This window comes from Gymnoscopelus braueri, assembly GCF_963280865.1.
Source record: "Gymnoscopelus braueri genome assembly, chromosome: 2".
NCBI classification, from domain to species: domain Eukaryota; kingdom Metazoa; phylum Chordata; class Actinopteri; order Myctophiformes; family Myctophidae; genus Gymnoscopelus; species Gymnoscopelus braueri.
In genome coordinates, this window is record NC_137604.1 from 59,967,377 (window position 1) to 60,039,465 (window position 72,089).

General features: G+C 41.7%; 6 protein-coding genes across 6 annotated transcripts in view; 2 read left to right on the plus strand and 4 right to left on the minus strand.

The window, feature by feature from the left end:
* Positions 1–12,890, minus strand: part of LOC308103797 (E3 ubiquitin-protein ligase pellino homolog 1-like) — a 30,826-nt gene extending 17,936 nt beyond the window's left edge. Inside the window, exon 1 of the mRNA XM_080453970.1 lies at positions 12,756–12,890. The gene's annotated coding sequence lies outside the window, so the exon portion shown is untranslated. The remainder of the gene's footprint in view (positions 1–12,755) is intronic.
* Positions 12,891–16,036: 3,146 nt separating this feature from the next.
* Positions 16,037–18,919, minus strand: LOC308106264 (SEC23-interacting protein-like; the record flags this gene model as incomplete). The annotated part of the gene is made up of 1 exon (XM_080457318.1): positions 16,037–18,919. One exon carries the CDS (start codon positions 18,917–18,919, stop codon positions 16,037–16,039), a length of 2,883 nt encoding a protein of 960 aa, XP_080313444.1.
* Positions 18,920–20,177: 1,258 nt separating this feature from the next.
* On the plus strand, positions 20,178–20,567 carry LOC308106275 (iron-sulfur cluster assembly 1 homolog, mitochondrial-like; the record flags this gene model as incomplete). Its single annotated transcript, XM_080457327.1, has 1 exon — positions 20,178–20,567. One exon carries the CDS (start codon positions 20,178–20,180, stop codon positions 20,565–20,567), a length of 390 nt encoding a protein of 129 aa, XP_080313453.1.
* A 3,934-nt stretch (positions 20,568–24,501) lies between these two features.
* LOC308106286 (ubiquitin-like modifier-activating enzyme 6) lies at positions 24,502–27,588 on the plus strand (the record flags this gene model as incomplete). The annotated part of the gene is made up of 1 exon (XM_080457336.1): positions 24,502–27,588. The coding sequence occupies one exon, from the start codon at positions 24,502–24,504 to the stop codon at positions 27,586–27,588; it is 3,087 nt and encodes a 1,028-aa protein (XP_080313462.1).
* A 6,867-nt stretch (positions 27,589–34,455) lies between these two features.
* Positions 34,456–39,385, minus strand: LOC308103808 (CD209 antigen-like protein C). The gene is made up of 5 exons (XM_080453982.1): positions 39,222–39,385; positions 38,753–38,845; positions 36,500–36,702; positions 35,938–36,044; positions 34,456–35,473 (listed from the first exon to the last, which is right to left on the minus strand). The coding sequence occupies exons 1-5, from the start codon at positions 39,340–39,342 to the stop codon at positions 35,329–35,331; spliced, it is 669 nt and encodes a 222-aa protein (XP_080310108.1). The 5' UTR covers positions 39,343–39,385; the 3' UTR covers positions 34,456–35,328.
* Positions 39,386–68,596: 29,211 nt separating this feature from the next.
* LOC308106297 (uncharacterized protein) overlaps positions 68,597–72,089 on the minus strand; it is a gene marked incomplete at both ends in the record, with an annotated part of 99,952 nt that continues 96,459 nt past the window's right edge. The window contains one exon of the mRNA XM_080457343.1: positions 68,597–68,674. Within this exon, the coding sequence (XP_080313469.1) occupies positions 68,597–68,674 (78 nt within the window). The remainder of the gene's footprint in view (positions 68,675–72,089) is intronic.

Genomic DNA, 72,089 nt, shown 5'->3' on the forward strand with positions numbered 1-72,089 from the left:
TTAATGTCATGACCAAAATAGGTGACAGTGGTTAAAAAAATCAGCTACAAATGGATACAAATCAGCGCACTTTTTCGGCTGCATAATTGCAGACACTGATGTCATCGAAAAAGTTAAATAATGGCGGATATATCTGTCTGGCTCTATAGTTCCATGTCTATGGAGTGCAGGACTATTGGGCAGGGACCTTTTGACCCCTGACCCGCTGGACTATCACTCTGCTCTCTCATTATTTTTGTGACATCATGTGACAAAGACCCCACTGGATGTGAAGCCATGTTTCTGTGACATCATCGCGTGACAACAAAGACCCCACCACAGTCACACTGGATGTATAACCCATGTTTCTGTGACTACATGACATGCATCTTAGCCTGTGGGTGGGTTAAAGACATGTGATTAATAGACCCCCCCCCCACCCCCACCCACACACACACACACACACAAGTCACACGTATACTGTTTATTTCACTAGGCCATGAATAAAGCCAGTTAACATGAGGGGGACAGAGGACCAATTCACTCCTCTGTAACTGGATAATAGCGGAGCTTTGCAGCCCAGCGACAGAAGACCCCCCCCCACCTCCCTCCAACCAAGACAAGGAGGATGACTTTTAAAGTGACTTCACTCCTCTGTAACAAGGACACTTTTGTGTTGCTGGCTGTGGCCCCCCCTTTTCCTCTCATGACAGAAGACGTTAACAGGCCCTGTGCACAAGTCTGACCGCAGGGTAGAATCATGGCGACCGCACGACGGGACGGAGGGCGCAGGATGGCCGATTCAGCCAATCACAGGGGAGGGAACAACATGTGAGCTCAGCTGGGCCTCAGGGTTGAAAAGAGAAGCTGTGTTCAGCACCTTAGTTTAAGTGACAATGAACATGGAGCTAAAAGCCCATAAGGCCTGCTGCACTATGTAACTTTCCTCTTCTACCCCGGATTTGAACCCGGTTTCCTAGTCCTAATTTTTTTTGCCATTGAGCTAATAGAGCCTAGCCTGCTTGCTCAGGGGATAAATTGAATCTTGACCTTCAGGTCAAAATTCATGTCAGATCCTGTGTCTAGGTGAGACATGATCGTTTGACACGATCTAAATGTCTCAATAGAAGAGCAGTCAGTGAGATCATGATGTGAAGTGTTGTGAGCCGGTAGATCGGCTATTTTTGCCTATAGTTCTCCTAAGAATATGCTAGGGTTCAAGTGGTTAAAGTAAAAATATATCCTATGACGCGATGATTTGGCATCCCCCATGTAGTAACTCTGAGGATCCCCTAGGGGTCTCGGACCCCCTGTTGAAGACCCCTGCCTTATAGAGCCCTGTTGTTAGCAGGGGGCCTAAAAACATCATGTCTCCCTGTTTCTACAATGCTCAACTCAACTATTTTGTACTTTTACAGTCTCAAAGGGTTTTTACAGACCCACTGCACCCACACACAGTAAACAAAGGAAACAAACCACATCCCCTCATGGGGGGAGGGGGGGGGGGGGTTCCACGAAAGCATTTCTTGTCCCCAGCTGAAAAGGCAAGGTGCTCTCGTCCGTCCAAAACGGCCAGAGCTCGAGGTAGAAAGTAAGGAACCTCAAAAGTGTAGAGGGATCACAAAAGTGTGTGTGTGTGTGTGTGTGTGTGTGTGTGTGTGTGTGTGTGTGTGTGTGTGTGTGTGTGTGTGTGTGTGTGTGTGTGTGTGTGTGTGTGTGCAATATGTGCTTTGTGGGAAAAAAAATTATGGAAAAAACTAAAGAAGTCAAATGTTAAATGTCCATGCTGGTAAAGTGACAGTACACAATACTAGCACTGTATAAGTAAATAATAAACAATGAAATCCTATATGAAGATAACCTCTGTACAGAAGTCACCAGGCATAAATCCTGTACAGCCCTTTAGTGGACTTAAAAAGCATTAGCCTAGTGATTCTGTACAAAAGCCTTCATTGGAATTTACTAAGCTAATCAGATAATATTGCCTATATCCTATATCGCTCCTACTATACTGTATATAATCCTATATTGCTTAATAGCCTTACAGAAACATACAGGGGTATCCTTGGGTATGACTTAAAGCACAGTAGTACTTTAAGTTAAAGGGATAGTTCACCCCCAAAATGACTTTTTTTCTAGCGATTAGTCACCCCATGGAGACTTGAATTCATGGATATTTTTTAGTTTTTGTCGCATTCCTAAGCCAATAATTTGATGACCGGCAACGGTTCCAGTAGGCAGGGTTGCCAGATCGGAATGACAGTTTCCAGCCCAAGCAGCCCTTAAAACCAGCCCATTGCAATAAAAACCAGCCCACATGCACTCTCATGCACGCGCGCGCAGCGCGCGTGCATGAGAGTGCATGAGAGTGCATGTGTGCGCGCTGCGCGCGATTTTTTGGGCTTGTTTTGGGCTTGTTGGGCTTGTTTTGGGCTTGTTTTGGGCTTGTTTTGGGCTGTTTTTAACTTTAAAACAAGCCCAAATTTGATGTGCACACCCAAGGCTATTTATCCCAGCCCAATGAGTTTTAAAATAGCCCAATTGGGCGGAAAACCGCCCAATCTGGCAACACTGCCAGTAGGAGACACAGAGAGTCTCCTTTGTATCTCCTACCGGAACCACTGCCTACCGGTCCGCTGGTCATCAAATTGTTGCCTTAGGAATGCGACAAAAACAAAAAATTATCCATGAATTCAAGTCTCCATGGGGTGACTAATCGATAGAAGAAATTGTTATTTTTTGGGTGAACCATCCCTTTAATAACTTTAGTCTACATATAGGCCGTACTGTAGAAGTGAAGTATGAATGTAAACAAAGAAGCCATGGTTGTTTACATGGGAAAACTCTTTGATCGGTTCTTCTGAAAGTATTACTCAATTGACAATTCCAAAAGGCAGGACCTGTACAACCTAGAGGTCAAAGATTTTTTGCCATTAATCAAATGAGAGGGTTGTTTAGCTGTAAAGAGTCAGCTTCACATCACAAGCAGTCTCTAAAATAAGATTACAAGGGTCAAAGACTGCTGCTTAACACAGGCCCTCAATACCAGCCATTCATAAGTTCACACAGGCTGCCCCTTCTAGGCTAATAGGCTTACAGTATGCCTGCGGCTCTGGGGGCCAAACTCTATTTGCTCGCAAATTAGTTAGAACTAGACCAAACCCGGTGAAGTGCGCAGGTGAAAGTAGTTGCAAACGTGGGGTTATTGCACGTCCTGTCGCGCGTCCCCCCCGCGGGTCCCGTCGCAACGCTCAGGTCCTGGACCTGGTGAGACGAAGGAGGAGCCCGGCCAGGAGGCCATCCACAGAGCCTATAGTCCCTCCACGTGCCAGAGCCTCCCCCGGCCCCGGCAGAGTAGTTCCGGAGAAGCGGACTGAGGGGCCCTGTCTTTCCCTAAGAGGACTGACCGTGGGTAGCTACTGGGACGTAAGTCGGGGCTTGATCAACCCCGGCTGGGTCACCTGGGCGAGGGTGTATAGAGTGCCGCGCTATACACCCTCGCCCTCGCCTTGTAGATCTGCTATTTTTTGAAAAATCGTGAAAATCTGTGAAAATCTTTGAATATACATTACACTCTTTAAAGAGAACATTTGTAACTCAAATCTTTGCTTCTGGGGGGTCCCTGGAACTAAATATTTTGATATGGGGGTCGGCGGTCAAATACATATCATTTTGGGGGTCCTTGACATGAAAAAGTTCGAGAACCACTGATATAGAAACATACGTTTTTCAGAAACCTGTTTGGATTTAGGAGACATTTGTAGATGCATTCCCGGATTTATTCAGGCTGATTCAATGCTCATCAGCAGCGTCCCTGTTCTGACAGATGGAAAACGCTACAATATTTAAAACGTGTGAATTATTCATCCACATACTAAACAATCACCTTGGGAGGAAGCTTCTGCACTGTTTTTTATTCATTCTTTCCTTCAGTCAATCAGCTACTTTTCCTGGAAAAGTAAAACCCTCACGAGCTGTGAGGTTTAATTAAAACACGTGGCATCAGCAGCACCACGGAATGAGACTCAAAGTTGTTTAAACACTTAAGCATTAATTCAGACTTAAGGTCCTTACACACCGGGGCGATTTTTTCGTGCGAATAATACGCTTTTTTTAAAAACCTTATAAAGTCAATGCAAGCGTACATGGCGCGAAAAAGCGGAAAAGCGAAGCGAAAAAGCGTCTTTTAATTATTCGGAACGAGTCCGAATTTTGCGTATATTCGCCACATTCGCCGGTGTGTAAGGACCTTTAGTCTCACGGTGCTGTCGCGTGGCGAATATATCCCATCTACAAGCTCACAACGCATTGCATCTAGATCAGCTATAGAAAACAATTGGAAATATAATGGCATGCCCAAAATAGGGACGCCAGATTCTACAAATGTCTTCTAAATCAAAACATTTTCTCTGAAAACCTATATGTTGTTATATATCGTTGCTGTTGGGCAGAATATTTCATCATCTCCATATTTTAACTTTTTGTGTTTTTTTTCTCGTAAATTAATGCCCTACTTGATCATACTACAGCCAGTGGAACCAGCCATGTTCTGGTCAGTGTTGATTTTGACAGCAAATTTTGATTTAGTTTTAGTCATAGTCTTTTGAATAAAATTCCATTTAGTTTTAGTCATATTTTAGTCATCTGAAATGTTTTAGTTTTTGTCTAGTTTTAGTTGACTAAATATCATAAGATTATAGTCGACTAAATCTACAGTTGATTTTGATTTAGTCGACTGAAATGTATTTTGGCGGTGCCTTGATGGCGTGGTAATGGCTGATTCTACACTTGGTTGCATGCTGAAAATAGCCAATCTACAAGCTCACAACGGGTCGCAGCGCGTTGTCTATTTTCAGAGCGCAACACCCCGAGCACAACCAAACATAAAATGACTTGTCTTTTAGTTCTACTGGATCTCTTCTCCACTAGTCCCTCACTAACATTTTAGTCTAGTTTTAATTTTTTGACTAAATTGTCAATATATTTAGTCTTAGTTTTAGTCATCGTAGCTTAGTTTTTATTTAGTTTTCGTCAGTGAATAAAGGTAGTCGACGGACATTTTTCGTCATAGTTTTAGTTGACGAAATCAACACTGGTTCTGGTCACAGGCCCACCTCTCTGTAGATTAAGGATACCACAGAATCCAGCCCGACAAAGTAAAGCGAGGAGGAGGGACCATGGTTGTGTTTTTTTTTACAGTATAGCTCTGAACAGGAAACATTAACACTAGCCTCCCTGACCCGAGTTCACCCCGACGTCAGACAGAGATAGAAGAGTCACTCTATGGACCTGTCTGAGCCATCCAGACACCTTTAAAGCTGCACTCTGTAACTTTCACGTTCTACCCCCGCATTCGAACCTGTGTCTCCTCCTCTGCAAGTGACTGAAATGTTGTTTACCACTGAGCAGTGGTGTAAAGTAACTAAGTACATTTACTGAAGTACTGTCCTTAAGCACAATTTTGAGGTGATTCTACTTTACTGGAGTATTTCCAATTTCCAGTACTTTTACTTCTACTCCACTACATCTCAGAAGCAAATATTGTACTTTTACTCCACTGCAATGATGTGAAAGCTTTAGTTACTAGTTACTTTGTAGATTTTGATTATTATTACGAAACGTGCATTAACCACTTCAGCCCTATGTATAGGCCTACTTTAGCTATTTGAAAATAGCCGATCTACAAGCTCACAACACGTCGCTTTGACGTGTTGTGAGCTTGTAGATCGGCTATTTTCAAAAGATTTTCATTCGTTTTGAAAACTTGAAACTGGATATTTTCCATATTGAGTACTTTTACTTTTGGTGTATATGTATATTTTGATGCCGATACTTTTGTACTTTTACTCAAGTACATTTTGAATACGGAACTTCTACTTGTAACAGAGTATTCCTACATTGCAGTATTGATACTGTTACTTAAAGGCTGCACTCTGTAACTTTCATGTTCTACCCCCGCATTCGAACCTGTGTCTCCTCCTCTGCAAGTGACTGAAATGTTTGCCACTGAACTAGTAGAGCCTGCCCGCTTTCCTCAGGGGAGAAACTCAAACAGACTTGTTTTGATAATAACCCTTTTTAACAGCAGTGTTGTTGGTGTGATGTGGCCCCTCCCACAGGAAGAACTTTAAGTGGACAGATTGAGTGACTGCCACATCAGATCTCCTGACAGATGCCGAGTCATCAAGGCCAGCGTTGCCAGATTGTGCGAGAGAAATAAGCAAACCCAGGTCTAGGAAAACAAGCCCACATGACATGATGAGCACTTTAATCCTATACTGTATATACACGTTGGCTATTTGAAAATAGCCGATCTACAAGCTCACAGGTCGCATTGTGAGCTTGTAGATCAGATTTTTTTTTAATCTTGGGGGAAAAAGTGAAAAATTTGGAATATTTTGGAACATTTTAACAACACAAATCTTTGTGTGGGGGTCTCACAAAATATTTTCAGATGGGAGGGGGGGGGGGACAAATACATATTAGGCGGTCCTTGACATGAAAATGTTTGAGAACCAGTGGTTTAAACAACATAAGGAAGCAAGCACAAATAAGCAACAACTACACTTTAGAAACCAGCCCAAAAAAAACAAACAAAACCTGCAACTACCAATATTTACAAGCAACTTTAACACAGAAAAAACAAGCCCAAAGTCACTTATAATAAGCGGACATGGCAACACTGGTCAAGGCCGTCTTCAGGGCAAGCAGTTTGGGTTTCATCCACTCAACTTACAGTGATCTGCTACACTCACAGGACGGCTCTCATGGTTTGTATGTACATCAATGGAACCTTTATCTTCAGCGTTAGAGCCCTTTAACACGGATCACAACTGTCCTTTTATAGTCTTCATAAAGCAGTGATGAATTATTAATCATACTCCAAAAAAGCTCCCTTATTAGCCAAGAACATTGTTGAATACAAATTGCTGTTGTTTATTCTGCTCTGACATTATTATGTATTTCAAAAGGTCGTATTCCAAAATATGTAGATTATTCTAGCGGCTAGCATAGGCTTTGTGGGGGAACTTCTTCAATGTCATTCAATGTTTGCTAAGAGATGGAACTTCCACTCAAAAAGTGTTAACATTTTGTCAACTAAGGGATAGTTCACCCCCAAAATGACTTTTTTTTCCTATCGATTAGTCACCCCATGGAGACTTGAATTCATGGATATTTTTTAGTTTTTGTCGCATTCCTAAACCAATAATTTGATGACCAGCAGTGGTTCCAGTAGGAGACACAGAGAGTCTCCTTTGTGTCTCCTAACGTAACCACTGCCTACCGGTCCACTGGTCATCAAATTATTGTCTTAGGAATGCGACAAAAACGAAAAAATATCCATGAATTCAAGTCTCCATGGGGTGACTAATCGATAGGAAAAAAAATATTTATTTGGGTGAACTATCCCTTTAATGAATGTTCTCAATAAAAAAATGTCATTTGTAAGGCACATTTTGACTGAATGACTGAATTTGCTGCATGTACTTGTCAGTAGATATAGAGCTAAAGTATGCGGTATGGACAACATCAAACATCACAATATTTTGGACCAAATATCTCAACATCGAGATTGTGGAGATAATTACGGAGTTACAGAGTTTTAATATTGCCTTTATTCTGTTTCTTCTGTTTCTGCCAGAAATAAATCTCACAATATTTCGTCAAAAGGTGGCGCTATAGCACTCAATTGAAAATGCCAACTTTGAACAGGTACAACTCATGCCCTGTTTGACCTACAGCCATAAAACTTTGATACACACATGCGTCTACTCATGATGAACAACTTTCACACTCTGACTTTTGACCTCTGACCTTTAGATCTCCCACCATTTTGAATGATATGAAAAACAGTTAAAACCTATGTCCTCCTGGGATTTTTGAGTAATCTGCACGAAACGTTTTACACATGAACTTTGGACCTATGCCGACAAAGATTTGGGAGCGGATTTTTTCTAAGTGAAAAAATGAAGCTTTAATGAGCCAATGAATATTGCAGTTTTATGACAATTATTCATCTGCCCCTAACACATACATACAGACTCACATTTCTTTGAAACTTTGCAGAAATGTAGAGGGTCATTCCAAATATCACTGAAACCAATCTTACTCCAATTGGTCAAACGGGGGCGCTATAGCATTTCTTTTTAAATGCAAACTTTAAACAGGCAAAAGTCATGCCTCGTTTGGCCGACAGCCATTAAACCTGCTTACACATGTGCCTTGACTCATGAGGAACACATCTATCACGTTGACCAGTAAGCACCACCCTTAGATTGTCCGCAATCTTGAGCAGTTTGAAAAACACTTAATCCCAGGATTTTTCAGCTATTTGCGTGAAACTGTATGATCTCCTTTTTCACGGGATCTTGTCTGTTGGTCCAATGGCTTCTCGCTTAAGCGTGTGCCTTACGACCTCAAGGTCGTAAGGCACGTGCAATTGTTAAAGATAACCTGAAATGCTTATTTGAGAGTATGTTTTTTCAATGTACATACTTCATTCTGAAAATAGCCGATCTACAATCTCAAAGCTTTTCAGATAGCAACGTGTTTCTGAGCTTGTAGATCGGCTGCTTTCACTAGTTTCGGTTGCGAGGAGACATACAATTTCTCTATTGGTAAATGGTTTGTGAACGAGTGATCTTAGTGTTAGTGAAACAGGGGCTTGGTTCATGACAGAAGGCAGGCGTTTATGATCTTCAACAGACAACATCAGCCTGGACAAAGTTATAGCACTATAAGTAGTGTTGCAGCCTATCAGTCCGAAGGTTGAGAGTTCGATTCTTGTTAATGGCAATAGGTTGAGATGTCCAATCAATCCATTCTGTTTCCATCTCTCCATCTCAATGATCTCATCAATCTATTCCGTTTCCATGTCTCTCTCTCTCTCTCTCTCTCTCTTCAATCTATTCCGTTTCCATGTCTTTCTCTCTCTCTCTTCAATCTTGATTTTTTTTTACACAGACGTAAAGGGTGTTCAATAGCGTTGATTTATGAAAAAATATATATATATGAAAATGGAGTTAGCTGGTTCGTCCTGGACACCGACGATATACTGTATGTTGGTTTGTTTACTGTTGAGTGAGAAAACAAAGTTTATGTCGCACATTAAGCTAATCATCTGGGGACCTCCCCCCCAAAAATAATAATAATTTCGGGACCCCACAGTTTGGGAACCACTGTATACACTCTCCAGAGTTAAAATAATACTTTTTGAGTTATATATCTCAAGATCTCTGCTCACAAAACAAATAGTATCCTTTTTCAGGATACAATGATTTGTAATATTGAGCAGCTGTGATTTTTTCAGATGTCAAGTTTTTCCAAAATAAACAAATTATTTTTCCATTTTGGAACTTATAATAACTTTTTCAATCCCCATTTTCAAGCGTGGCTTTTCAACTCGACAACACTGTTAGTTTGTGTGCCTTCTGTTAAAGCTGAAACGCCGTAATTTAATACTCCTCACCCATATGGCTACTGAACTGCACTCTGAAAGCTTTACTCAGTTTTTTTCAGCCCTTGTTGGAACCTCGGTGACCCTGCAATTGTTTTGAGTCGCCAATCAAGCCTCGAAATGAAATGCACACCACCCATCCTTAGGGGCTTTTCCCTCTAAACAAACGCAGCCTGCTGCTGCTCGCCTCGCTCGCACTTCAGCGGTGGAAGATAAACAGTGTTGTGTTTTTTTTTTTAAGAGTGTGAATGTGATGAACGGGAGAGAGAGAGAGAGAGAGAGAGAGAGAGAGAGAGAGAGAGAGAGAGAGAGAGACAAAAAGCTATTTCAGGGATGGATTTTTTTTTTGGCCGAGAAATATGATGCCGTTATATTTATATACACACACATCTCCCAGATGCTGTGTGAACGCTGTTAACTTGTAAATGGTGTTATGGTAGGGCAGGCTATGCCACCCTGATGTGTACTGTGTGTGAGATGTTGTCTAGTCTAGAGGAAGAGCTTTGAAACGTTACAGTTTTTTTTTTGTGGTGCAATAACCCATTAAGACCGGGAACGCATGTCATTTTTAGATTTCTTTGGCTATTCAAAAATAGCAGATATGCAAGCTTGTAGATCTGCTTTTTTAATTTTTTATCGTGAAACTTTGTGCAAATCTTAGAATATATATTTTAAAGTGGAAATGTTTAACTCAAATCTTTGCTTCTGGGGATTCTACACATTTTTTAACTGTTCTTTTTTTTTTAAAACATATGTTGCTATAATCAGTGGTTCTCAAACCTTTTCATGTCAAGGACCACCCAAAATGATATGTATTTGACCCCCATCTCAAAATATTATGTTCCAGGGACCCCCCAGAAGCAAAGATTGGAGTTACAAATGTTTGCTTTAAAAATAGATATATATTCAAAGATTTGCACACATTTTCACGATTTTTCCCAAAATAGCAGATCTACATGCTCGTAGCGTGGCACTCGGTGCCGCACTATGAGCTTGTATATCTGCTATTTTTGAATATCCAAAGAAATGTAAAATGACACAGATGCTTTCCCGGATTGAATGGGATAAAGCATCTGTCGCATTGGAGCCCTCAGTGTGCTATCGTTTATTTATTTGTCCTTGATTACTGTTGGTCGCTCAGCACCTGACCAAATTGGGGTTGGGGATGTGTTCCTTTTTTCATGTTGTCTAGTCTACTCCGAACATGTACATCAAGCGGTTCTCATACTTTTCAGGCAGTGACCCCCCAAAATATCATATTTTTGAACTGGTGACCTCCCCACCCTGACAAGCACTTGGAGTTGTAGGAGTTGAGGCGTTACATTTTTGTTTGACTCTGTCCCACGGACAAATATTGGCTCACAACGACTCATGTTCATTGGACCACAATGGAAACAAGTCCCCAGGACTTTTTTGTGTTATCCTTTTTTTAGCCTTAATGTCTGACCGTACCTCGTGCTGTTTACATCAATCCAAAAATGTTATGTAGATCAACTATTTTCACAATATTCGCCTCCTTCTTAGGCCATATTTGACAATTTGGCCAATGTTTGACTGTTTTTTTAATAGTATAGTTTGTTGATTACTTTTGACTTTCATTTCCGAGGTATTAAAAAGGTCTTAAATGGTCACTTAAGAGACTTACTGTATACTGTATGTTGGTTTGTTCACTGTTGAGCGAGAAAACAATGTTGCACATTAAGCAAATCATCTGGGGACCCCCTTCCCCCCCAAATCATTTGGGGGACCCCCACATGTGCTACAAACCAAGGACAATAAATATAGAAGATGTGCAGCTGAGCCACAACAAGGTCAGATGTCAGTCCAAGCCAGACTAGTCTGTGCGGTTGTGATGTCAAAGAAAGTTTAAGGTTATTAAAAGATCACACACACAAAAGCAGATCACAAACAATGAATTAAAGTCTAGGCCGGGGGTCTTCAACAGGGGGTCCGAGACCCCTAGGGGGGGTCCTCAGAGTTACTACAGGGGGGAGCCACCAAATCGTTGCGTGATGGGGAACATTAGCCGAAAATAGCAGATCTACAAGCTCACAACGCCTCACGCTGCGAGGCGTTGTGAGCTTTGTAGATCGGCTATTTTCGAAGAGTTGGTGTGTAGAGGGAAAAAAGAGCAGACCAAGTACAGAGCCAACGGTCAAGTTCACTAAATATTGAGGGTTTTAAAAGGTTAACTATCTGAAAATAAACATCAGCATGAATCCAACTATCTATGAAATCTATGAAAAAGTTGAATCTGCAACATATATAAGGGTCTCTGTCTGAATGACCTGGACACAGTTGGACAAAATGGGCCAAATTTGGAGAGAGGGAACAAAAGAGAGACTCGGAGGCCAGATGCTCCAGTGAGATGATGCATGCAAATCAGTTGATGTGGACAGAACAATAGCCCCCCCCCCCCACCCCCCAGGCCCAGCTGGGGCTTATTGCTGCTATAGGGACTTTGAACCCCCAGCAAACCAAACCGGCCGGTCCTGTGGTGGAAGAAGTACTCAGATATTTTTACTTAAGTAAAAGTAGCAATACCACAATGTAAAAATACTCTGTTACAATAAAAGGCCTGTAAAAATGTTACTTGAGTAAAAAGTACAAAAGTACTGGCATCAAAATATACTTAATGTACCAAAAGCAAAAAAATCAATTATAAAAAACAGATCTACAAGCTCACAACACGCTTGTAGATAGGCTATTTTCGAATAGCCTACGTATAAAATAGGGCTAAAGTGGCTAATGTATGTTTAATAATAATGTTTTATAATAATTTATATCTACAAAGTAAGTAACTAAAGTATTTACAGTACAATATTTGCCTCTGAGATGTATAGTGGAGTAGAAGTAAAACTAGAATTTGAAACACTCCAGCAAAGTAAAAATACCAAGTACAGTACTTGAGTAAATGTACTCAGTTACTTTACACCATGTCACACAACAAGAGAGAGACCAGTCTATTGTGTGAGGCAGCTATAATAGGACACTCTGGCGACAACGTTTAGTTGGTGCTCCAGACACACAATAATAACAGAAGTAAAGCTTACAGTGAAGATAAAGTCTACATGGTTTTACTTACATTAAATACCTAGTGAAATAAATACAAGTTGACTAATAGAAGCCTTTATGTATCAATAGGATAAGGAGTTAAGGACAAGTTGACAGAGCAGTGAGGATACAATGTTGCCATTCATTCACTACATTGTAACACAGGGGGTAGATTATAGCCTATATCCTAATATATATATAATGATATAAAACACGTAAAGAAAGCAGTTGTCTTAAATGACAAAAGGAAGAGAAGTCTTCTTACCTACAGCTGTGTGAACACATCGTTCCTCCAGACAGACAGTAGTAGAATAATATGATCCAACAGAGAGAAGAAACAGCTTCTGAAAAGTAAGTGTTTTATAGTAAATTATTATGACTGATCTGTTCAGTCAAGAAGTCCTCTATGTATGAACTGCTAGCTCTCTGCACGCGCGCGTGTGTCTCTCTCTCTCTCTCTCTCTGTCACTCTCTCTGTCGCTCTTTCTCTCTCTCTCTCTCTCTGTCACTCTCTCTCTCTGTCGCTCTTTCTCTCTCTCTCTCTCTCTCTCTCTCTCTCTCTCTCTCTCTCTCTCTCTCTCTCTCTCTCTCTCTCTCTGTGTGTGTCTCTTTCTCTGTCTCTCTGCGCGCGCGTGTGTGTGTGTGTGTGTGTGTGTGTGTGTGTGTGTGTGTGTGTGTGTGTGTGTGTGTGTGTGTGTGTCTCTCTCTCTCTCTCTCTCTCTCTCTCTCTCTCTCTCTCTCTCTCTCTCTCTCTCTCTCTCTCTCTCTCTCTCTCTCTCTCTCTCTCTCTCTCTCTCTCGAAATGTGACACTTCAGGCGGATTCTGGTCGTTGTAGTCAGGAAAGGATATGTAGTTTTCAATGCATTTCATACTTTTATGCCCATCCATCATCATGCCATAATCCAAAAGTATATGAGTCCCATGATTACATGGTGGTGTATCCAAAATGTAAGTGAGAACACAGACATCAGCATTTTGATGAAGTAAGTTTCATGTGATTTAGACGTGTTTAACATTATGTTTTGACTGAGGCTGGCATCAGACTTCCAATAACAATCATCAATATCTCAATAATGGAAAAAATATATCATGGGATGGATGGTATGTGGTTCAACCAGTGGTCCGGGGACCACCAGTGGTCTTTGAGGGGGTTCCAGGTGGTCCCCAGCTAAAAGATGGATAGTTAGGGAACCAAATGGACCCTTGTAGATCTCTAGCCCTAGAATGTCTGTGATCTTACATACATTTCAAGTATTCCAAATACACAGTCATAGATCTCTCTCGGTCCCCCACTGTGTAGTGCCCATCTGCGCGGCCATAACAGTGCTCTAAACTCCGTCTGTACTCACCCAATAATTAATTCCTAAGACGTGTACACAATTGGCAGGTGATGATTCATTACCCCGCAGCAATCACAAGCACCTGTCAATTGTGTGTCCCAAACATTTGTGCGTCCTAAAGGAAGTTACGTATATTCAGTGCTGCAATCATTCCTGGCCCCTCGCGTCGTACAGAAACACGTCCGTGTGCAGCTCGTGAAAAAGTGGAGATATTTGACTAAACACACGTTTTCTGGCAGAACTTTCACATGGATATGAAACTAGAGGACAAAATATGACTACACGTCTTAGGAATTAATTATTGGGTGAGTACAGACGGAGTTTAGAGCACTGTTATGGCCGCGCAGATGGGCACTACACAGTGGGGGACCGAGAGAGATCTATGACTGTGTATTTGGAATACTTGAAATGTATGTAAGATCACAGACATTCTAGGGCTAGTAGATCTCTAACTGATGAGATTGTAAAATGAAATATGGCCCCTTATGGGTCCATATTTGGTTTCATTTTACACCCTCAACAGTTAAATTATTGTTAAACATCTGCATTACTTAATTAAGAAGTTTATACAATTAGATCATATAGAAGAATTGTACATTTGATCAATGTTTGCCTGTTATCTCTCTACCACATCAATACAGCATTGATGGAATTGTGGTAAAAAATATACTAAGTTTTGGGTCTGAGAGGCTAAATGTCATCAAATGGTGGTCCGTGGCTCTAATGCCAACTAAATAATGGTCCTTGATATGAAAGAAGTTGAAAACCACTGCTTTATGGCAGTGGTTCTCAAAATGGGGTCCAGCGGGACCCGCAGACCCCAGGGACCCCCATTATATTTGTGGTGTTACCCCTGGGGGGGTCACTCCCTGGCACATCTTTTTAAATGGGGGTCTGCGGGTCTCGCTTGACATGAAAATATTTGCGAACCACTCTGCTTTATCTTTTCTATGCACAGATATAGTCACACATTTCTACTGAGTAACAGTGCTGAGTTTTTTCACAAATATCATATCCAAGGCTTCATGGGGTGTGTAACTGATAGAAAATAAGTCATTTTTTGGATGAACTATTCCTTTAAGATGTTATATTTATGCAATGATTTACGACACCATATAATTGAGAATGTTTATTTGTTTTTAGTTTTACATTTTGGTTGTATTTTACGTTTTTAACTGTTTTCTTATACTTATACTTCATACTTCAGTCATGTAAAATGTTTTCATTCATGTAATGTAATTTATTTCTGTGTGGACCCCAGGAAGAGTAGCTGCTGCTAAGGTAGTAGCTAATGGGGATCCAAATACACAATAAACAGACCTCACATGGAGAATAAGGGTTCCAAATCCACTGCGGTCCAGTCTGGGTGCCTGTCAGTGGGTGCATGGTGTTGAACAGTAGTAGAATGGAGACACAATGTCTTCCCGGTAAGGGCTCCTTACATGGCATTGAGGACAAAGAAATTGGGAGAAAAAAGGTTTAAAAATGTATTTAGAAAAAAAAAACTGTCTGTCTGTCTGTCTGTCTTTTGTAAATAGCACTATTGAAAATATCATGGTTAAATGCAACCTGCATGCTGGCTAGTATGTGCACACTGAAATGAAAACAAAGTTGTCTCTGTAATACATTGTAATCCCATTGGGGGAAAAAACACTTAACGGGCATGTGAAAAAAAAATCTGTCACATGTAAAGAAAAATCTGCAATAAAGTTACAGAAAGAGAGATACATAACTGTTACATCAAAGTCTAGGACTGTGTTTATTGGCATTAGAACAATACGTAGCCCTTCGATTTTTAACTAACTTATTGTAATTGTAAGAAGCCATTAAGACCTTCAGCGCTTGGGTGACTCGATGATGGGGGAAATCCACTGTGTGGTGCATCCAGTTCACACTATGATTCTCTGTCATCATAGTTTTAAATGCAATCAATGTAATCCTTTATGCCAAATAATTCAGAAGTATGTATGGATGACAATGTGTTAATCAATAATTGAGCTTGACCTTTATCCACCAAATTGCACCATATGTCATATATTGTTAGAGTTAGCACAGCATGCATGCATACATATACAAAGCTTCATTACAATAGTTTCAGGAACGCTTCACAGCTCAATTAATAAAGCTGGACTTGACTTTGATTTTGAAATATTTTATGACAATGCGTCATTATGTCAGAGTAGTATTATTGACGCCTCAAGTACATCATTGCATTAATGTACTAATCCCCATGGATTCGTAGACTTCTTTGAGAATAAGCAGGGCTGTGTCTTCGGATTCCCAGTAGCACTGATGACTCTGAAGGGCAAAAATGTACTCGTTGAAACTCTCAATAGGCTTCTCCTGCAGGACATAGTCAATGCGGTTCCCGCCGTTCAGCATCCCTATCTTCACCGGCGGTTCCTCTTCTTGGCGTGGCTCAGGACTGTCCGAAACATTTCGTTCTTCGTGTACCTGTTGCTGCTTCTCGTCCACCACTTCTTGGCGTGGTTCGGGACTGTCCGAAATGCCTTGTTCCTCGTGTGCCTGCTTCTCCTCCTCCGCCTCTTTGATCTGATCTGCTACCATGGCCAACTCCACCTGTAGCTGAGCAGAGGAGGTGTGGAAACGAGCAAACTCGTTGAGCGTCTGCCAGGCGGTCTTCAGGGAGCTGATGAAGCCATATTTCAGGTCCGAGCCCATTTTGGAGAGGCTCTCCTTCAGCTCAAGATGCATCCTCTTTCTCCCTTTGTGATGTGGGATCAATACAGGCGGCAGGTTCTCCAAGTGGGGAACGATCATGGGTTCGATCCTGTACGCCACCGAGTCCAGCGGGTGATAAATGTTAAAGAAACCCTTGCAGGTAGGCAGCTGGTATGTCTCTTCGATCTTCTCCAGACCCCGGACTGTCAGGAACATGGCAATTGGAGAACCTAGGGCGAAGAAATTCACTGGCTCAAAGTCCAAGGCGTGGTAGATCACTGACACCTGTCCAGTGCCGGCTTCAAAGCAGTTGTAATCGACATAGATGTTTCTTCCCACACGTAGCTTTGTGATGGTGTGATCAGGCAGAGGTTCAGGTACTGCCTGTGGTGCTGCCACCTCTTGGCCGAGGTCTTTCACCTCCATTTTCTTTTCTTGAGCCGCCTGGCGAGTGGCCTGCTTATTCAATGTGTCGTTGACAAATTTAGCAACCCTTTTCCTGGGTCCCAGTGGGAGTCCCATCTCTTTCAGGTCCTCAATTGTGCACATGAGCAAAGATTCAACGTCAATCTTCTCTTCATCAAAGGTGCTCTCGTATTCAGATAGGCCCAGATGTTGCAGGACAGCGGGTAGATCTTCAAACTCATCTCCTTCATCTTTAGGCTCTTCCACAAAAGATGGTGTGAGGGCATTAAGTGCCTGAGCATCCTGTTTCATGTCTACTGCGGGGACTTCCTTATTAGTTGGCATGGTTGGCATGACCTGTGCAGGGGAACCATTCTTCTGATTTGAAAGCAAGTCAAAAAGTATCAGGGAACCTAGGCCATGTCCAACCACTGATACAGCCCCTGTGTAGTCCGGGTTTCTCTTCATGAACAGGGCATGCAGTCTGTTAATCTCCAGGGTAACTGTGTCAATGATGGTCTGGCAGTACGTGGGGCTGTTATAGATAAGCACATCCAGCAGCGTCTTGTTGGTAAAGTGTCGCAAACGTCCAGCACTGGGCAAGGTGATCTTCCTTATCTTCCCGTCCACCCCTGTGACGTCTCCATGCAGAGCCGTGTGCCACTGGACTGGGAGGAACTCCACCCTTCTGATGACATGCTCATCCTGGGATGTCTTAAAGTGACTTTGCGTTAGTGTGAGCGACACCGCACGAAAGTCGTCCACACACTCCACCATGCTCCGACATCCCAGGTCACACACGGGACCAATTCCGTGCACCATGAACACCAGATGATCCACCTTAGGTAGCTCTCCATCAGGCACTTCGTCATGATCGTCATCGATGCCCCTCTTCACCACCCTGGGCCTGGTCTGACCATCTTGAGCCGTGCCGCGCTCATCTGGCGTGGCAGAGGACTGGAACTGGACTATCACCGTCGGATCGTGCATGACAATGGTTTCGCCAGATGGAAATTCTAGCCTGCGTTGCCACTGGTTGGTAGATACAGATTTCTTGTATTCTCCCTCCAGCTTGTCACCGAACTCCTCTGAATAGGGAATGAAGTGGCTGTCGGAGTCTCCCTTATAGAACCAGGTGCAGCGTCGGATCTCGGCGGGTTCCTCCTCCCAATACGCAGCGGTCCGCGTGCGGTCGCACAGCTGCACGTCATAGCGGCCTCCATCCGTGCACACGATCACATTCTCCGGGTCCGGCTGAACGGAATTATAGGTCTCTTCCAGCTGAAGGGAGTCAATGATACTGAAAGGAAGCCAGACACTCTTTGATTCCACTTGTTGGCAGTAGAACCAGTGAGGCTGAACAGGCTCATAGACATCACAGTTGTGCAACAGCATCCCGGGATTGGCAAGTACCACATCTGTGATAGGTGCTGGTGGGGGAGGTGAGGGTGTCAGAATATGTGTGGGTGGCGTGAGCTTCGTGAATGTAGGGCCTGCCGTTTGGAACGTCTGTTGTGGCGGAAGGCCCAGAGAATAGGGGCTTTGCTGTGGTGGTTGAGGTGACATTTGCAGTTCTGGAGCGGAAATGTAAGGGCTGGCTCTGCTGCTGATGAGAGTGTGCATGCGGTATGGGTTAAAACCCTGCTGGGACCCCTGGGGAGTGTGTGGTCCCGTAGGACTTTGGTGAACTGTACTACTGAATGCAGGAACAGAGTTAGTCTGAGCGCCAGGAGGAGGTGGTGGGAGAGAAGTGGGACTCGTTGTTTCCGGAAGAGCAACTAAATGTGACAGTGGCGGGCATGGCTGATGCTCGCCTATTGATGCAAAGGGGTCATGGCTGCTGCTGGTCACCTTGGTTGAATCATCTGGTGACAACACATCAAGGCCAGTGGCCTGACTGACCGGTATGAAAGGCAGATTCAAGGTAAACTCTGGAGCCGCGCTAAACAGTAGATTCGCACCGGAGGCGTTGGGCACATTATACATTTTTCTGTCAGCCATGTTCACGCGACTTATATGTATGATAAACTAACTAGCACAGTACCTGGATCTCTCTTCTTCCATCAACAGAACTTCTGACCCACCGCAGTGTTGTCGAGCAACAAAAGCACATAACTAGTGAGTGATGTCTGCTGACTGATCCAGGAACGGTGTGGTGTGACCACCAGCTGAATAGAATAGTGGTTATAGGATTTGTCTTCCAATCTCTGATCAAGTGGATCTTCTTGCCCTGAAATGGTAACTCTTGGCGGTGATGTTTTAACCAGCTTTGATGCTCACGTCATCAGTATGATACGGCTATAATTGTCAGACATATTCAAATATATGGAGTTTTCCAAATATGGAGGTCTGTGATGATGTCCCATAACTGTTCTAAAATCACTGTAAGTCACGACCACTTGAGAATTTTTATTTAATCTAGCATATCCTGTATATTAAAATTGCCTGTGCGGATGGACTTTGGGTGGACGGTGGATGATGAGCGTCACAAACGTAACATGCCCCATATATGGAGACAACTTTAAACTACATTTTCTGTCTGCAAAGCGGCCTGAACATCTAGTCACATAGAAAGTAAGTTTATCTCATTAGAATATGTAGATACGTTTTCGGGCTAACCCAGCAGTTAATATGGCATCACAATAATTTTAACCACTTTAATCGTTTATTCTTTGGCTATTCAAAAATAGCAGATCTAAAAGCTCATAGTGCGGCGCAGAGTGCCGCACTATGAGCTTGTAGATCTGCTATATTTGAAACATTTTGAACATAATGTGCAAATCTTTGAATTCTTTTTTTTAAAGTGAAAATGTTTAATTAAAATCTTTGCTTCTGGGGGGTCCCTGGATGGAACAAAATATTTTGAGATGGGGTCCGCGTAGCCTGGTAAAGCCCCTCCCTCCGTAAAATCTCATTTCCATTTGCTGAAATAAATTACAAATGAGATTTCCGTAGGGAGGGTTTACCAGGCTAGGGTCCGCGGCCAAATACATATAATTTTGACATGAAAAGGTTTGAGAACCACTGTCATACGCCATGTGTCATGACGTCACAAACTGCCCACATGAAGTATGAAGTCCACATGCGAGCCAGGCCGTTATTAGACCCCGTCTTGTTAATGATTGATAGTGACGTCAGTGTGATGTCATTGGTTCACTGACTATTTAAACCTGACATGCATAATTTTTTTCATGACAGAAAAGCATTTTCAGTTAGCAGAGAGCATAATGGAGATTATCCCTTCCACGACAGCTTAAACATGTCTTCCTCGCTGTTGCAAGCGACCTTTCGCGTGGCCAGTAGAATAACGGCGTCGCCGACTAGAGCCGCGTTAACGCTGACCCCTGCGGCCGTAGACAAGATCAGGTCGCTGCTGCGGGATAAGCCCGACTACGTGGGTCTGAAGGTCGGGGTGAGGACCCGCGGCTGCAACGGACTGACCTACACGCTGGACTACACCAAAGAGCTGGACAAGTCCGACCAGGAGGTGACGCAGGACGGCGTGAAGGTGTTCATCGACAGGAAGGCCCAGCTGACCCTCCTGGGCACCGAGATGGACTTCGTGGAGTCGAAGCTCTCCAGTGAGTTTGTCTTCAACAATCCCAACATCAAGAGCACGTGTGGCTGCGGCGAGAGCTTCAATATCTGACTGCCGTTACACTCAGATGAGTGTTATGTGCATGTGATGTACAAAATGCACGACAAGATGAATTTTAAGATTTTACTGCTTCTTTTTAAAGCCCTAAATGGTCAGGCTCCTGCGTATATGTGTATCTGTGATCTTTTAACTCCTTATAAGCCAGGCTGCTGCCTGAGATCATCCAGCAGGGCCTTATTGACGGTAGCCTGGCATTGGCCAGACTGATAACTGCTGTCCGTACAACAGTGAAAAGCATCAAAATCATTTTCTGATTTCTCATACTCTTTCCCTATGGGCCGAAGTCCAGACTGATACGTGAGTGTGAATCGTCGTTATCAGTCTGGCTAATGCCAGCCTATATTGACGGTACCAAAGTCTCGCCTTGTCACAAAGGGCGACCACACCAGGCTTTTGCCGTTCGGGCCGTTTGGCTCGGCTGTGGAACTCACTGCACATGGGGACCTCGGGCAGGCAAACTCAGTGTCCTCCTTCAAATGTCTTCTAAAAACTCACCTCTATCGCACAGCTTTTTCTTAGATTATGAACTGTTGTACTATTTATGCAATTCATTTTAGATTTTTATTGTATACTAACTGTTGTTATTGTAAAGCACTTAGTGACTTGTTTTTGAAAGGTTCTCTATATAAATAAAGTTATTATTATTATTATTAATTGTTTGTGTAGATGGTGTGACTTTCCTTTCCCAAATATTGAGGGATGTGGAACGATAGATCTGAGAGGATGAATTCACAACATGTGAAGAAAAGAAAACTACGACTCACAATATTTGAAAACTATCTGGGCAATTACTGCATCTCGCCAAGGCATTTTACTGCCGCCCTCTATATGTCACCACACAGTAAAACATCTTATTGCATATACGTTTATTATAGTTTTTTTTTTTTTTATCTTAATCTATTCTTTCGATTTTTGTGGGTTTGCTGGTTTAGCTTAAGATTTTTTGCAGTAATTTTACTATTTTTTAAGATTCTTGAAATGTTTTCACAACAGGGCTTAAACTGGCACAGCTAAATGACTTATATTTATGAAATATTTTTGGTTTACAGTTTCAGTTAGTTAGTCAGTTTCAGTTCGTTTTTTGTAAAGCCTGGTTTAAATTCTAGTTTCCGTTATTTCATACTACCTGATTACATGCTGCCAGTCTGAAATATGTTTTGAAATATTTAACTCTTAATTGTATATAATGGAAGTCAATGGGGCTGAAAGAAACCCAGACACACAGACAGGACAGACAGTTTCAACTCTATTGGATCAGTGATTCCCAGCCTGTGGGTCAGGGCCCCCTGGTGGGCTGTGAGGATATTGCAAGTGGGCTCCCATACAACTGGCAAAACACCAGTGGTGGAAAGTAACTATGTACATTTACTTAAGTACTGTACTTAAGTACAATTTTGAGGTACTTTTACATTACTAAAGTATGTCCACTTTTCTATACTTTATACTTCTAGTCCACTACATCTCAGAGGCAAATATTGTACTTTTTACTCCACTACAATTATTTGAAAACTTAGTTACTAGTTACTTTGTAGATTTTGATTATTATCACAAAACATGCATTAATCACTTCAGCCCTATTTAACATTTGTTAAATACAGAGTATTTCTAGATTGTAGTTATTGACTTGTACTTACATACTAAAATGTGAATACTTTTTCCAGCACTGCAAAACACTACAATTGTATTGATAAAACAAAACATTAATATAAAACAAATAATGTGGAAAAACATTTAATGGTGTTTTCATTGTGATACCATGCATCTTGTGTTCATATCTAGGCTTTCAGGTAGGCCTACTGTAGGAATGGGACAAACGCTGAAGGGTGCTTTTTTTAGTCCATTCAATTGAACATACTGACTTTGTCTTCCTAATTACATTTGGCACATTAATTGTAACCACTTAATGATTATACATTAAAAAGTAGGCCCGTAACGATACAGTAACTGCATCGATGCATCGTTTTAAAAAAAAAACGATCTACTGTATCGTTTTATTAAACAGAAAATCGTCCTGTAATGCCATTATATCGATTAAAATCGGTTTGCAATGTAAATAATCGATTGTATCTGTAAATGGGGGGTAAATGGGGTCTTGTATTTAGTTCGAGACATGTTAATATTTGATGTATTTTTATGTGATCATCGCCGTGTTTATATCGCCGGGTCGCGCAGACGCGCACCGCTGATCTACAAACTCACAACACACGGCGTTACAACGAGATTTGAGCTTGCAGATCAGATATTACGTCATTATGAAGGCGACGCCACGCTCAGCTGAGAGGCGACGCAGCTGAGAGACAGGGCTACAAATGCTAGGCTAGCAGGCTGGGCGCATTTAAGCAGCAGCACGCCACGCCGTGCACAAACAAACAGCGAGGAGACGCGTTAGTTTAAAGTTTACACAATGGCAGAAAGTCCCAGCAGCACAGTGGACTGTGCGATATTCAAGCCGTTGAAGATGAAGTCGAAAGTGTGGACACATTTTGGGTTTTGTAAAAAGGGAGAGACCAACACACTTGATAAATCTGTCGCCGTTTGCAGTAAATGCAGAGCCGAACTAAAATACAACGGCAACACAACCAATCTTTCCATGCACCTAAAAAGACGCCATGGTATTGATCCTGGACACAAAGCTTGTGCTACTAGTACGAACGACGTCATTCCCTCAGCAGCAACAGCAGCCGTGGGAGAATTTGAGTAGACTAGAGTGATCTAAAGTTGTCTAATTGTATTTATTTGCTTATTTTGCTGTGGATTTGTTGTGGATCATAGAATGATTCAATTTGAATCATTCATTTATTTCATTATATGTTGAGGTGAATTCTGGTTGGTTTGAAGGTGCAGTAAAAAACTGTTTTGAAGGTGCAATGAACAATTGTTCTGAAGGTACAATGAAATGTTTTTGAAGGTGCAGTTAAAAAACAAGTCAAATAAAATGTGCATTTGGCAATGCCATTAAATTGTTGTTTGTTTACTTATTATATTTATATCCATAATCAACCCCTACAGGAAAATAATTGAGGAATTTTGTACTATATCCACTCCAGGTATTTATTTTTCACACAGACTTTTTGGGTAAATAAATAGTTACTATATCGATTTTAAATCACTGAATCGAATCATATCGTTCCAAATTAACCTGTCCTGTATCGTTCATGTATCGTATCGACTAAGTCATTGAATCGAAATGTATCGTATCGTTCTAAATGAACCTGTATCGTTCATGTATCGTATCGACAACCAAGTATCGTGATACATATCGAATCGTTGTTAAAACGTATCGTTACACCCCTATTAAAAAGGCATTCCAGTCAGCGAAAACATACAATCTGTTTATATCTTATATCTGAATCCCTTTCGGTGTTATCTGTTATGCCCACACCAGAGCCATTTAAAGGAGCGTTGCGCCACCTCCTTTCACTTCATCGGGCCAGGTCTTCTACATAGCCTTCCTTTGGCGAATAGTGATAAAGCCCTGAACTCTGAAATTTACGGAATGCACTGGAGTCTGTGAGCGTTTGTCACTATTTCGAGTTACATGAACCACGTGACGTTTTCTGCCCCCGGGTTGGCGTAACTCTTTCATACAAGGCTCTGGTCCATACTGTATGTGGATATTAGTGACATCACAGATGACTGATGTCATACCATAGTTGACATATGCTGGGTGCTGCATATATGGAGATCCCACGTGATAGTACTGACATCATAGTCTGGCCTCCATTAAGTATTCTGACAACGGGTACAGCCAATCACAGGGATCTGAGGCAGGTGACATCATCAAAGTACGTCATGATGCGTTTGGTAGAATTGAGTATAAAAGCTTTGGTGAATTCAATCCAGATTCGCACAAACTGATCTTAGTTCAAACTTTCAGCTTGAATTCTATTGGACCCGTTATTTAACTCCCTCATCCGCTCCCACCATGGCAGAAGATTCAATGGAGATTGATGACTCTCTCTACAGCCGCCAGCGCTATGTTCTAGGAGACAGCGCTATGCAACAGATGGCCCAGTCCTCTGTGTTCCTCAGTGGAATGGGAGGGGTGGGAGTAGAGATCGCCAAGAATATCGTGTTGGCCGGCGTGAAGGCCGTCACTCTCCATGACACCAAGCAGTGTGAAACCTGCGATTTGGGCTCCAACTTCTTCATCCGCCAACAGGACGTGGCGAGCCAGAGAAAAAGAGTGGAGGCGGTCTTGCCTCAGGTAGCGGAGTTGAACCCATACGTCCACGTGGACATGTCTTCCTCTGCTCTGGATCACAGTACCGACCTCAGTTTCCTTAGAAGATACCAATGTGTGATTCTGACCGAAGCCAGGTTGAGCCTGCAGAAGAGAGTGAACGAGTTCTGCCACTCGCAACAACCTCCTATCAGATTCATTGGATGTGATGCCTATGGGGTTTGCGCGCGGCTGTTCTGTGATTTCGGGGACGAGTTTGAGGTGTCGGACCCCACGGGGGAGGAGCCTAAAGGGGTCTTCATCCAAAGCGTCACTCAGGACGACCCTGGAGTCGTGACCTGTATGGACAGTCGCACCCACGGCCTGGAGACGGGCCAGGGTGTCTCCTTCAGAGAGGTCCACGGCATGGAGGAACTCAACGGCACTACAAGGCAGGTCACAGTCCTTTCGCCGGACAGTTTCTCAATCGGGGACACTTCCCACTTGCAACCATATGCACACGGAGGGTCTTTTGTCCTCGTGAAAACTCCTAAAACCTACAGCTTTGAGACCATGGAGAGACAGCTGTGTGATCCCCAGCTGCTGATCCCAGACTTCAGTAAGCCAGAGGCCCCGCTACAGATCCACGCCGCCATGCTGGCCCTGGACGCCTTCCAAGAGCAACAAGGCAGACTGCCCAACACTGGGTGTTTACAGGACGCTGAGGTTTTGGTGAAGCTCGCCGAGGAAGAAGTCAACGCAAGGCTCAAGGACAAAGCTCCGGTGAATGCCGAGTTGGTGCGCTGTCTCTCCAGGACGGCGAGGGGAGTCCTTCCTCCTTTGGCGGCGGCCATAGGAGGCCTGGCCAGTCAGGAGGTCCTCAAGGCTCTCACGGGGAAGTTCACTCCCCTGCAGCAGTGGTTTTACCTGGATGCCGTCGAGGTTGTGCAACCTCTTCAGTCTCTCTCTGCCGAGGAGTTTGCCCCCAGGGGCGATCGGTACGACGGACTGCGAGCCTGCATCGGCGAATCCATGTGTTTGAAGCTGCACGAGCTCAGGGTCTTCATGGTGGGCTGCGGAGCCATTGGCTGTGAGATGCTGAAGAACTTCGCCCTGCTCGGCGTGGGATTGGCCAAAAGTTCGGGAGAGGTGTGCGTCACGGACCCCGATCTGATAGAGAAGTCGAACCTGAACCGACAGTTTCTCTTCAGACCACATCACATACAGAAACCCAAGAGCACCACGGCGGCTGCGGCCACTCTAGAGATCAACCCAGAGCTGCGGGTGGACGCTCACCTCAACAAGGTGTGTGCGGAGACCGAGGGCGTCTACGGCGACTCCTTCTACTCACGCCTGCAGTTGGTCGTCATGGCGCTGGATAACGTGGAAGCGCGCAAATACACAGATAGTCGTTGTGTGACCAACAATAAACCTCTTCTGGACTCCGGCACCATGGGTACCAAAGGACACACTGAAATCATCGTGCCGAACCTGACGGAGTCCTACAATAGCCACAAAGACCCCGCAGAGGAGGAGTTCCCCATGTGCACTCTCAAGTCCTTCCCCGCGGTCATAGAGCACGCCATCCAGTGGGCTAAAGACAAGTTTGATAACATGTTCGTCCTCAAGCCCTCCGTGTATAACCTATTCTGGCAGGACCACTCCTCGCCCGAAGCAGTGCTGCAGAAGATGCAAGCAAGGCAGAGTTTGGACAAAGCTTTCCAAGTCATTAAGCTGTTAGGCAGGCGACCCAGTCAGTGGGAGCAGTGTGTCGCTCTGGGCCGCCTCAAGTTTGAGAAGTATTTCAAGAGAAAGGCATTGCAACTGTTGCACACGTTCCCCATGGACACACGGTTAAAAGACGGAGGCCTGTTTTGGCAGTCCCCCAAACGACCTCCATCGCCTATTGAATTTGACTTGAAAGACTCTGTGCACTTGGGTTTTGTCGTCAGCACAGCGCGGCTCTTTGCAGGAATCTACAGCGTCCCCTACTCAGAGAAGGATCTTACAGAAGAGGCCATTGCCAGGATTCTCATTGATGTCCAGATTCCACAATATCAGCCTTCAGAAAGAATTATAGAAACGGATGAAGCCGTGAAAAAGTCTGATCAAGTGGAAATGTCGCACAGCAGTGAAGTGGAAAGGCAGGCTATCACGCAGCTAGAGGAAGCCATCGCTGCTAAAGTCACACCAGGGACGTTACAGATGATCCCGCTGCAGTTCGAGAAGGACGACGACAGTAACGGCCACATAGACTTTGTTGCCTCGGCGTCGGCTCTGAGAGCCAGGATGTACTCCATCGAGGCCGCCGACCGACTCAAGACCAAGCTCATCGCGGGCAAGATCATCCCCGCTATCGCCACGGCGACCGCCATGGTCGCCGGACTGGTGGCTCTAGAGCTGATAAAGGTGGTGGGAGGCTACGAGTTTGAATCCTTCAAGAACTGCTTCTTTAACCTGGCCATCCCCGTGGTTGTATTCACAGAGACCGCTGCGGTAAAGAGGCAACACATCAGGGACAACATTTATTTCTCCCTTTGGGACCGTTGGACTGTCCACGGTCACAAGGACTTCACTCTGTCTGACTTCATAAATGCAGTGAGGGAGAAGTACGGCATTGAGCCCACCATGGTGTTTCACGGTAATAAGATGCTCTATGTGCCTCCTGCTTTGCCTGGATTTGGCAAGAGACTCAAGCTCACGATGCACAAACTACTCAAGCCATCGGCGGAGCAGCGTTACGTGGACTTGGCCGTGTCGTTTGCCCCAGAGATTGACGGCGACGAGCAACTCGCTGGACCCCCGGTGAGGTACAACTTCAGCCGGGACAAGGATAGCGAGATGTCCTGAAGCCCCTTCCTAAACGCCACTCTTCAACCTCAACCTCTTATGTCCTTAAACTTTTTATTACCTTGGGCCAGGGCCCAAGAGCTTTCCCCATCCCAAGCCCCCCTGTAACCACACAACTCCAGTTGTGTGGGCCTTACCTGTTCATGTTGTTCGTCTCTCATTTTTTCTACTCTAGTTGAATGCACCTGTCTATCTGTGTCAATACTGCCTGAACCCACCAAGTGGAGGCCACAAGGGGGGGCAATTGGAAAGGAGAGGAAGACGACAACAACTACAAACAAATAAAAAAGAGCAAAAGCAAAACAATCATAAAAAGATAGATTCAAAACTTTTGAAAATATTGAAAATAACAGATCTACACCTGATGCAACAGCATGTGGCCAGAAGGCTTCATATTCCTCCAGTGGTAAAACAAAAGTAATACATTTTTTAAAAGGACTTCATACATTAAAAAGAAAATCAAAGAAAGTCAAAGACACATTGTGATGTGTTGTGAGCTTGTAGATCGGCTATTTTCAATAATTTGCATTGTAGGCTATACCCACCCTTACACCCCTAAGGGGAAAAGGTGGCCCTTAATGCCATAACTCATAAGAAATGTATCAGACATTATAATACAGCAAGAGAAGGTACCCATTCTAAGTATCAGGAGCAGTGGGTGCTACACCTCTGGTAGCTGTTAGGGGTTTATAGTCTTGGTCAGGGACACCATAACAGCACACAACTCGTCGCGTTGTGAGCTTGTAGATCGGCTATTTTCAGCATGCAAGTGTAAAATCAGCCATTATGACGCCCATCAAGGCACCGACAAAATACATTTTTGTCGACAAACTCAACTGTAGATTTAGTCTACTAAAATCTTATGATATTTAGTCGACTAAAACTAAAACTTTTCAGATGACTAAAATATGACTAAAAATAAACGACATTTTATTCAAAAGGCTATGACTAAACTAAATCAGAATTTGCTGTCAAAATTGACACTGTCCTGCGGGGGGGATTCAGTTCAAAAGCAGTCATAGCAGTAAAGGATACTAAGAACAGATACAGAAAAAGGAGATACTGGGGTTCCATTGAGAAATTCTATAAAACTTGGCAGCCCTTTATTGACTATGTAGAGGCCAGGCGATGAATGTCCTCTGGTTTATTGCGGTTTAATATGAGATGTCATAATTTTTCAGCCATAAAAAAAACCCCAAAAGAAACCAGCCTTTGTATGTTTTTGTATTGTTTGTCTAATTGTGTATTGTAACAGTGGGGTGGGATTGGGTCTATTTACAATAATTAGTAATTGATTTCTAATATTACTATGTGTACCTACCTCTATTTGTTCAATGTCTATCAACATTGTATAAAAAACTAATACACGCACTTTAAAAAAATGGAAAGAAAAAGGAGATACAGCTACGGGTAGCAAAACAAAAAAGAATAATGAAAAAACGACTGCAAATTCGGCGTGCTCATCCCCGACGCCCCGAGGGAGTGCGGTGTCCCACGTTAAGTCCGTCAGATTATCAATCGGTGGCTGTCCAGGCCCGCCAATTCGACCGATATGCCAAATTATTTTAATTATGAGCATGTTATAATGGTCTGTCTGTTGGGTAGCCATAAGTTATAGCATACAGGCTAAGTTATATCCTATGACTCCTAACTGTTAAAAAAAAATATTCCTGGCCTTCGGCTGTCCAGCCTGGCGGAGATAATGAATCTTGAACCTTTGACTCAACTGAGGTTGTGTAATGAATACTGAACATTGTATTGTTGTTCTAACAAGGCAGACAGCTGCATACACACGCACGCACGCACCACGCACGCGCACACACACACACACACACACACACACACACACACACACACACACACACACACACACACACACACACACACACACACACACACACACACACACACACACACACACAGCTGTATCAGAACATGGCCATGCTGTTTTGTTGATTTGACTGTATTTTTTATACGCATTCTAAAAACCAGTCACTATAGGTGGTTGCAGAGTAACTGCATTATCAATACAGCAATTCATTGATACTAAAACTATTACTTTTGAATACCTAGATATTTTAAGTAAGTACTCCAGTACTTTTACTTGGAGAGAAGTAATATTTGACCCAGAGTATCTATCCTATTTGTGTACATTGTGTTAGCAACAGCTGCATACTTTGACTTATTGTTGTGTCGAGAGTCATTTAATGGATATGGCCTGATCTGCTGTAAAGCCTAAAAGCAGAGGTTGTGTAATGAACACTGAACATTGTATTGTCATCCTAACCAGGCAAACAACTGCAAACTTTCACCTTGACTTGTGTCCAGAGAGTAATTTACTGGAAATCACTTGATCTGCTGAAACGCCAGCAACTATAAGACTTCCCGGTGGATGATCTCTTCAGAATAAGAGTACCCTCTAGAGTAAACAGAATTAAGCCATTGAAAAACTATTCATTTGCATATTAAAACTATAAATTAAGCATTCAAACAAAGCTATAAAACTAATTATGTTTCTTTGTACTTTTGAGGTCAGGGGCCATAGGCGGATTAACCCTTTGTGGTGCCCAGTGGGACTTGGCACAAGGGCTGGCAACTACCTGAAATTCAAATAAGGGACACCCATTCCGGGCATCGATTATTTCAAAGAAAAACAAGCCTCAGCAGTGCTGCAGGCTGATCACCTCCCTGCCTCACTCCATTGATGCAGTCATTTGTGTAAAAGAAGACCCCATGCTGAGTATTGAGTGCATAATGAATGAATATAATATAAGAAACATGTTTGATGAAACTGAATACCTTAACACTCTGAAGAAAATGCCTCCAATATCCTTTCCCTTGATGTGACAATGTGACAAATATAATTCAAATATTTGTGTATTATTAATTGTACGTTAGTAATACAAGTATAATAATAATCAATAATAGCACATATACTATGTGTTATGTTTTGTTAAAATAAGAGTTTAGCTGTATATTAATGTAGTAATCATACAAAAAAAACACTTGACTTAAAATGACAGCCTTTGGCTGCCAGCTACCTCTCCAGCAGAACTTTCCATTGTCATAGTAGTAGAACGCAGAATCATTGTGGTAGATTCTAATTGCATTGAACATATCGGTATGTCTTTCTGACCTCCGTGCAGGATGCACGGAACTCTCCAGGCCGGGTCATTAGACCGTTCAGATTGGATCTGAGATCAGCGAAATACATCGCCAGCCCTGAGATCGGCGGGCTGGAGAACATGCGCTCCACGTACTCATTGTTGTAAGAAGCGATATCCTGGGAAGAATGAGGGCAGATTATATATGTTCAAAAACTCCCGATACCGTGCGTCAATATCTTTTTGCAATCAATTTCCACGCGCTTCTCTGTTTCTTTGTCCTCAATTGAGCAAAGGTCGCGGCAATCATGGTTCCCATAAAAAGCAGTCTGAATCTCACAGTGGTGTTCTACATTAAATCTGGTGGTGGAGATCTTGTACTGCTTGTACTTGTCCAGCAGCTCGGCCAGTCTCGCCCGGTAGAAATCGACGGCGTTGCGAGCGGCAGCGCGCTGGGGTCTGGAGCAGTCCATCCCGCACTCCGAGTGCTTGATGTTGGCCATGTGCGCCAGCAGCAGCACATGGAAGGCAGCCCCGTTCCCCCACTGCTTCAGATAGCGGCTGGTCATCTGTCCGCTCATCATCATGACAGTCCGGAGGGAGGTCAGCTGTCTGCTGAGAATCCCCTTCGTGCCACTTCCAAATGATGCGCTGCCGCATGGTTATCGATGCCGATGGCCGCTTCCTTCATGTAGTGGTCCATGGTGACGCGGATCTCGTTGGACTTCTCATCATTGAAGACGCGCTGTAGCATTTCTCTCGTGTCGCTCTTCTTCTTCTCCGGCGTCCCCGCACTGAACCCAGGCATCATCATCTCCAGGAACATGGAGATGATCAGCGCACCGAGCCCCACGCCGTTGGGTACCCTGCTCAACGGCGTCAGTGCTGCGCCTAAGCTGTTGATGTAGTCGGGGAGTTTGTCGAATCTATTCGCGTCGGCCAACGTTTCCATATAGTACTGCTGTAAAACCTGGTCTGAATTGGGAGAGGAGTACTTCTGCAACGAAACGTCTATGCTCACGTCAGGCAGCGTGCTTTGCCCGGCTGTCTGTAGTACATCTTGAATCTCGCACGGCAAAGTGACTGTATTCCCATACTTGGCTCCCAGCTGTTATGTGCTGAGTCAGAGTGCTTGTGTCAGCTGTGTTCTCTGCTGGGATACATGAGAGCTGTGTTCTGCTGGCAACTATAAGCCAGCAACTATAAGACTTCCGGTGGATGATCTCTTCAGAATAAGAGCATCCTCTATGGATATTCAAAGGGTGGCCCGCGGGCCAAATACAACCCGCGGGGACATTTCTTGTGGCCTCTGGAGCAATTTATCGATTTTCAATTAATAATAAATAAAATAAAAACCTACATAAACAAATACAATCTCCCATTACTGTGATAATATATACAGCAGCACCATGCAAGTTAAAATGCACAACTATTAAATCAATAAAAGTTTTATTAATAAATGTTTGCATACCCGCAGTTCCTCCCCAGCCCAGCATTACGGCAGGTGCATCCAACATCCAATCACCACACAGGTGCATCCAACATTCAATCACCACACAGCACCATGGTGGGAAAAGTAGCTCACATTTCTTAAGTAAAAGTATCAATACTGCGCTGTAGAAATCTGATACAAGTAAAAGTCCGGAATTCAAAGTTTACTTGAGTAAAGTACAAGTATTGGCATCCAAATGTACTTAAAAGTACCAAAAGTAGAAAGTAGGCTACTCATTATGCAGCCTGTCCCATTTCACACGTTTTCAAATGAATACAATCTTTTGAAAACAGCAGATCTGAGGTCCCATACAGCCGTGTGTGTGTGTGTGTGTGTGTGTGTGTGTGTGTGTGTGTGTGTGTGTGTGTGTGTGTGTGTGTGTGTGTGTGTGTGTGTGTGTGTGTGTGGGGAGTGGTCGCAGCTAGTGTCAGATATAAGTAAGGAAAAAACAATCTTGTGAACCACTGCTCTATAGACCGAGCTTTCACCAACTAGACAACACTATATTCTCCTCTGAAGCAAAAGGTAATTATGGTTTTGAATGTTTCATTTGTTTTTTTATCTTTCATTCATTTTGACTTCAACTTTTAATTACGTTTTTTATAGCATTTGCCAGTTTCGTTCTTATTTTGTGAAAAAGGCTTAGATTTTGTTTGTTTTTATTTGTTTTAGTGTTGGTTTTAGTTGTTTGATTGTAATATGGGGCATTCAGGGGTGGGATTTAAAAAGCTCAGAACATTTGTGTAAATAGCAGATCTACAAGCAACGACGCGTTGTAAGCTTGTAGATCTGCTATTTTGCTATTTTTAAAGAAAAACATTTCTTTATGATTTTAGTTATTTTTGTAAACAGACAATACAGTTTAAGTTAGTCGTCATTGTTTTTTTGTGAAGCCTATTTGTATTTTTATTTCAGTTAACTCAAATATTTTGTCAATTCTAGTTTCCGTTATTTCATTGTTTTCGGTTAACTGTAACAACCCTGCTCTGAAGGTCTACACCAAGGACTACCCAAAATGACATGTAATTATTTGTGCTGCGGACCCCCCATTATCTAAAAAATGTTTTGTGCCAGGGACCTCCTCCAGAAGCAAAGATTTGGGTAAAAAAATCATATTGTATCATATCATCATATAACATAAAACATCGTAATACTAATAAGTAAGGACACTTCTCAGGACAAGCTAAATAAACAGACAATTGTTCAAAACAGTGTTCTTTATTGTTGATTGACAGCAACATGGGTAACTCTTCATTATAGACATTAGAAATAAAGATGCGCTGGTGACTGTTTCAGCACCTTGGAGAGCGCCCGGTGCCCGCTGGAGTTAAACACGACCGGGAACGCATCTGTGTCATTTTAAGATTTCTTTGGGCTATTCAAAAATAGCAGATCTACAAGCTCATAGCACGGCAGCTTGTAGATCAATCTTGGAATATACTGTATATACTTTTTAAAGCGAACATTTTAACTCAAATCTTTGCTTCTGGGGATTCTGCAAATGTCTTAAACCCTAACAGTTTTTTTGAAAAAAAAAAAAAGATTTGTCTGCGGACATCTCAAAATATGTTGTTCCAGGGACCCCCAGAAGCAAAGATTTTAGTCAAAAATGTTTGCTTTAAAAATATATATATTCAAAGATTTGCACACATTTTCACGATTTTTCAAAAATAGCAGATCTACAAGCTCGTAGCGCGGCACTCGGTGCTGCGCTATGAGCTTGTATATCTGCTATTTTTTAACAGCCAAAGACATCTAAAATGACACAGATGCGTTCCCGGTCTTAATGGGTTAACTCCGGTTCTGTTTAGAGATGTACAGATACAACCGTTTTTTCTTCCCGATACCGATACCGATATAAGTACAAGTTAGTAAAATAATGTAAATAGTACAGTAAGAGTATAAAACATGTAACATCAACTGAAGCATTCAGAATATTACTGTAAATGAAATATCATCGTGTGATAAATGACGTGGTATTGCAGGTATCGTGGTATACTCGCCGATACCGATACCAACATTTTAGGCAGCGTTGATTGAAAGTAACGGTACATTTACTAAAGTACTTGAGTACAACTTCAAGTTACTTTTACCTTACTTGTCCTTTCCCAGTCTACTAGGCCAGTGGTTCTCAAACCTTTTCATGTCAAGGACCCCCAGGTTGATAAATATTTGGCCGCGGACCCCCATCTGAAAATATGTTGTGCCAAGGACCCCCAGAAGCAAAGATTTGTGTTAAAAATGTTCACTAATATTCGAGTTTTTTGAAAAATAGCAGATCTACAAGCTCATAGCGGCGGCACTCGGTGCCGTGCTATGAGCTTGTATGTCTGCTATTTTTGAATAGCCAAAGTATAAAAGGTTAAGGTGGTTAAAATTATTGTGATGCTACAGTATATTAACACATTTTGCTGGGGACCCCCTGGAACCCCCCCAAGGACCACTGGGGGTCCCCGGACCCCACTTTAAGAACCAATGTACTAGGCTTCTACTGCTAAAACTCAACATACATTACTGCCAACCATTTTCTAAAAAAGCATACACCGTTTGTTTGATCTTCAAGGAAGCCAATGTTACATTTGAGTATGATGTATTAACCAGCTTGCTAGGAACTTGCTTGAGCTATAATCCAACACAAAATTAGATTGTGCTTTATTTTTGGTTATCCTTATATGATTACTGCATTTGAAAGGTCAAGGTGAAAATGGAGAAAAGATTGAGATGTACTAATTTGAAACTCTCAGTTAAATTAACACTATGGATTTTACTGTGTATCAACAAGTTGAGAATTTAAATTACACTGGATGTTTCTATTCAGGGATTGTATCCCCCTTTATGGAATACACATTATGGTGCAACCTAAATTAATAACTCTAGATGTAAACAATTATATCATTTGGCAGCTTGCCACATTTGATTCTTATTGAAGTGAGATGATAATTTTATATCGTCTCTTTCGGGTAGAAACCATCCGAAACAACAAAAAAAAGCACTTTTGATGCCTTTTGATGCCTTTGTGGGACGCTGTAATATGATCAAGTTGGGTTATTCATTTTAGAAAAAAACACTAAGAAGTTAGAATATGGAGATAGGAGGTTTCTGCCCGACAGATATATTTTGTTGTCACAGGTGCATCACCAACGTCTACCCTGTTTGTCTCTCACAGATCCAGGCTTCATACACACTGCAGTTAGCATCATTCAAGCCACGGAAACGATCCTGCGTACGGATGTCACCACAGTCCTCTCCACCAGCGGAGTCGTCAGGCTGTCCAGGGGCAAAGAACAACCTGAAAACACATATTCCATGATATCGTTGCTCTCAGGGCAGAAACCTCTTATCTGCACTTTTCAGAATGAAAGTTCCACTGTCAAGAAAGTTTAATGTTATTTCTGGTGTTTAATTATTATTTTAATTCTATGCCTGACCTTTTCTTATTGTGTGTACATTATTTTAATCCTTTATGCCCATGTTTTATGCATATGCTGCGCGTTTAGCTGGTGTTTGCTGTAAATGTTTATGTCTGACGTATCTCTTTTAATTGTGAAATTATTTGAACGCTGTCCTGCCTGAGAGAAGCACGTTGAACTGCATGAAAGGTGCATGAAAGGTGCTATACAAATGAAGTTTATTGTTATTATCATTGTCATTATTATCATTATTATTATTACAACTGGTCTCTAAAATAAAATTCTAACGAACCTGAAGCCCAAGTGAAAAATAAAAAATAAAAAAAGTGAATAGCTGCCTCACCCGTCAGCGATGATAACTGGGGTTCCATCCACCCACCTCCACCTTCCCTCCACCTGTCTGTCTGTCAGACCAATCCATGCTGCCCGGGTCAGGTTATGGAGAAACTCCTGTTGACACCACAAAGATGCTCATTAACAACTTTCAACATGGCCTCCCTGTTTCAGCTATTTGCCATACGACACGAGCCGGGTTTAAGTGGTTTAACAGACCACTTTCACAACACAGGAAGGCAGGTCACAGTTCAAATGTTTTTTCTAAATCAGTTCTCTTCACTTAAAGTTATATTTCACTTTAAAAAAAGAAAAACAAGGACGGGTGTTTTTGATGAATCTAATATGTAAAAAATTTAGTTTGAAGTTATAATGGGTTTGCATAGGAAGGGGGCGTGTCCGACAAAATTAATATCAATAATCTAAATACTGAATGAAGCAACTTAAAAACTGTCCGGGGGGCTCACAAAAGCCAAATGACCCACACATCCCTTTAAGTGTCAGGAATAGAGCTTAAAAGGTTTGGGGGTCCCCTGCTATGACCCTGGACTGGATGTCTGTGTGTGTCTGACCTGCTCCTCCCTGGTGTTGATGATGACCAGGTCAGCTCCTCTCTCCTGACAGTCCAGTCTGCTCCTGTCCCAGTCCCTCCTCTCTGAGGACACAAAGTAACAGCTGGAACCAAGCTGCCTCCAGTTCACAAAGCAGCTGCTGTTTGCGGCTACAGTTCTGTTGGGTTCCTCTGTGATGTTGACGAGGGAAACCACGCCATCAGCTGGGGACACAGATAACAACAATGCAGTTCAGTTAGTCAGTGAGTAAACCAGTGCTTCTCAAACCTTTTCAGATTTACATTTAAGACAGATTTACACATTGTGAGCTTGTAGATCTGCCATTTTCAAAGGTATACATATATATATATATATATATATATATATATATATATATATATATATATATATATAATATATATTGGCCCTTTGAAAATAGCAGATCTACAAGCTCACAATATATTAGTTAGACAAAATATATATATATATATATATATATATATATATATATATATATATATATATATATATATATAAATAATAGGGCTGAAGTGGTTAATGTATGTTTTGAGATAATAATCTAAATATGCAAAGTAACTAAACCTGTCAAATAATAGTATGGAGTAAAACATATCATATTTGGCTCTGAGATGTATAGTAGTGGAGTAGAAGTAAAAGTATTGAAAATGAGAAATACTGAAGAAAGTAAATCAAATTGTACTTAAGTACAGTACTTGAGTACATGTACTTAGTTACTTTACACCACTGATTTTAGCAAGGTGATACGTTGCAATCTACTGTCACAACAGCATATTGCATCATGATGCTCGGCGCTGTGTAATTCTGTCTGTGAAGACACAGGAAGACACAGGACCACCAATTAAACAACCCAATGCAAAACATGTAGGCCTACAACACAAACACATGTGTGCACATGTGACTTCAAGTCAAGTTAGACTTTTAAAATGTGTATACTGTTCTCTTTTAAAAGACTAACTAGGGACAAGTGTTGGAAATTATAGGCATAGCTTAATTCAAAGAATGTCAGTTCCGTGTTCTGATATTTGAACAGCAACTGTTTTAACCACCTCATACTGGGCACATCATTATAGGCTAAGTAAAAATTAAATAAATACAAATTGTGGAAAATAGCTGGAAGATAACAGATCTGTTATTTTCACAACTTAAAAAAAAAAGTTGTACTACTATCTTCAACGTTTGGAATACAGGGAGAAAAAGGAGTGGACCAAGTATAGACCTCTGGGGGACTCCATGCAGTCAACACAAGATATTGGGTTAGAATGCTAATTCTTTTAGATTGCACTATTGCCACTAGCCAATTAAATTAAATACTAAATCAGCCAAAACATAAGTAGGCTTAAGGATATTATGGAATAACATCAGTTGGGCCCAGATACATTTGATTGCCGCGTACTGTTCAAACATAGTGACTCTAGATGAAAGATAATTATAAAAAGAAAACACTCACTGATGACTTTACTATGGCAGGTGTTCCCAAATGATTTTGGGGGGTCCCCAGATGATTAGCTTGTTTAGCTCGTTTCAACCAACATACAGTATAGTATCTGCACATTTCTAAAGTGACAATTTAAGGACTTTTAATACCAAATTGGCCAAATTGTCAGATATTACGTAAGAAAGAGGCAAACATTGCACTGCAAGACGTTGTGAGCTTGTAGATCGGCTATTTTCACAATATTTATCTGTGGAACCGAGTCAAACTATACAATTCCAAGTGCTTGTCAGGGTGGGGGGTCCCCAGTTTAAATATGATTATTTTCACGGCCTGAAAGGTTTGGGAACCCTTGTACTATGGAATAAAAATGACCCAATGGAGTACCACTTATCCAAAGCGACTTACAATAAGTGCATTCAACATAGGTAGGGAACAAAACTACTAATCACCAGAAGTCTTAAGTGCATTTTCTGCAAAAACAAGCAACCAAGAGTATACCTAGCGCTAAGCCGGTAAAAGTGCAATATATCAGCTACCTACTTTCTTAAACAGATGAGACAAAATAGCAGAATCAAATGAGCAAGAGCTAAAACAAATAAGTGTATCGACTAAACAAACCATGGAAACAAGGACCTCAGCTTTTTGTCTCATCCCTTTTGTAGAGCCTTTTTTTTACTGTACTGACGAACTGTTATCAAATATGTTCATAATGTATTCAATCAATCAATCAATCAATCAATCATGTGATTGACAGTCAGATTTCCACACTACAAATAAAAGGTGACATTTGGACTCACGTGGGTCAGAGAGTCTCAGAGTGATGTTGAGAATACCCTGCAGGACGCAGAGCAGGCCGAAGCTCACATAGATCACTGTGAGGTACCTCTCCTCTGTATGACACACACACACACACACACGCACACGCGCACACACACACACACACACACGCACACGCACACGCACACGCACACGCACACGCACACGCACACACACACAGAGAGAGTGAATTATGATAAAAAATACATTTTTATTTAATTTTTTAAATGTGACATCTCCTTTTCCAGTTGAAAATCAGTTACTTTTGTGCAATACAGACAGGAAGTATATATGAAGTATGGTTTAGTTGCATGCCCTGTCGTGCAGACAAAAATTGCAGATCTGCAAGCTCACAACGTGTCAAGATGTGACACATTTTGAGCTTGCATGTGGATCAGCTATTTTTGGTGTGCAACACATATAAATCAAGCTTTAGAATGGAATGCCTACCTGTCTTGGATGCTCTCTGTGCACCAAGGTCCTCCTGCAGGGCTTCAGGAAAGGACAGCTCCTCATAAACACCCACCTCCACTGTGACTTCATTACCACCACCTGTGTGCAGAACTGCCATCTGGTTCAACCTTCTCTCCTCTTCTCTGGAGATTAATGGCCTATTAGCTTAGCCTGGTAAACACCCCCTCCCTCCGGAAATCTCATACATTGCATTGCATTTGGTTTCAGGAAGGAGGGTCTGGGATTGCTCACAGAGTAAAGCTGCCCGAACCGCTGCGCATACGAACCAATCAGCGGCTGCTAGGGGCGGGATCATCCAATCACCTGCTTAGTAGCTTGAAAAAATGAAACTCCGTCTGTCATCGATTCTGCGCCCGAAGTCTCAGATGCAAGTACGCTGTGAAACAAAATGTGTGTCGCAAGCTTCTTCCATTTGACGGAGTGAGGTTACTATTAGCTGTGGTTCAAGAAAAGTCACCTCAGTCTCTCTCTCTCTCTCTCTCTCTCTCTCTCTCTCTCTCTCTCTCTCTGTGTTGCCATGTCTGCTTATTATAACTCTCTGTCTCTCTCAGTATTGCCATGTCTGCTTATTATTAAGCAGACATGGGAACCAACGCTGAGAGAGACAGAGAATTAGTATAAATTAATATATATTTGTCCATGGACCCCCATCTGAAAATATTTGATGCATCATTAATTACTTTGTTAAAATCTGACTGGTAAATAGTAGAACAAAGCCCTTACATACACATATAGTAAATATTTGAGCTATCCTTATATTTATACATAGTTACTGCAGACAGACAGACAGACAGACAGACAGACAGACAGACAGACAGACAGATGTTTTCTAGCAACGGTTTTCAATTTCTCTTCTGACACGGAAATGTGACAAGACCTGGTGGTGGAGAGACAACAGACCAAACAGCTTTACACAATACGTTCGCGTTGTGCAGAAATGTGGAAACCAAGTGTTGTGCAGTGCACAGATAAATCTGGACCATAATCTGACCCATGTGACATTGTACTGAGACACTTCTTTCTTTAACCAGTCAACAACTTAGCCCATTAAAACCGGGAACCCATATCCGTGTAACCACTTCACCATTATTTTATACTTTGGCTATGATTTTTTTTTTGAAAATGTGTGCAAATCTTTGAATATATATATATTTTTAAAGTGATTTTTTTTTACTCAAATCTTTGCTTCTGGGAGGTCCCAAGAACAACATTCCGCGGCCAAATACATATAATTTTGGGGGCCACCACTGATTATAGCAACATAACTTTAAAAAAAAAAGACATTTATAGAATCCCCCAGAAGCAAAGATTTGAGTTACAAATGTTCGCTTTAACCGGTGCCGTGCTATGAGCTTGTAGATCTGTCTAATTTCTCTCTGCCAAAAATAGTTCCATTTGTACACTCATCATGCAGCTATTTTTGGTTAAGTTTCCCCCCAGAATATGGAATGCTGGGGTTCAAATGGTTACATAATAGGCCTATACTTCATTGACTGGGGTCCCCCATGCAGGGGGTCTATCCTTGGCCCACTCATATAGACATTTATGTACTACATGTGACGATGTGAGTACAGTATGTTAGGGACATCAAGGCACTGGTCATAGAGCTGGAGTTGGTCACTGGGCAGTGGGACACTTCTCAGTGGCTGACTGCATGCTGTTCTTAGAAGTTAGGATATGTGTTTTTTGATTGATTGATTGAATACTTTATTAACAGTTTCCAAAAAAAGGCACGGTGGCACAGATTTATACAAAATAATTGTCGTGTATTTGAGGCATTAACTGCGTGTTATCAGGCTTGTAGTTGTTATAAAGAAGAGGAGGAGAGACAGACGTCAGGGTTCCCAGGTTCCCAATCATTCATTTATTCAGCATTCAGATACAGCAACATAGAATCCAGGGCAGAGAGCCCTCCTGCAGCAGCCCCTGGGCACAACCCTCCCAAACAAACATCTTACACCGTTCTTATAGTAGAGCATTTACCACAGAAGCCATTCTAAATAGCCATATAAGGTATGTTCTATAGACCGCCGAAGTCTGACGTCATTTACACATCCTTTGTTTGTCTACCTGGTTCGCAGTTTTCCACCCCCGTTCTGAATCCCATAGACGTATTCAATATCGCGTCAAATAAGAACTGTGTTCCAAAAATAAACAAATGACCCCGGCGTGTTGACTCTTATGGATATGAAGCATCAACTGACGGTGAGAAAACGCTAATGTTACTTCCGCCGAATTAGTTACATTTTCGCCAGAAACAGACTGTATCAAATATAAGTGACTGACTATCATAAACGATATGAGCCTCCTCCCTGACAATAACGCCGACACGCGGTGTTTATTTTTGGACCACAATTCTTATATGAGACGATTCTAAGATGACCCAATGTTATTCTCCATAGAGAAATTACTTCCGCAAACCTGGGGATGAACGAGTCACGTCAGGACTTCGGTGCTCTATAGATAAGAGCAGCAACGCAATGGCCATTTGGCTCAGCTGTTATAGATTGACAGCTGTTGCTGAGTTAGAACTAGCAATTTCACACATTCACCAGGCACTCACCAGTCACACACACTCATGATTACTCTTCTGACTTTAGCATATTTGTTCTACTAATAATCTGTTTTTACTTGCATACTGTCATATAAAATATAGCAAATAATACGACATAATGCTAAAAGATAACCCAGATAAGCCCTCAAGGTCCTGTGTATGCAATTCATCGAGACATTTAAAGACAAACAATATACAGTAATATGCAAAAACATCATATTATACACATAGGAATAAGAAAGAAAGATGTATAGTAGCCTAAACAGGGAGGGTCAAATACCCAACAGTTTGCAGCAAAAGGGACCACAGTAAATACACACACGGGTTCTTGATGATTTTTTAATTTTTTTATTGACACAAATGCATACTTGAAAGTAAAGTATTCAAAATATTTTTGGGAAACGTTTTATCAACACAAATCTTGTATGGGGGTCCCTGGCACCACATATTTTCAGATGTGGGTCTGCGACAAATACGTATTAATCTGGGGGTCCTTGACATGAAAAAAAATGTGGGAACCACTGGTTTAAAAAACATTAGAAAGCAAGCCCAATGAAGCGACTACACTTTAAAAAAGAAAAACCCAAATTGTTCATTTATAAGCAGACACGGGTAAAGTCACGAGCATATTAGGAGCCCCTCTGAACTCGCCGCCCTTTGCGGTGACGTCAGAGCGTGACGTCACTCTCTCTTCTCCACTCTGATTTGAGTACTCCAACTGTCGCGCGCGTGCTCCCCTCCCACACACACACACACACACACACACGCACACACACACTAGCAAACACGACAACACACGGTTTGTTAACAAGCGCTGCTTGTTTAGAAGTAATAAAAGACTGTTATAGTGAAATAAACAACTCATAATAAAACGTTAGCCTACTCCACATAGACGTCGAGTACGGTTGTCAGTGAGTGTTTACCAGGCTGGTGAAATACCGTGTGACCGTACGTGGAAAGAGAAGTGAATTATCTCTCCATCCACCAAACAGGTAGGTTTTACTGCAGGTGTGTGTTAGCTTAGTCTCAAACTTTTCCATGTCAAGGACCCCCAAATTGACACTTATTAGCCCGCGGACCCCCATTTGAAAAGATGTGCCAGGACCCACATAAGAGAAGATTGTTTACAGCTCTAGCAGTGATTCTCAACCATTTTAATTTCAAGGACCCCCCAGTTTGACATGCATTTAGGCTACGGACCCCCATTTAATGTCATTTCTGTCTCTGGGACCCCAATTTATATTGTAATATCAATGTTAATTTGAGAGTGTACACAATGGAACCAAATGGACCCGGTTCCATTTCTACACACACAGAGTTGCAGACCCCATAATTAAGGGTCCATTTGGTTCCTAACTATCCATCATTTAGCTGGGGACCCCCTGGAACTCCCTCAAGGACCCCTGGGGGTCCCAGAACCCCACTTTGAGAACCAATGGCTTAGCTAAGTGGTTCTAAAACCTTTTCATGTCTAGGACCCCAAAATTGACACATAGCCTAATAGGGGAAAAAGTACTCAAAAGTTTTACTTAAGTAAAAGTATCTACACTGCAATATGTAGAAGAAGTACTCTGTTACAAGTAAAAGTCTGGAATTCCAAATTTACATAAGTAAAAGTACAAAAATATTTGGTATCAAAATGTACTTAAAGTACCACAAGTAAAAGTACTAAAATGTTAGCAGATCTACAAGCTCACAATGCGTGCAAAAGAAACAAGCGGCCATGTCTATGAAAACAAGTTCAAAAGAAGCAACTAGGCTCATTTTTAAATGTTCTTAGTTACTTTACACCACTGGCATTATACGTGTCACCATGTGTGTAGTGTATGAATGTAGACGAAACCTTTGGACAAATAATGTTAAAGGTGTATTACCTACATTTTTGGTCCAAAAAGCATTTGTCAAATATACTACTCTTAGACAAGTTATCATCCACTTAATAAACACTAATATTGATCTAATCTAATGTGTGTTTCAGGACAGTAGTCTTAAGGGGGAATCTCATGGATTCCTAGGATGAGTTGAGAGATCAAGAAGAACCTGGTTTTGTTCTTTAAGAGAAAGGAAGATGGAGGAGGCAGCCCTGGTTACTGGACCAGAATGGCCACAAGAATCAACAAAGGTGAGCTTGTAGATCTGCTATTTTCAAATAGCCTAGGTATAAAATATGGCTAAAGTGGTAAAAAATATGTTTTATAATGTAATAATGTATATCTGCAAAGTAACTAAAGCTTTCAAATAATTGTAGTGGAGTAAAAGTACAATATTTGCCTCTGAGATGTATAGTGGAGTAGAAGTAATATTAGCCCGCGGACCCCCGTTTGAAAAGATATCCGGAGTTCCGGACCCCCCATAAAAGAAGATTTTCACGGCCATAGCAGTGATTCTCAACCATTTTAATTTGGACCCCCAGTTTTTATATGGATTAAGCCAAGGACCCCCATTTGATGAAATGTTTATCAAATGGACCCCAATCTTTTAATATATATATATATATGTTTTAAAGCGAATTTTTTTAACTGAAATCTCTGCTTCTGGGGATCCTACAAATGTATTCTAAAAAATATATACTGTATATATATTTTTTTTAAACTTATGCTGCTATAATATCAGTGGTTCTCAAACTTTTCTCATGTCAAAGGACCCCCAAAATGATATGTATTTGGCCGTGGACCCATATCTCAAAATATTTTGTTCACTTTAATATACAAAGATTTGCAAGAATGTTCACGATTCTTTTCAAAAATAGCAGATCTACAAGCTATGAGCTTGTAGATCTGCTATTTTCGAATAGCCCAAAGAATTCTTAAAATGACACACAGATGCATTCCCGGTCTATCTACAAATGTCTTCTAAATCCTAACAGTTTTCTTAAAACCGTATCTTGCTATAATATCAGTTGTTCTCAAACTATTTTGTGTCAAGGACCACCCAAAATGATATGTATTTCTGACGCAGTAATGGTTTATTAGTTTATTTTTATTTGTCATTTCAGAGGTATTAAAAAAGGTCTTATAAGTCCTTAAATTGTAACTTTAGAAAATGTGCAAATACCCTGTATACACTTATACTGTATGTTGGTTTGTTTACTGCTGAGTGAGAAAACAATGTTGCACATTAAGCTAATCATCTGGGGACCCCCAAAATAATTTGGGTCCCGACCCCCAGTTTGGGAACCATTGTTCTACTACTCAATGCTCAATCTAGGCATTATCATTGTATTGTGTAACTGCTGTTCTACTTTTATGGCAGTAGTATGGCATCATTTACAGTAATACAAACGTTTAAATGTAGGGTAAGTGATTTTCTTTGGTTAAAATAAGTGTTAAATAGCTCTATATTCTGATAGTAATCATTGCTTTAGAGTGTTTGTTCAGTACTACTACACAAATAAATTACAAATAATGTTGAGTAGCCTACTTTGTTGATGCCCCCTAGTGGCTCTGTGGTTGAATATCTGTCAGCTCTCCAAGATGATCAAAATCTGTGGGGAAACAAGTTAACAACAACACTACACTGACTACAAAACTGAAAAACGTTAATAAAAACAATATGCAAGTATAATCAATCAATCAATTCTTCAGCGGTGGTCTCTTAATTCATGTTGTAGTTTAGTAATGAATGGCTCAAGCTGCTCTCAGAGCCCCTTTTATGCCAGGTGAGTACAGGTGATGGCCCAGACCCCCACCCCTGGCACTCCTGGTAGCCTACCTCATGAAGACAAAGGCATTCATTTGCATCACTATAGGCGAAGGTCGCTCTGCTGAATGGATACGATGGTGATTAGCTGCCTGCCCGCGTGAATGGACGAGGAGGCGGGCTAATGGTACGAACTGTTTTTCAGTCAGTGTTTTACTTTATTTTCTAGGGGAGGTGAGATTTTAGTTGGGCGGCAGGCGGCCGCCTGCCCTGCCTCTATGGTGGGTACGCCACTGAACCATACACCCCCCAGCCAGGGCTCTGAGGTCTGCCGATCAGTGGTTACTGGTCGTTCCAAAGACTAGCAAAAAGACCAGGGGCGGCCGCGCCTTTGCTGCCCCCTCCCACCTCCCCACGCTCTGGGACAAGCTGCCTCTCCTCTCCATCGAGGTTTTCAGATCCTTACTTAAAACCCACCTGTTCTCTTTGGCTTTTAATCCATTAAGAAAGGGGAATGCATCTGTGTCATTTTAGATTTATTTGGCTATTTCAAGAAATGGCAGATATACAAGCTCATAGCACGGCTATGAGCTTGTAGATCTGCTATTTCTTCTTCTGGGGATTCTACAAATGTCTTCTAAATCCTAACAGTTTTCGGACAAAATAACGCATGTCGCTATAATGGTGGTGCTCAAACTTTTTCATGTCAAGGACCACCCAAAATTTGTATTTGGCCGCGGACCCCCATCTGAAAATGTTTTGTTCCAGGGACAAAGATTTGAGTTACAAAAGTTATCTTTAAAAAAATGTATATATTCAAAGATTTGCACACATTTTCACGATTTTTCTAAAATAGCAGATATATAAGCTCATAGCGCGGCACTCGGTGCTACGCTATGAGCTTGTATATCTGCTATTTTTGAATAGCCAAAGAAATCTGAAAATTACACATGCGTTCCCGGTCTTAATAGGTTAAAACCCACCTATTCTCTTTGGCTTTTGATTGCACTTGATCCTCTAATGTGTTTTAACTATGCACATATTTGTCTGTGTGCCGACAGGTGCCTGTTGATGCTTTGTTTGTCTCAACCTTGTACAGCACTTTGGTCAGCTTCTGTTGTTTTTAAATGTGCTCTATAAATAAAGTTTGATTTGAAATACTAGGCTGTGTATGTTGTGACAGGATACAATATACGTATACTGTAGCTGGCTCTCGGTCACTTGAATTAATATTTCTTTCTTTCTTTCTCTCTTTCTCTCTTTCTCTCTTTCTCTCTTTCTTTCTCTCTTTCTCTCTTTCTCTCTTTCTCAGAGTGGAGACAGACTGTGCTGAGGTTATTCTTGTGCCATAAATGCCCAGAAGACTGAGGTTCTCACCTACAGTATGACACCCTCCCCGACACCGCTGGAAGGCTCAACCCGAGGATGCCCTTAGAGATGGAGATCTCTCTCTATCCATGGATTTGTCTGCATGGGGGGGGATTCCTCTGCGCTGCTTACCCTGGTCTTCGGTGGACCTCCACTGTGGCTCTATTGCTGAGTGATCAGAATTTCACGTGTGTATTCCACGTGTGTCTGGTCGCCCCACGGCGGTCTCCACTGGTGGTCTCCGCCAAAGACCTTGGCCCGCCGGGGGTTTCCTCTGAAGACACCTCAAAGTAGGAACCTCTTTAGGCCTTTCACGATTATGACATTTAACTAACGACGCTTAATTGTCGCTCAAATAAATGTGATTAACCATTTAATTGCGTCACACTAACATTATGAATAAAACTTTGTCTGGCTTTTTTAGACTAGGTAAACAAAAGCTGCACAGGGCAGATATATTGCACAATTCAATAACTGTACTTGAAAAAAAACATGAATAGTGGAAATGGGCGATCTACGAGCTCAAAACGTTGTGAAGTGTTTTGAGCTTGTAGATCGGCTATTTCCCAAAAAAAATTTTTTTGAAAATATATGAAACATTTTCAGCATGGAAACGATTATGATGATTATGATTATGACTATTATCCCCCAAAAACTATTGCGATTATGTAATACTTTTTTCCTTTTCCTTTGCTGGATGCTGCAGCTGCTTCATGCTGCAGTTTGTTGGATGCTGCTTGTGGTGTTGGTGTTGGATGCTGATTGTGTCGTATGTGTGCTGATGTGGTTAAAGATGTTGCTCTGCTGCTTTTTTTCCAGTTTTTCTTTTTCAGGTTGTGGAATCGAACGCCGACGTTGAATCTACGACTATGTTGGTAGTGTAGTTTTTGTTTTCAGGTTGAATCTACGACTATGATGGTAGTGTAGTTTTTGTTTTCAGGTTGAATCTACGAGGTAGCTTTTTTCAGGGTGTAGTACGACTATGTTGGTAGTGTTGTGGCTGTTATTATGTGTGTGTGTGAGAGAGAGATAATTTGCATTCAATATGTTTTTAGACATTTAGGCCTCTGTAAATCCGGGCATGGACCTGGTCATTTGGGGGGGGGGGCGTTCACACTAATCACATGACCACTTGTAATCAATCAGTCACTCATTCACACACACACCAATTACGGAAAAAGATATACTAGGGCAACACAGAACTATTACTTATTACGAAACATACTTTAACCACTTCAGCCCTATACACATTTTGGCTATTTGAATTAGCCGATCTACAAGCTCACAACACGTTGTGAGCTTGTAGATCTGCACTTTTCAAAATATTTGAATACTTTTTATATATTTGAAACATGTGCAATGGGACACTCTGCATAATAGGTACTTTTACTTTACTTTTGGTACTTTAAGTATATTTTGACGCCAATACTTTTACTCAAGCACATTTTGAATTCTGAGACATTTACTTGTAACAGAGTATTTCTACATCGCAGTACTGATACTTTTATTGAAGTAAAAAATGTTAGTACAGTAGTTAGGGACATCAACAATTCATAGCAACTCCCTGTGATTTTACAAATTCTTTATGATGAAATGTAACTGATAACTTGCAGTGTGATTTGTAGTCGTGTATAATTTGACTCTCTGACTCCACTGTTTTAAGAAACCCATTTGGACCAAACCCAGTTCCATCAGAATCAACATACTTTATTAATATATATGAACATGGTATTAAAATGCAACAGATGGCTGTTAGATTGTTATTCCCGTTCTAATAGGCCAGTGGTTCTCAACCTTTTCAGGCCGTGACCCCCAAAATAATCATATTTGAACTGGGGACCCCCCACCTTGACAAGCACTTGAAGTGTAGAAGTTGAGGCATTCAATTTTGTGTGGCTCAGATCCACGGATAAATATTGTGAAAATAGCAGATCTACAAGTCTTGTGTTGCGTTGCGAGCTTGTTGATCGTCTATTTAAAAAGAATGCATCTGTGGATCCCCCCCCCCCCAATAACTAATACATTGTGAAATGATGATTTCACTAGAAAACTCTTTCACAGATGCAGCGTCTTCTTAGACGACATGGATTGTCATTCCATCCTCCACCATTAACCTCAGCACAGTCTTCTGCTCCCCATTGACCACCATCATTAGGCTCATCAGGGTTCCAGAACCTGGAGAAGTATGGCCATTTAATTCATCATGATACTTTACAATGATGTTTTTTCATTCTAAATATGTTGTTTTCTAATAATTACACCAAATAACTGGATAGTGAAATAGAAAACATGTAGAATTGCTTTATATCGACAGTGTGGTACATTTGTATTTTATTATAGCATTTTATACCATTTAGAAAAAATTGTAAATATGTGGAGTGTACTTAAAATGTTTGTTGAAATGAACTTACTCTGATGTAGTCAGGTTTGTTCCATCCAACCATTTCCATTCTCCTTCCTTGTCTATGTCAGTCAGACCCAGCCACACGGTCTGGTTTAAACTGACAGCAAAGTCCTGCAGAGAAAATCTTCTGGTTATTGAAGCACAAACTGTACAATAGATTTGTTTCTCCATGAAGTGGAATATGTGCCGCACGCACGCACGCACAGAGAGACACACAGAGACAGAGAGAGACACACGCACGCACGCAAACACGCACGCACACACACACACACAGAGAGAGACACAGAGAGAGACACGCACGCACGCACGCACGCACAGAGAGACACAGAAACGCAGTATGTTAGGGACATCAACAATTCAAATCAACTCCCTGGTTTAAAAAAAACAATGATTTTACAAATTCTTTATGATGAAATGTAACTGATAACTTGCAGTGTGATTTGTAGTCGTGTATAATTTGACTCTCTGACTCCACTGTTTTAAGAAACCCATTTGGACCAAACCCAGTTCCATCAGAATCAACATACTTTATTAATCTATATGAACATGGTATTAAAATGCAACAGATGGCTGTTAGATTGTTATTCCCGTTCTAATAGGCCAGTGGTTCTCAACCTTTTCAGGCCGTGACCCCCAAAATAATCATATTTGAACTGGGGACCCCCCACCTTGACAAGCACTTGAAGTGTAGGAGTTGAGGCATTCAATTTTGTGTGGCTCAGATCCACGGATAAATATTGTGAAAATAGCAGATCTACAAGTCTTGTGTTGCGTTGCGAGCTTGTTGATCGTCTATTTAACCCTCGTAGGGTCTTCGTGTTTTAGTCACACACAGGGCCTTCGGGTCACTTTGACCCGAAGGCCCTGTGTGAAAATTTTAATTTTCATGAAAATGAAATTTTTCATTTTCATATCACATGTTTAGTACAGTAAATAAGGCAAATAGAAGAAGTTTCATAGAGAACAAAAAATGTTTACATACTTTTAATTCATGTTGAAAATGTTAAACCGGGTCAAAAGGACCCGAGGACCCTACGAGGGTTAAAAAGAATGCATCTGTGGATCCCCCCCCCCCCCCAATAACTAATACATTGTGAAATGATGATTTCACTAGAAAACTCTTTCACAGATGCAGCGTCTTCTTAGACGAAATGGATTGTCATTCCATCCTCCACCATTAACCTCAGCACAGTCTTCTGCTCCCCATTGACCACCATCATTAGGCTCATCAAAAAATAGTAAATATGTGGAGTGTACTTAAAATGTTTGTTGAAATGAACTTACTCTGATGTAGTCAGGTTTGTTCCATCCAACCATTTCCATTCTCCTTCCTTGTCTATGTCAGTCAGACCCAGCCACACGGTCTGGTTTAAACTGACAACAAAGTCCTGCAGAGAAAATCTTCTGGTTATTGAAGCACAAACTGTACAATAGATTTGTTTCTCCATGAAGTGGAATATGTGCCGCACGCACGCACAGAGAGACACACAGAGACACAGAGAGACAAACGCACGCACGCAAACACGCACACGCACACACACACACACACACACACACACACACACACACACACACACACACACACACACACACACACACACACACACACACACACACACACACAGAGAGAGACACAGAGAGAGACACACACACACCACACACACACACACACACACACACACACACACACACACACACACACACACACACACACACACACACACACACACACACACACACACACACACACGCACAGAGAGACACAGAAACGCAGTATGTTAGGGACATCAACAATTCAAACCAACTCCCTGGTTTAAAAAAAACAATGATTTTACAAATTCTTTATGATGAAATGTAACTGATAACTTGCAGTGTGATTTGTAGTCGTGTATAATTTGACTCTCTGACTCCACTGTTTTAAGAAACCCATTTGGACCAAACCCAGTTCCATCAGAATCAACATACTTTATTAATCTATATGAACATGGTATTAAAATGCAACAGATGGCTGTTAGATTGTTATTCCCGTTCTAATAGGCCAGTGGTTCTCAACCTTTTCAGGCCGTGACCCCCAAAATAATCATATTTGAACTGGGGACCCCCCACCTTGACAAGCACTTGAAGTGTAGGAGTTGAGGCATTCAATTTTGTGTGGCTCAGATCCACGGATAAATATTGTGAAAATAGCAGATCTACAAGTCTTGTGTTGCGTTGCGAGCTTGTTGATCGTCTATTTAAAAAGAATGCATCTGTGGATCCCCTCCCCCCCCCGAATAACTAATACATTGTGAAATGATGATTTCACTAGAAAACTCTTTCACAGATGCAGCGTCTTCTTAGACGACATGGATTGTCATTCCATCCTCCACCATTAACCTCAGCACAGTCTTCTGCTCCCCATTGACCACCATCATTAGGCTCATCAGGGTTCCAGAACCTGGAGAAGTATGGCCATTTAATTCATCATGATACTTTACAATGATGTTTTTTCATTCTAAATATGTTGTTTTCTAATAATTACACCAAATAACTGGATAGTGAAATAGAAAACATGTAGCAATGCTTTATATCGACAGTGTGGTACATTTGTATTTTATTATAGCATTTTATACCATTTAGAAAAAATGCAGAAAAAATTGTAAATATGTGGAGTGTACTTAAAATGTTTGTTGAAATGAACTTACTCTGATGTAGTCAGGTTTGTTCCATCCAACCATTTCCATTCTCCTTCCTTGTCTATGTCAGTCAGACCCAGCCACACGGTCTGGTTTAAACTGACAACAAAGTCCTGCAGAGAAAATCTTCTGGTTATTGAAGCACAAACTGTACAATAGATTTGTTTCTCCATGAAGTGGAATATGTGCCGCACGCACGCACGCACAGAGAGACACACAGAGACACAGAGAGACACACGCACGCACGCAAACACGCACGCACACACACACACACACACACACACACAGAGAGAGTCTCTGTGTCTCTCTGTGCGTGCGTGCATGCGTGCGTGTGTGTGTGTGTGTGTGTGTGTGTGTGTGTGTGTGTGTGTGTGTGTGTGTCTCTCTCTGTGTGTGTGTGTGTGTGTGTGTGTGCGTGCGTGCGTGTTTGCGTGCGTGCGTGTGTCTCTCTGTGTCTCTGTGTGTCTCTCTGTGCGTGCGTGCGGCACATATTCCACTTCATGGAGAAACAAATCTATTGTACAGTTTGTGCTTCAATAACCAGAAGATTTTCTCTGCAGGACTTTGTTGTCAGTTTAAACCAGACCGTGTGGCTGGGTCTGACTGACATAGACAAGGAAGGAGAATGGAAATGGTTGGATGGAACAAACCTGACTACATCAGAGTAAGTTCATTTCAACAAACATTTTAAGTACACTCCACATATTTACAATTTTTTAAATCCATATGAACATGGTATTAAAACGCAACAGATGGATTTGTTTCTCCATGAAGTGGAATATGTGCCGCACGCACGCACACACGCACGCACGCACGCACAGAGAGACACACGCACGCACGCACACACACACACACAGAGAGAGACACAGAGAGACACACACACACACACACGCACGCACAGAGAGACACAGAAACGCGCGCGCGCGCACACACACACACCTGTTTTTCGTTGCTTTTTATGACCATCAGCGTTGAGTTGTTGTCTACACAGTATTGTCTGCTCTGCTGCCAGGTTTTCATCTCAGTAGAGATGTTATAACACAGACCATCACCACCAAATGTAAACCCATGTAATCCATGTGATGCTAACAAGAACAGAATAATGTTTAATTATGGATTATTATTAACAATATTCTTTTTACATGATATACTGTAACAATGAAGGAAAATAGTAATTCTCACTGACCACAAAGAAGCCTCCCCAGCACTTCTAAGTCTTCAGTCAGGTTGTCGTGTCGGCTTTGTAACTGGACATTTTCTTTGGTCAGGTTGTCAAATCTGGTCTCTAACTGGTCTTTCTGTTCTGTCAGGTTGTTATTTCTGGTCTTTATCTCGTTTAACTCTTGGGTCAGGTTGTTTTTCAGTTCAACATCTGCAAGAAGAAGAATCAACAAACTGATGAGCTTTACATTTGTTCTGATAGTAAATCTTCATTAGACCATGTGACAAAGGGCCCTATTTACGGGAAACTTGTGAACTGGTGTGAGGCGCAGTCAACGGTGTGGCAGCAGGGGCATGGTGACAGACGTTTGGTATTTTCCGGACAGGAGAAGTGGTGAGGTGGGGGTTGGATAAAGGCAGCAGCATTCTCCTTGCGGAAATGAAGTTCAGCAAGTCAGTAAGAACAAAATGAGGTGGAGCAAACAAACAATTGCATTGCCTTGCAAAGTTTGTTTGCAGTTCTTGTACCGAACAGAGAATCACTGCATAGACACCAATGCGAACGTTGTGAGCGAATGGTCAGAAACTCAAGTTATATGAGTGATTTATATTGTTATATATCTGCAATCGGCCAGCAACCATAGACAGTTTGAAGACAGGTTGACTGAGGAGGTTAGGAGGTACAAACCTCTATAATCCCTCTCTGAGTGCAGTGTGCTAATGATTTGCAATCAAACACACCCCTAAATGTACCTCTCCTCAAAAGGGTGCACGACAAGTCGCCAAAATACCAAATACACACGTGCAGGGAAAAATACGCCACCTTACCTCCAGAAATGGTCAATTTGCTTGTCTGCTGCACACCTCACACCAGTTCACCTGGCCCAAAATAGGGTCCAAAGTATTTCAAGCAACAGCCATCCATGCAAAGAGTCAAATAAAGATACTGTTTATAGAATGAAACTCACGGTATATGACCAGGCCAATGATGACAGCCAATAGGAGAACACACAGCAGCAGCAGACACAATCCAGCCACTCTGAAGAGATTCTTCTTTGTCTTGTCGTTGTCTGAAAAACACAAATATATGAGGTTAAGCTACTTGAACAGATTTAAAGAGTTTTACTCTGTCAACTAAATAACAAACACCTTTTAACAATGAAGCTTTAAGAAAGACAGTAAGTAATTGATGCTCTTAATTGACAAAATAATATGACGCCATGAATACAGAGTAGCTTGAAACTGAACTTTTTACTTTAACATCTACAGTATGACATGTAATAAGTCATACTGTATATAAGTTGGAGCGGCAGTGGCTCAGCAGTGGCTCAGGGGTAGAGTGGCCGTGTAGAGTGAACTGGAAACCGCAAGGTTCCCTGTTCGGCTCCCCCAGAGTTAGTGTCGAAGTGTCCTTGAGCAAGACGCTGAACCCCTAATTGCTCCCGATGAACAGGTTGGTGCCTTGCATGGTTTCCTCCGCCATCGGTGTATGAATGTGTGTGTGAATGGGTGAATGTAATGCACAATGTGTGTGAATGGGTGAATGTAATGCACAATCTATGTAAAGTGCTTTGGATAAAAGCGCTATATAAATGCACCATTTACCATTTTACCATTTATAAGTGTAAGTGAACAATATCAAATTGAAGTTCACAAATTATCTTTATGGGGTTCTCACACACAACTAAGGTGACCAGACATAATTAAGAAAAGTCCCTATCGAATCTAAAACCCTGCCCTGTTTGTCCTGAAACAGATACAGATCTAACACTTTCTCGTTTTAACCAGGTTACTATTTCCGCTGATAAAGCAACATTTTGTCACATGAGTTTGTGTAATACCTTGCGGATGGAAACTTCAGTTTATATGCCTAATAAATAATAATAAATTTGACTTGCAATGCACTTTTTTATCACAAGGAATCTCAGAGTGACACATTTTAAAACATCATCAATCATACTGTATAAAGCTATAAAAAAAAGCAGGGTTTAAAAACAGATGTGACCAAACACGAAAATGCCTTCTGAAACAAAAACGTTTTCAGGCCTATTTTAAAAGAGTCCAGGGTCTGTGGTGCTCTCAGGTCAATAGGAAGGCTGTTCCACAGGCGTGGTGCTGCCGAGCAGAAGGCCCGGTCCCCCATATTACGTAGATTTGTACCAGGGACATTGAGGAGGAATCTGCCTAATGTTATTGTGTGCTGCACATAACAACTTAAACAGCTCTCCTGACTTTTTCACAACAACCTTATTTTCGGCAGACTGTTGCAACACTAGTGTGCCTACTACAACAATGACCGGTGTGGTTCATACACACGTTGTAGGGTGAAGTTACTAATCTGAGTTCCCAGAAGTTTTTCGCCTCGCATACAAACGGGAGCGGCGAGGAACTTCTGGGCCAGAGCCCTGGTATTTGTGGGCGGGATGTAACTTACGCTCAGAATTTGAGCGGACACGCCTCTTACCGGTCTGAGAGCTGTGCAACTCGTCTAAAAAGTCAGACGAGAGGCAAACAGCAGTACACAACAATGGCGGCCGCAATTTCTCAAGGGGAAATTGCTTCCCGTCGCTCCTATTTACATGTAACACCCACTGCATGTGGATCCCGCCCCCTTTTCTTCATTGGCTGTTGATTTGAATCAGAACTCAGTGGCCGCGCCCCTGTTGTTCAGGCTTTGAGCCGAAGCCTCCCAGACTATGAAGTTACCTTCAGATGTTGACTTGGAAACTGGTCAGCCTGCCAGGCTGTGCAAGCACCACCCTCGAGCACAACCAATTATATCACCTGCTGGCACACCAATCATATTACGAGCCTGTGCACAACCAGTCAGATCATGAGCCATCAAGAATTTAAAAAATCAGTGCGCTGCCTCGGATAGCAACCCAATGGCCTAGGTGCAGAGCCCTGGTAGCTCAACCGGTTGGTGCACAGGCCGTATCCACCTTGTGAGTTACGCGCACCCGAGTTTGAATCCAACTCCCATCTTTCGAATTGCCTTATTTCATACATCACTTGAAAACAAGAAGCAGGCTTGAGTGAGTGCTTGCACCGAGTGGTGCCATGGCCGTGCTGTTGACTCTGCACTGTCCAAGTTTCATACCAATATGGTGGGAATGAGTTATAATAAGTCTTGAAATGGCACATACTGTGTAGGGTGATTGCTTGCACAGCATGGCATGTTCACCAGCCTACAAGTTAATGTTTAAAGGCAAGTTGCAGCAACAGCGTATACCATATACAACCTTTTTGTTTTCTTGTGTAGTTAAAGTTGCAGTCACCATGACAATAATAATAATAATAAATAATAGCTCAGATTTATATAGAGCTTTTATAAGTACCCATACAAAGATAAGGACTGATAGTCTGATACACTAATATGTAGCTGTATGAAGCCAAGGAGAACATAACAGACAGATTTATTATGCTTCCTTATTTTCCTGCTGTTCCTCTTTACTGTTTAGTAATTTCATATTTTTTATATATTGTGGACATGTGTATATTGGGAATATTTGCAGCTTGTTTATTGTTGCTCACTCTGACACTGATTGCTGACCTACCTTTTGACTAATTCATTATCTTATTAGTAATAGTTTTTATTTTTTAAATCACTGATGGTAGGCTACTATTGTAGTGTGAGACCGCAGAGGTCAAAACATTGTATTACACTCCACTTTAATGCCGTTTTCTTGGAGTGTTGAATACGATGTGCAGATTTTTTCTTCTTTTTGAGTGGCCAAGGGCATAGGGCCGTGGATCCTCTTTGCATCTCTTCACTTTATTATTCTTCCGCTGTTTTTTCTGTCCTGGCCTAACCGTGCAGTCGTTTTTTACGAAACTCTGCAATATGGTAGAGGGCTATGCCAAACGGCTAAGACACAAGACTCACACTTATTGGCCAAAGGGTGGCGCTATAGCAATCAATTAAAAAATGCAAACTTTGAACAGGTATAACTCATGCCCTGTTTGACCTATACAGCCATGAAACTTCGATACACATATTTATCTCCTCATGCCGAACAACTTTGGCGGTCTCACTTTTGACCTCTGACCTTTAGATCTCCCACCATCTTGAATTATATGAAAAGCAGTTCAAATCTATGGGATCCTGGGATTTGTTTACTGGCAAGGAACCAGAGGAGGATAGCCTAGTCAGTGGCTAGGATACATGCACTTTGGCAAGCTGAAAACAGCCTGAAAAACAAACTGTGGGGGTCTGGGGGAGCCAACGACTCCACGCCGGACAAAGTCATTGCCAAACCCAATCAACTGAAAAGTGTTATGTGGCGATTTTTCAGATTCTGGTCAGCTAACCCCTACGTCACACAGGTGGCGAATACATTTCGCCAATAAAAATTTCCTCGACAGGCAACATTGTTAACAAAAAAACGCTCTTGTGGATATAATGGTAACTAATGTGTTTAGTTTCTTACCTCCACGCTTCTGGTGATCTGTGTTCTTCTGTACGCTGCTTATGTTGGCATACACGTCCTCAGACATCCTAGTTCAACTTCAAACTACACTCCTTGTACAACTTGTTGGAAAATAAAAGAGTCACAAAAGAGGAAGATGATTAATGATTGATAAAAAAAAGTGAAGCAATTGTCATTTATTAGTTCATGGTTCCTGCTAACTTCTCATTTAGTAATAAATACACGGTAGGCTATCCTTAACCGCTTTCAGGAAGTGATTGTCCCATTTTTAATTGATAGGGGACAAGCATAACTTCTTTCAACAACAACAACAAACCCAGTATTAAATAATTCCCACAGTTGTTGCAGAGTATTCTGGCGACTGACATAGGGAGCCTTCATTATGTTGGACAAGCTATATTGAAAGGGTTGGGGCAAGGGGTGTGTGTGTGTGTGTGTGTGTGTGTGTGTGTGTGTGTGTGTGTGTGTGTGTGTGTGTGTGTGTGTGTGTGTGTGTGTGTGTGTGTGTGTGTGTGTGTGTGTGTGTGTGTGTGTGTGTGTGTGTGTGTGTGTGTGTGTGTGTGTGTGTGTGTGTGTGTGTGTGTGTGCTCTCTTAATTCAAATAAAAATAAAAACTAAGAGCATACAATCTCTCTCTCTCTCTCTCTCTCTTTGAATCAGAGCTTGGTGACGTGAGGCTAATAAAACCCGCCAGATATGTTAAAAACAAGCCAAACTTTTATAAGCCCGCCCAATGCTATTTTTTCCAGCCAAATGACTTTTAAAATCGCCCCATCTGGCAACACTGTCTCTCTCCTCTTCACTGCGTCCGCAGAAGTGGGAGATACCAAGTCAAGTCACCATACAGGGTTAACCTGATATAAATAAGGGAGTATTAACATGTATGGAAAACAAAAATAAAATACAAAAAATACAAAATTCAACAAATGAAAATTACATGATCCCCCTAAAGCCAAAATAAAAAAAACATGCCCCACCCGTGCTCAAAATAAGTTTGATGACCCCCCCCCCATTTTGAGCTTTAACACACAGTCCCTTAAGCAGTCAAGATATTCTGACAGCCAAATAATAACTTGTTAATAATTGTAGAACAAAGCCCTGATATACACAGTAGTAAATATTTGATATCGTATAGCTTATCTATTTGTAGACAGACAGACGGATAGACGGATAGATGTTTATAGCAACGGTTTTCAATTCCTCTCTGACACGGAAATGTGACAAGACTTGTGGTGAGAGAGACAATACCAACATGCTTTACACAATATGTTCACGTTGTGCAGAAATGTGGAAACCAAGTGTTGTGCAGAAATAAATCTAGACCAGAATCTGACCCATGTGACATTGTACTGAGAAACTTCTTTCTTAACCAGTCACTTACCTGGACCTGACCTGGCTCTGTACTAGGACTTTTTCCCTGTACACTCTCTAATTTCTAAGGTCTATCACTCCTCTTCGCTGAAAATAGCTGATCTACAAGCTCACAACGTATGCCGGAACTTGTAGATGTGCTATTTTTGCAGAACGTTGCCTAGTAATATGACCAGAATAGGGATGCTACAGTATTATGACATGCAGAGCAGGTTAGGATCTGAATTGAAGCATAAGATGTTGTCATTAGGTGTGTTACAGTGTGTTACAGTGTGTTATGAGAGTCTGTTTTTGTTCACACATATATTAAAGGATTACCTCAGTGTCCTCGATCTTTGACCACCAAATTACAGATACTGAGACAGAGGGATCGTTCGGAAATACAGTACTGAGCGCACTGGCCGATACAAACTAATAGGCGAGTGCGCTCCGCTGCGCAATTTCCAAACACATCCAGAGTGGAGTAAATATCAAACGGGGTTTAAAGGGATAGTTCACCCCCAAAACATTATTTTTTTCCTTTCGATTAGTCACCCCATGGCGACGTGAATTCATGGATATCTTTTGTTTTTGTCGCATGCCTAAGCCAATAATTTGATGACCAGCTACCAGGTAGGCAGCGGTTCCGGTAGGAGACACAAAGGAGAGTCTTTGTGTCTCCTACCGGAACCGCTGCCGGTCATCAAATTATTGGCCAGGAATGCGACAAAAACAAAAAAATATCCATGAATTCACGTCTCCATGGGGTGACTAATTGATAGAAAAAAGTCATTTCTGTGCGTCCAGCTTGGCTGGACACTCCAAAAAACAAAACTGATCTGTGTCAGTTCACTAGCTTCAACAGCATAATAGACATGTATGTACTACACAGTGGTGGAAAGTAACTAAGTACTGTACATTTACTTAAGTACTGTACTTAAAGGTATCATGACATTCATGTTTACACCACATTCAGAGTCTTTGTCCTGGTCCTTCAAACGTGTACAAAACGTTTTAACTGAAAATTCCACTCCAGTGATTCACTGTAGGTGTTTTTGTCTCACATTTCTAAAGCCTTTTCAACTGCAATGAAAAAAGAAATATTTGCCTGCGGGTGTCGCTGGTGAGGGATTTTGCCTGTCAATCATCGCCTCTGCTCCGCCCCCCCCCCAAAGGATAGGGGAGGGGAGGGGCGAGGAGGAGAGTGGGCGGGATTAATCGACTGTGACCTCACTGCCGAAGGGCCAAGCTCAGATTACTTTTCAGCCTAATTATTCAGAAAACCCCAGACCACAGAAAATCCACTGAATGTTCAAAGTTCAGATTTTTTGGGTGTAATTGAGGTCATAAAACCCCAAAAAAAACATTAAAAATAAAAAAAGTGAAAATGAATGTCATCGAACCTTTAAGTACAATTTTGAGATACTTTTACTTTACTGCAGTATTTCCAAATGTTTATGCTTTTGCTTTTACTCCACTACTTTTTACTCCACTACAATTATTAGAAAACTTTAGTTACTAGTTACTGTAGATTTGGATTATTATTACAAAACATACATTAACCACTTCAGCCCTATATAAAATGTGTCTATTTGAAAATAGCCGATCTACAAGCTCACAACGCATCACGATGTGACACGTTGTGAGCTTGTAGATCTGTAATTATCTAAATATTTGTATACATTTAAATATATTTGAAACCTGTGCAATGGGACACTCTGCATAATGGGTTCTTTAACTTTTTAACTTTTGTTACTTTAATCATATTTTGACCCCAATACTTTTGTACTTTTACTCAAGTAAATTTTGAATTCTGAGACATTTACTTGTAACAGAGTATTTCTACATTGCAGTATTGACACTTTTATTCAAGTAAACAATGTGAGTACAGTATGTTAGGGACATCAAGGCACTGGTCATAGAGCTGGAGTTGGTCTCTTCTCAGTGGCTGCCTGCATGCTGTTCCTAGAAGTTATGGATATGGGTCAAATGCCAAACACAGCAAAATGGACCACAATACACACGGGTATTTGATTATTTTTGATTGATTTATGTTTGTATTGACACAAATACACGTACCTGACCATAATACAGTACTTGTACATTTCTGTCAAAAGGATAAAACACAAAAAGCTTGATTATACAAAAAAGCTGAGATTATACAAGAAACAAGACTACGAGTCCAAAAGCCCTGCTAGCAGACCATACAGTATATGGCGTGATGCTCCTTACAATTGTTAATTATAGCTTTAAATCTCATATTTTGCCAGAAGAAAAATAGGGAGTAATACATGAGAGAGTGAATTACTAACCATTGATAAGATGTTAGTTTATATGAAGTAATACATTTCTGTCCAGTCTGCTCTTTAATCTAAAAAGAAATACATAACTTCAGTGTGTTGAGGGGACTAGTACCACTGCATGTGTTGTCCATAACAAGTAGAATGATTATATACTGTGTGTGTGTGTGTGTGTGTGTGTGTGTGTGTGTGTGTGTGTGTGTGTGTGTGTGTGTGTGTGTGTGTGTGTGTGTGTGTGTGTGTGTGTGTGTGTGTGTGTGTGTGTGTGTGTGTGTGTGTGTGTGTGTGTGTGTACTTATTATGTATTATTTTTTACAGCACTTTGTCATATAATGTACATGCCACAATTTATGTCAATTCCCTGGTCTCAAAAAACAATGATTTGACCAATTGTTTATGATGAAAAATGTAACTGATAACTTGCAGTGTGATTTGTAGAATAATTTGACTCTCTCATGTTCACTGTTTTAATACACTAATATGGACCAAACTCAGTTCCATCAGAATCAACACACTTCATTCATCATGTGAACATGGTATTAAAACACAACAGATGGCTGTTAGATTGTTATTCACATTCTAATTGGCCAGTGGTTCTCAACCCTTTCAAGCTGTGACCCCCCAAAATAATCATATTTGAACTGGGGACCCCCCACCCTGACAAGCACTTGGATATGTAGGAGTTGAGGCATTACATTTAGTTTGACTCTGTTCCACCAATAAATATTGTGAAAATAGCAGATCTACAAGCCTTGTGTTGCGTTGCGAGGCGTTGTGAGCATGTTATTTTTTCAAAATTTTCCAAAATTTTGCCTCTTTCTTATATCATTTGACAACCAATGTTTGACCAGTTTTTGTTGTATAGTGTGTTGATTACTTTTGATGCAGCAATGGTCTTTTTCTTTGCTTTATTTTAGGTATTAACACATTGACTGCCAACGGGTTTTCTAGAACAGGCTCTCCCACTGCCAAGGTTTTTGACCATTCTGACTCATTTTTGAGGGCCCACATAATATGTTGTACTAGGACTGAATACAGCTTGGTTTTCACCAAAAATAGGCCTTTTTCTTCAGAAGCTGAGATATGAGCGTTTTAGTAAATGACACACATTTAGAGGCATAACTTGATTTCAAAAGTGTTTCAAATTTATTTTGCGCCTTCATTGACATCAGTCATGTAAACAATACTTGTTTATAAAAAGAAATAAAATAAAACTGCTTTTGATTGTACATTTATTGCTCTGTTTCGCTCCAAAGTGCTCAATTCAAACATTTTTCACTTTTTTTTTCATTTTTTTTTTCAAATAATAATAAATAATAATAATTCAAAGTTGATGTGCAACATCAATATATTCATCGAGAGCGTCATTTTCCAAACTTTTTGCCCACACAATTCAAAATCTCAATACTACATTCATAGCAGATCTACAAGCTTGCCTTTTTTTCTCTTATGCCATTTATGACATGTTGTGAATCTCTAGGGATCAACAAATTGGTGCTATTAGAGCAAAATAAATAAATAAAAGTAAATATAGGCTATAAATCACATGAAGCAGTATGAATAGGCAGGTTGAGGTTGGTAGGTTGAACAAAATTGTACAAAGTCATTTCAAACTAAATGTAACTACATCAAATAATAAATACTAATCATTCAAATCAATAAATTGAGTGCAATTAGCGCAAATAAATAAACAAAAATTCAGTGCAACGATAGTTCATGTAGACACGGAAGGCAGAATGTTCATGTACTTCATTCACACTCCCCGGACCCCCCCATTCGATTTCAGTTATACAGTTGTACACCTTTAAGTCAGTACGTTCAACCTCTTGTCATTCTCATTCGCTTCAAGCTAATTACTCACGCCCTCATACCCACAGTGCAACTCGGGCGGTTCATTTAAGCAGCCTCTGTTCTCTGTTCAGTCTACGTGCTTCGCTGTTTAAGCAGTGTGTACAGCTGCTTGTTTTCAAATTTTCAAACTTTCATCAACTTAGTTGCTGCTGGGCGCAGAATATCGGCTTTTAGATGTGAAGGGCATCTCGGTATGCATTTAAAGGAAATGTGTCATTGCTGACACTCACATAGTTAATTCATGTAGCATATTTCATTTATATCAAAGGGATTTAAATGAAATTGCGTCACTTCGATGCTTTAAACTGATAAACATTCTCATATAGATTAAGGTGTGGCGCTGTATTTGCTCACTGCAACTGAGCGCGTGTTGGGGGATTCGTGATTGAAGATCTGTGTCATGTTTGCACAGGAATCTGTAATATCACATGAGCAGAGTCACACCGCCAAACTTAATGCAATATCATTGCATATATGGGTAATGGTTAATATGGTAATGGTTATGGTAAATGGTTCATTAACTGTCTGGTTATTTCTGAGCTGAAGTGTCTAAATGAAATTCAGTGCAACGATAGTTCATGTAGACACGGAAGGCAGAATGTTCATGTACTTCATTCACACTCCCCGGACCCCCCCATTCGCTATCAGTTATACAGTTGTACTCCTTTAAGTCAGTACGTTCAACCTCTTGTCATTTTCATTCGCTTCAAGCTAATTACTCACGCCCTCATACCCACAGTGCAACTCGGGCGGTTCATTTAAGCAGCCTCTGTTCTCTGTTCAGTCTACGTGCTTCGCTGTTTAAGCGGTGTGTACAGCTGCTTGTTTTCAAATTCCCTCCACCTCCCCGGCCTCCTCCCCGTGGCATCTAGTTATTATTGTTATAGGTTGATTCTGTGTTTGTACTGTGGTTCTATGATTCTGTGTATTGTACTGTGTTCTATGGATTGTACTATGATTGTGGTTGTTTAATTATGCATTGAAGGTTCAATGTTATGGTAAACTGTATTTTATGTATTTTATGCTTTCTGTCTCTCCTCTGTCTCTCTCTCTCTCTTCTTTCCCCCGACACGGTCGAGGCAGAAGGCCGCCCCATCCTAGAGCCTAGGGTCTGCCTGACGTTTCTCCCAGTTAGGGAGGGAGTTTTTCGTTGCCACTGTCGCAAATTGCTTGCTCAGGGTGGGATTGTCGGGTCTCTTCTCTACATGTAAAGTGTCTTGTGACAACTTGTTGTGATTTGACACTTTAATTGAATTGAATTGAATGCTCTGCTCGTGATCACGGATTCGTGATTGAAGATCTGTGTCATGTTTGCACAGGAATCTGTAATATCACATGAGCAGAGTCACACCGCCAAACTTAATGCAATATCATTGCATATCTGGGTAATGGTTAATATGGTAATGGTTATGGTAAATGGTTCATTAACTGTTATTATTATTATTATTATTTCTGAGCTGAAGTGTCTAAATGAAATACAGTTTTTTACTCCACTCATCAGTGGACCAGTACATTTCGAGCTCAGGCTTTTGGTTGATTCCGGTGAGAATAAAGAGCCCCAGGAAGTGCTTGAGCTCGTTTAAATCCAACGGTTCCCACTTCTTTGATCTGGAATACGGCTTGTTACTGGGCGGCTGCTGTAAGGCATAGAGGTTGGTTTGAGTGCAGATTTCCTCCAACAACTCATCCGACACCAGCAGCTCAAAGAAGTCCACGGGCTTATCAGACTGCAGAGCAGCAGCGGCATTCTGAGGACACACACACACACACACACACACACACACACACACACACACACACACACACACACACACACACACACACACACAAAGCATTTATCATCCACAGACCACATGCATATATACACTGAATAAATAAATATGAGAGAATACATTTACCATTACCCTGGTTTTAGCATTTTTTCATTCCTGTGCTATAATTGACAATTCACTCACCCCTACTACCGTCATCATCATCTGCATCCATGGCACCCACCAGTACCTCCTCCTCAGCGTCAGAATCTAGAATACAATTTCAAATACTTTGGTGAATATTATGCATTTAGCAAACATTATCCAGACAGAGCGACTGACAAAAGGCACATATGAGATCAAATAGACATGCCTGATCGACATCAAAGGCTTCAGTTCAGGTCAGAAAAACAACGTAACAACAACAAAAACCCTTTGACCTACAGGATTTTTGTTGTTGTTATGTGCCCTGACCTGAACGGATGCTTTGATGTCTTTTATATTATGACAGCCATAATGTGCAGACAGAGGGAGGGGGGGCATGCTGGCAGTTTCCCCCTAAAAGAAAACTGAATCAAATGAACAGATCTACAAGCTCAAAGAGCTTGTAGATCTGCTATTTTTATGTGTTCTTTTTACACAATAAAAAAAAAATCAATAGAGCCTAAACATTGTAATCATCTCATAAGATAGATGCATATATATATATATATATATATATATATATCGCGTTTTGAGGCGTTGTGCGAGGCTCGCTCCGTTGTGGTCGCGAACCACTGGTTGAGAACCGCAGACACATACTCTAGACGGGCCTGTCGGCTATGTTGCCAGATTGTGGGAAAGTAATAAGCAACCAGGTCTATGAAAACGAGCCCACAAGAAGCGAATAGCCGAGTATAGGCCACATGAGCACTTCAAACATAAAAAGTGCTCACAACCACAATCACCATCATTTTCAAGCAGATTTACAGAAAAACAAGTCCAGTGTGGCTTAGCAGACCTAGCCCTGAAACAGATACAAGCGTCATGTGAACCATGGCTTAGCAAACCTCCTTCCTCCGCTCCTGACCCCAACTCGCTCCCCGTAACACTGCCGCTGGGCCGGGCCCGGGCAGGACTCACAGGAGGACTTGGGACGGAGATCCGTGGACGAAGGACACAGGTGCTTCGGGTACTACGGCCGGCGGGTAGGTCCTCGCGGTCCTGGGTGCCGACACTCGGCCCTGGCTTGAGGTCCACAGGAGGACAAACCACCGGAGCTTGATCCCGGGAGGCTGCTGCAGCAGGCTAGCCTGGTTCCAGACCATAGACCCCGCCCACTCTCTGAGTGAGCTCCTCTTGGTCTGGTGTTGAAATGTGAGCCGATGCCTTTTCACGATCGAAGAAAAATCCGTCAAATCAGAGTCGGAGGTGGGGGTGGTCTAACGACAAGCCAATCAGCGAATATCTGCTAAAGCAAGCTGTGCGATGACGTCAGATGTGGGCGGATCCGTGGATCTCTTGTGATTGGTTAAGGGAAATTTGAATCCCCTCCCCCTGGTAATCGCGGACATTGCAGCCAATTTCAGACTGAAGCTCCACGCAGCTTCAGGCTGATAATCAGGCTAGCAGCAGGCCCCACCAAGAACCTCTCCATGGACTTCTGACCAGGTCCGGCGATGTTCTTGCGCTTGCGTGAGCACTTTCCTACTTTCCCTACCATAGCTACTCTCTCACAGTACACTATGTCTAAAATGTAAACTTTATCTCCTCTCTATTACCACCTATTTTTCTCCTCTTCTCTCCCTGTGACGCCGATCACCTCTCCTATATATCTTCTCCTATTTCTTCCACTCTATATTACCTCCACGCCCTCGCTATCTATAATATATATATATATAAAACTCAGTAGGATTTATATGTATCACTCACACTTACTACACTCAAAATATCAACTCACACACACAAACTCACGTACAAACAATTCACTCTTTCACTCAATATAACTCTCCCACACAAACTCACCTACAATTCACTCGTTCACTCAATATAACTCACGTATCTCACACTCGGATCTCTCGTTCACTCAATATAACTTACGTATCTCACACTCGGATCTCTCGTTCACTCACAACTCTCTCAACTACTGCTACTAATACTACTACTATACTTCTACTACTACTACTACTACTACTACTACTACTATCACTACTACTACCACTACTACTATCACTACTACTATCAATCTATCTATCTATATCTCTATCTCTCTTTCAATGACGATCGGCTCTGACTAAACTTTTTGAAAATGCACAGAACGAGGGGTGCTCGCAGCACCCCTTTTGTAGGTTTCCGATCTCAGGACACCTGTTATTTTTCCACTGTGGCTTTGATCTGAGCAGGTCACAATAACCTGGATCCTTTATTATTTACAAAACAACAATATTGGCGGCGCGATCAGTCAGTTTATCAAAGGGGTAACATGCTGTGTGTTTGTGTTATGATCTGTCCTGTCTGCAGTGTGTGTGGGACAGGTTGCGTGCGTGCGGGTGCACATTACGAGTGCGAGCACTGACGTGCACACCCTTCCTTCCCCCATAGAGCCGTCTGCCGGCTGCTGCTACTCTCAGTGATTACAGGCAGTCAGGTGCGAGCGTGCGCGTGCACATTACGAGCGCGGCATGTGATGTGCACACCCTTCCCCAACGAACCTGCCATGCTGCTTTGATTACTGCAGCGCAGCTGAGGGAAAGAGAGAAAGTGATCGGCTCGGATTAAACTTTAGGTTTGATGGGACCCCTGATCACTGCTTTAGTGATTTGTAAAACATGTTTTGTGTGATCACATGTTCAGATTTTTTTTTTTCAACTACGTCATTTTCATGAAAGAGATTAACCCACAATGTGCCTGAGGGGTTAATCTAATGTAAACCATTAAAAAGACCTTGGACCGTAGGGCTACGGTCTCGGCGCTTAGCAGTTGGATTTAATGGACTGTAGGACTACGGCCTTGGCGGTTAATGTGTTAATAAGGCTACTTAAATTGTCTCTTAACTGTCATCTGGGGACCGCCCTCCCCCCCCAAAAAAAGATTGTGGGGACCGACCCTCATGTTGAGAACCACTGTTATTGGCTCCCCTTTAGCCAAATAATGAAAATAAATCATAATATCATGCCTACAGTGAGTGTGTATTGGGTTGAACTGAAGGTCAGACAAACAAAAACTAAAACACAAACTACCACATGAAACACAGCCATCATATAGCTGTACCAACACACCAACTAATACATTGTGAAATGATGATTTCACTAGAAAACTCTTTCACAGATGCAGCGTCTTCTTAGACCACATGGACTGTCATTCCATCCTCCATCCTTAACCTCAGCACAGTCTTCTGCTCCTCCATAGTCATTAGGCTCACCATCGTTCCAGAACCTGGAGAAGTATGGACATTTAACAACACATTGCCTGCCAATAATGCATATATGCGTTTTTACAAAATTTGACCCAAAGACCAAGGAGATATGATTTTTCAAAGATCTAGACTCCTATCCACTTCCTTGTTAACTTAAAACTTAAAAATGCTGTATCTCGGCTCCTGAGTACTTTTAGTTTTTTCAATGAAAAATCTCTGGCAGAAAACAGCAAAAAATCTGAAATAATTCTGGCAGTCAATCGGTTAATTCCTTTTTTCTAATAATTGCACCAAATAACTGGATAGTGAAATAGAAAACATGTAGAATTGCCTCATATCGACAGTGTGGTACATTTATTAGAGCATTTCATTCCATTTAAAAAAATAGTAAATATGTGGAGTGTATTTAAAATGTTTGTTGAAATGAACAATAAGATAAGTCTTACTCTGATGTGATCATTCTGTTCCATCCACCTATTTCCATTCTCCTTCCCGGTCTCTGTCAGTCAAACCCAGCCACACGTTCTGCAGGTTTAAACTGACAACAAAGTCCTGCAGAGAAAATCTTCTGGTTATTGAAGCAAAAATTGTACAATAGATTTGTTTCTCCATGAAGTGGAATATGTACCGCACGCACGCACAGAGACACAGAGAGACACGCACGCACGCACACACGCACGCACACGCACAGAGAGAGACACAGAGAGACACAGAGAGACAGAGAGAGACAGAGAGAGACACACATACGCACGCACTCACTCACGCTCGCTCGCTCGCTAGTACGCATGGGCACACGCACACACACACACACACACACCTGTTTTTCGTTGCTCTTTATGACCATCAGGGTTGAGTGCTTGTCTACACAGTATTGTCTGCTCTCTTCCCAAGTTTTCCACTCAGTATAGATGTTATAACACAGACCACCACCAAATGTAAATCCATGTAATGCTAACAAGAACAGAATAATGTTTAATTATTAATTATTATGAATAATTATTGTTTACATGATATACTAACAATGAAGGAAAATAGTAATTCTCACTGACCACAAAGAAGCCTTCCCAGCTCATCTGGGTCTTTAGTCAGCTTGTTATATCGGGTCTCTAACTGGTCTTTCTGTTCAGTCAGGTTGTTATTTCTGGTCTGTATCTCGTTTAACACTTGGGCCAGGTTGTTTTTCAGTTCAACATCTGCAAGAAGAAGAATCAACAAACTGATGAGCTTTACATTTGTTCACCATGAGACAAAGGGCCCTATTTGGGGTAAACTTGTGAACTGGTGCGAGGCGCAGTCAACGGTGTGGCAACTTGGGCATGGTGACAGACGCTTGGTATTTTCCGGGCTGCAGGTACCCGGGGCGAAGTGGTGAGGTGGGGGTTGAATAAAGGCTGCAGTATTCTCCGTCAGTAAGAACAAAATGAGGTGGAGCAAACAAACAAACAAACAAATGCATTGCCTCGCAAAGTTTGCTTGCAGTTATTTTACCGAACGGAACATCACTGCCTACACACCAATGTGAACGTTGTGTGTCATTGGTCAGAAACTCAAGTTTTGCTTGTGATTTATATTGTTATATTTCGGCCAGCAACCATAGCCGAACCCAGCTTTGAAGAAAAGTTGACTGAGTAGGTGAACAAACCTCAATAATCCCTGTCTGAGGGACTACAAATACAACCAGACAGGAATTCATGAATGGAGAGAGATAGCACACATGTTGTCCAATGTGTCTGTTGCCAGAAATGGCAAAATCTCCAAGACCAATTGTGTCAAAGCACTTTGGATGCTGATGTAAACAAAGATCTGTGGTAAAATCATACATACAGCAGAGCCACATCAGTATAAAACGGTTTAGTCCTCAGAAAACTTTGGAGTATGTTGCCAGCTTCAGGCATGCTGTTGCAGGTGGATTCAGTCATGACTAATACAATGGTTACTTTTCATTACCTTTAACTGTGCTCACAAAGATGTACTGGTCATTTCCACACACAGTGTTTTGAAAGAAAAGCCTTGGAAACGTAATTTCGAGTTGTCAACAACAGTGGCTATTAATCTAGTAAATCACTGATCAGCACCACATTTCTTGTGCACGCTGCCAGTAGGCCAAGGACGTAAATCCACAAATACTTTTCACATAGGCTACTGTATATTTTATACTTTTTGAAATGTTTAACTTTTAAAAATCTAAGTCGGAGATCCATAAAAGGAAGCCACGTTATAAGAATACGTCTTCATGCATTCCTGAGAATATGAGAAATGTTGTTGCAGTCTTTGTTGACTATAAAATTGTAGTGTGCTAAGGATTTGCAAACGAACACACCCCTAACTGTACCTCTTCTCAAAAGGGTGCACGACAAAATACCGAACACACACACACGCACAGGGAAAAAGTATGCCACCTTACGTCCAGAAATGGTCAATTTGCTTGTCTGCTTACACCATTTCACCTAGCCCAAAATAGGGTCCAAAGTATTTCAAGCAACAGCCATCCATGCTATTTTTGACTCAAATAAATATATTGTTTATAGAATGAAACTCACGGTGTATGACCAGGCCAATGATGACAGCCAATAGGAGAACACACAGCAGCAGCAGACACAATCCAGCAAAGGCGCCGATACTGTGGCTGCCTCGGGGCTAAAGCACCCAGGTGAAATGAGGAGCACCCACTGGGTGCTCCTCATTTCATAATCCTTTTTTTTTTTTTTTTTAATCAGATCGCCTGGTTCAGATCGCCACTGAATAAACCAAATTAACCGAAATAAAGTTACAAAACCCCCCCCAAAAAAGTAAATTATCCGGCCAAAACCTGCAAACGGACGGGGCACACATGCACGCGCGCTGCACGCGCGTGCATGTGTGCCAGGTTGCGCATCCACTAGAGCTTATGAATATCGGCGCCCCTGCAATCCAGCCACTCTGAAGAGATTCTTCTTTGTCTTGTCATTGTCTGAAAAACACAAATATATGAGGTTAAGCTACTAGAGCAGGTTTAAAGAGTTTTGTTCCAACTAAAAAACTGACGCCTTTTAACAATTATGCTTTATGAAAGACAGTAAGTAATTGATGCTCTTAGTCTTAATTGACAAAATAATATGACGCCATGAATACAGAGTAGCTTGAAACTTAAATTTTTACTTCTTCCTTCTTCCTTCCTTTTTTTTACAGTATGACATGTAATACGTCATACTGTAGATAAGTTTAAGTGAACAATATCAAATTGAAGTTCATAAATTATCTTTATGGGGTTCTCACACACACCTAAGGTGACCAGACATAATTTAGGAAAGTCCCTATATCTAATCTAAAACCCTGCCCTGTTTGTCCTGAAACAGATACAGATGTAACACTTCCTCGTATTAACCAGGTTACCATTTCCACTGATAAAGCAACATTGTGTCACATGAGTTTGTTTAATAACTTGCAGATGGAAACTTCAGTTTACATTCCTAATGTTAATGTGTGTTGCACATAACAACTTAAACAGCTCTCCTGACTTTTTCACAACAACCTTATTTTCGGCAGACTGTTGTAACACTAGTGTGACTACTACAACAATGACCAGTGTGGTTCATACACAAGTTGTAGGGTGAAGTTGCCTTCAGACGTTGACTTGGAAACTGGTCAGCCTGCCAGGCTGTGAAAGCACCACCCTCGAGCACAACCAATCATATCACACGCTTGAGGCCATGCACTAATCACATTATCCGAGCTTGAGCACAACCAGTCAGATCATAAGCCATCAAGAATTCAATCATTCAGTGCGCTGCCTCAAATAGCAACCCAATCCACCTTGTGAGTCACGTTCACCCGAGTTTGAGTCCGACTCCCATCTTTTGAATTGCATTATTTTCAAATGCTTAAGCAAGGGCTTGCACCGAGTGGTGTGATGGCCGTGCTGTTGACTCTGCACTGTCAAAGTTGCATACCAATATGGTGGGTGCAGGAGCTGAAGGGGGTGCTAGGG

Excerpts from the sequence above, each read along its gene's own strand:
- LOC308103808 (XM_080453982.1), bottom strand. The coding sequence starts at position 39,342 with ATGGCAGTTCTGCACACAGGTGGTGGTAATGAAGTCACAGTGGAGGTG. Across the intron at positions 36,045-36,499 it reads TCAACACCAGGGAGGAGCAG|GAGTTTCTCCATAACCTGAC; the intron begins GTCAGACACACA and ends TGGTGTCAACAG. Across the intron at positions 35,474-35,937 it reads CCAGTTATCATCGCTGACGG|GTTGTTCTTTGCCCCTGGAC; the intron begins GTGAGGCAGCTA and ends ATGTGTTTTCAG.